General features: G+C 45.7%; 1 protein-coding gene and 1 pseudogene across 2 annotated transcripts; both read left to right on the plus strand.

Moving 5' to 3' along the window:
- The first annotated feature begins 22,594 nt into the window (after positions 1 to 22,594).
- On the plus strand, positions 22,595 to 26,602 carry LOC123119258 (uncharacterized; annotated as a pseudogene).
- A 1,290-nt stretch (positions 26,603 to 27,892) lies between these two features.
- Positions 27,893 to 31,857, plus strand: LOC123119259 (uncharacterized). 2 transcript variants are annotated; one of them, XM_044538983.1, is made up of 2 exons: positions 27,893 to 28,761; positions 28,964 to 31,857. In XM_044538983.1, exon 2 carries the CDS (start codon positions 28,984 to 28,986, stop codon positions 31,609 to 31,611), a length of 2,628 nt encoding a protein of 875 aa, XP_044394918.1. In that variant the 5' UTR covers positions 27,893 to 28,761; positions 28,964 to 28,983; the 3' UTR covers positions 31,612 to 31,857. The 2 variants fall into 2 exon arrangements, with proteins under 2 accessions (XP_044394918.1, XP_044394919.1); XM_044538984.1 differs by having other exon boundaries at positions 27,893 to 28,122.
- The last annotated feature ends 40,232 nt before the right edge of the window (positions 31,858 to 72,089 follow it).

Below are 72,089 nucleotides of genomic sequence, written 5' to 3' on the forward strand. Positions count from 1 at the left end.
GATCCCTTTGAGTCTGGGTGGCGATCCATAGGATGATCACACGGGTACTCCGGGATATCCAAAAATACATGCAACATTGGTTTCTCCAGGTGCCTCAATCCACCCAGATGTAAATTAAAGTAGCCACCTTAAGTTGATCCATTAATTAATAATCTCACATCTGTCATGAAGTACACTCAAACCCAATCCATGTCTACGAGCATAGCATAGCAATATAAGCAAACATAGAAGTAACTCCCAAAGGTTTGATAGTAAACAGGACAATAGGTACTACCTCATCTACTTCCCAAAACCCACATGTTAATCAGATCCTAATCATGCAACTGTTTGAGGATTGATCTAATGCAATAAAACTGGGTGATGCAAAGTATGATCAAAGTGTTACTTGCCTTGCTGATGATCCGTGAAACCTAGAGACTCGTAGTAGCACGCTTCGCACTCCGGGTACTCTATCGCAAACAAACAATACATACATAAGCAATCAAGCAAGGGTGCATGAAATAAAACTCAAAATAAGAGATCTAACCAGAAAGTTCAACTTAAGAACTCCGGTTTGCAAAAAGAATCAATTCAAACGAAGCAACGAAGGTCAAACGGCGAAAGAAACAAGCTTTGTTTACTAATCTGGATCTAAGTCAAATTTTACAGTAGCAAAAACTTGTTTGAGTTGGTTAAATGGAAATAGAACTTCGAGATGAAACTCTAGGCACTTGAATCGCCTGATTCCGATAAACGAGCGAAAAGTTATGCTAAACAAAAAACAGATCGGAAATCGCGATCAGGAATAATCGCGGAAAATCCGAGAAAAAGAAAAACTGACGAACAGGCTAACGATCGAACGTTCGCTGTCTGTAAAAAAACGAAAACCGTTCGTTAAAATGAACGAAAGAACGGGCGTTCACTATTTAACTAAACCGGGAAAAAACGATCTAATATAAAAAAAGCATCTCGGTTTCGACATAAAACCGAACGGTTTTCGAGAAAAACCGGTGGCTACCTCGGTTCGCGTGACGGCGGCGGTGGCGAGCGACTCTGGCGGGTGGCGGCGTCGGGCGAGAGGCGGCGGGGCGGCGGCGGGGCTCCGGCGGGTGGCGGGTCGGGCGGCGGGGCGACGCGGGCGGCGGCGCGGGCGGCGGCGGCTAGGGTTTCGGGGCGGCGGCGACTTGGGCTGAGGCGGGGCTCGGGCCGCGGCTTTAAAGGTCGGCCGGGCTGAGGTGTCCGGGTCGGACACGGCCCGTAAGGCGGTTGACTTTTTTTAAAAATAATAATAATTCGGACGTGCATAAAAAGTAAGAAAAGAAATACTAAACAGACTCCAAAAATCCCAAACTAAATTATCCCCGTCCTCTAAAAATAAGCCGGACAAGATGAACATTTATTTGGGCCTAAAATGCAATTTTGAAAAAACACGTATTTTTCCTAATTCAAATAAAATCAAATAAAATACAAATAAAATCAAATATTTGTTTTTAATATTTTTCCTCCAATATTTCATTATTTGTGGAGAAGTCATTTTATCCCCTCTCATATATTTTGATATGAAATATTTTCGGAGAGAAATATAATTAAAACAAATGATCCTATTTTCGAAATTTGAGAAAACCCAAATATGAAAATAACGAAATCCCCAACTCTCTCCGTGGGTCCTTGAGTTGCGTGAAATTTCTAGGATCGCAAATCAAAATGCAATAAAATATGATATGCATGATGATCTAATGTATAACAATCCAAATAGAAAATTTGGGATGTTACAAACCTACCCCCTTAACATGAATCTCGCCCTCGAGATTCGGGTTGGCTAGAAAATAGGTGAGAGTGGTCCTTCCGTAGATCTTCCTCTCGCTCTGGTGGCTTCATCCTCGGTATGGTGACTCCACTTAACTTTGCAAAACTTGATAACCTTGCTGCGGGTGACTCGGCTGGCATACTCAAGAATCTTAACTGGTTTCTCCTCATAGGTCAAGTCACTATCCAGCTGAATCGCTTCCAATGGCACTGTATCTCTCAGTGGTACCTCAGCCATCTCTACGTGGCACTTCTTCAGCTGAGAAACATGGAACACATCGTGAACTCCCGACAATCCTTCGGGCAATTCCAACTTGTAAGCAACTTCCCCCATACGCTCCAAAACTTTGTATGGTCCTACAAAACGTGGTGCTAACCTTCCCTTAACTCCAAAGCGCTTTACTCCTCGAAGTGGTGATACTAGAAGATAAACTCTGTCTCTGACTTCGTAAACTGTCTCCTTGCGTTTAGAATCCGCATAACTCTTCTGCCTGGACTGGGCTACCTTGAGCCTATCGAGAATCAACTTCACTTTCTGTTCAGAGTCTTTAATCAAATCTGGTCCAAACAACTGGCGGTCACTCCATCCCACAACAACGGTGTCCTGCACCTCCTTCCGTACAGAGCTTCGAAAGGGGCCATCTTCAAACTGGATTGATAATTGTTGTTGTAAGAGAACTCTACATATGGCAAATTGTCGTCCCAACTAAATCCATAATCTAGCGCACAAGCTCTCAGCATGTCCTCCAAAATCTGATTGACTCTCTCGGTCTGTCCGTCTGTCTGTGGATGAAAGGCTGTACTGAACTCTAGCCTGGTACCCAAAGTCTCGTGCAACTGATTCCAAAACTTTAAAGTAAACTGGGTTCCTCTATCTGATACAATGGTCCTCGAAACTCCATGCAGACATACGATCCTGGTCATGTATATCTTTGCCAACTTAGCACTTGTATAAGTGGTCTTTACTGGGATGAAATGAGCTACCTTCGTCAAACGACCGACTACAACCCATATCGAGTCATAGCCTGAATGAGTCCTGGGCAATCCTGTGATAAAATCCATGCCTAGCTTATCCCACTTCCATTCGGGTATCGGCAATGGTTGTAGCAATCCTGCTGGCTTCTGATGCTCTGCCTTTACTCTCTGACATACATCACAAACTGCTACATACTCTGCAATATCCTTCTTCATTCCGGTCCACCAGAAAGTATCCTTCAAATCCAAATACATCTTGGTATTTCCTAGGTGAATCGAATATGGTGAATCATGGGCCTCTTGCAGAATCAATTTCCTGATCTCCGGATCATTGGGCACATAAACGCGGTCCTCAAACCATAAGGTATCTTGTTCATCCTCACGAAATCCCTTGGCTTTTCCTTTACTCATCCTTTCCTTTATCTCAGCAATTTCCTTGTCTGTTTTCTGAGCTTCTCTGATCTTATCCATCAAAGTAGACTGAATCGCCAATGCTGCTACAAAACCTCTTGGAACTATTTCCAAACATAGTTCACGAAGATCCTCTGCTAACTTCTTGGGTAACTCTCCGGTCATGAGCGTGTTGACATGGCTCTTGCGGCTCAACGCATCGGCTACTACGTTAGCCTTCCCTGGGTGATAATGCAATCTCATATCATAATCCTTAATGAGCTTCAACCATCTCCTTTGCCTGAGATTCAACTCCTTCTGCGTGAAAATGTACTTCAAACTCTTGTGATCCGTGTACACCTCACAATGGTTTCCGATGAGAAAATGTCTCCATGTCTTCAATGCATGCACTAGGCTGCTAACTCCAAATCATGTGTAGCATAATTCAACTCATGGGGTTTAAGCTGTCGTGAGGCATATGAAACAACTCTTCCCTCCTGCATTAGCACTGCTCCAAGTCCTCGACGAGAAGCGTCGCAATATACTTCATAATCCTTGCGTTGATCTGGCAGAATCAACACTGGCGCTGTAACCAAACGTTTCTTCAATTCCTGGAAACTAGCCTCACATTCCTCAGTCCAAATGAATTTGGTGTCCTTCTTCAACAACTCCGTCATAGGCTTTGCAATCTTCGAGAAATTCTCGATGAATCTCCGGTAATATCCTGCGAGTCCAAGAAAACTCCGAATTTCTCCAACTGTCGTGGGTGCTTCCCAATTTGTCACAGTGTTAACCTTGGTGGGATCTACTGCTATTCCTTCTCCGGATATAACATGTCCAAGGAATCCAACTTCCTTTAACCAAAACTCGCACTTGCTGAACTTGGCATATAACTGATGTTCTCTGAGCTTTCCAAGTACCAAACGCAAATGCTCCTTATGCTCTTCTTCATTCTTCGAATAGACCAGAATATCATCAATGAACACTACGACGAACTTATCCAAAAACTCCATAAACATTTTGTTCATCATGTTCATGAAATAGGCAGGTGCGTTAGTCAGGCCAAATGACATAACGGTGTACTCATATAGCCCATACCTTGTGGTAAAAGCTGCCTTGGGTATATCCTGCTCCCGAATCTTCAACTGGTGGTATCCTGATCGCAAATCAATCTTGGAAAATACTTTAGCTCCTTGTAGCCGGTCAAACAGATCATTGATCATCGGCAGTGGGTACTTGTTCTTGATTGTCACTTCATTCAATCCACGATAATCAACAACCATCCTCAATGATCCATCTTTCTTCTCCACTAGAAGTACGGGTGATCCCCAAGGTGGCGAACTTGGGCGAATATATCCTTTATCTAGTAACTCCTTAATCTGCTTCTTAATTTCTTCCAAATCCTTAGCGGGCATCCTGTACGGTCTCTTAGATATTGGCTCAGTGCCTGGCAAAAGCTCAATCAAAAACTCGATGTCTCTATCCGGTGGCATGCCTGGCAACTCCTCTGGAAATACGTCAGGGAATTCCTTCACCACTGGTACTTCCTCCTGTACAACTCCTGATAAGGAATTCACTTGAGTCCTCTTCGGCACATGTCGGGATACATACTTAATCCTTCTTCCTTCTGGGGTAGTAAGCAAAATCGTCTTACTGGCGCAATCGATGTTTCCTCCATACATCGATAGCCAATCCATTCCCAAAATCACATCCAAACCTTGTGACTCCAAAACTATTAGGTCTGAGGGGAAAACATGCCTACCTATGGCCAATGGCAACTGAAAACATCCTTGGCTTGCCATATACTCTCCTCCTGGCGAGGTTACTAACATAGGTGTTCTAAGAACTTTGGTGGGCAACTTAAACTTATCCACAAATCCCCTTGATATGTATGAATGTGATGCACCAGTATCAAAAAGAACGATTGCAGTAAATGACTTAACCAAGAACTTACCTATTACTGCATCAGGCTGTGCTTCAACCTCTTCCACATTAACGTGGTTCACCTGTCCCCTGTTGAAAGGGTTCGGCTTCTTCCCCGAGCTTCCATTGCCATTTCCATTCTTTGCTTCTGGACAATCAGTGGCATAATGTCCAGTCTTCTGGCACTTGAAACAGGTAACGTGGCTTAGGTCCCTCTTGGCTGGGGTTGATGGGTTGGTACGGTTCTGTCCGTTGCTTCCTCCGTTCCCATTGCCATTCTTGGGGCCACTATGATTGTGCGAACATCCTCCATTGTGATTGTGACCTCCATGGTTATGCTGAAGGTGTCCTCCCGAGTTCGGGGTAAAACGAGGCTTCTGGTGAGCTCATGTACTGTACTTTCCTTGTCCATACTTCCTCTTACGACTCTCAGTCTGCTGCTGCTTCCCTTCAATCATGAGAACTCTATCTACCAACTCCTGGTAGTTGTTAAAATTTGCCACCATCAGCTGCATGCTCAGCTCATCATTCAGTCCTTCCAGAAACTTCTCCTGCTTAGTTGCATCCGTAGCAACGTCATCTGGGGCATAACGTGCTAACTTACTAAAATCCTCCACGTACTGGCCAACGGTACGTCCTCCTTGGCGTAAGTTGCGAAACTCACGCTTCTTCATGGCCATAGCTCCTGCTGAAACATGGGCAGTACGGAAAGCTTGCTGAAACTGGTCCCATGTGACAGTGTCAATGGGGTGAGTGGCTGTGTAATTCTCCCACCATGATGCTGCGGGTCCATCAAGCTGATGTGCGGCAAAACGCACTCTCTCCGCATATGTGCATCCTGCAGTGGTCAGCTCCCTTCCAACCTTGCGGAGCCAATCATCTGCCACAATCGGCTCGGTGCTACTGGAAAACACCGGCGGATTCAGCCTAAGAAAACGGGCTAAGTGATCAACAGGTGGTGGTGGTGGTGGGTTGTTGTTGTTGCCTTGGTTTTGAACTAGCACTTGCATCAGGGCATTCTGCTGCTGAATCAACTGAGTGATCTCCGGTGGGAAAACAAATCCGGTGTCGCATCTCGGAGGCATCTGATGGTTTAGAAAAGATGAGAAAATAGAATATAATGAGGTCTAGAGGGAAAACACTACCCATATGCACATGATACAAACACAATCATATCACTCCAATCAATTCAAACAAGGCATACAATCGATCTAACTATCGTTACAAAGTGCTTGGACTATAATATATACATGGTGGAATACTACTACTAATTTGGTGGTCTACTAAAAAAATTGCTCAGTCGAAGACTCCATGATATCTGCTCCGGCTTCATCCTCCAAATCATCCTCACTGGGGTCCGAGTCGGTGTCGTCAATGATGATGTAATTCTCCGGGCAAGTAGAATCGTCATCATCTCCTCCTGGTGCTGGGTCTCCCATGAAAACTGCTAGCTTCTTTTTTAGGCCGTCATTCTTCTCCACTAGTGCGGTGATTTCCTCCATATAATCCTTGCGTGTAGCCTTGAGTTCTTCCTCCAGTTCCATGATCCTAGTCTTTGCCTTCTTCAGTTCTATCATGTCTGCGCACATTTGGTTCTCCTGGCGACGAATGTGCTGGTTTAACTCCTGGATGAAAGCTGCAATAGATCTATCCTTCCTGGTACTGATCATCTCCCATTGCTCGTCTTGGCGCCCACAAATCTGATAGATAGTATCCTTGAGATCATTGTGGTACACTTCTCCAATGCGTCCCATGGTGATGTGGGCTGCCATGCTCTTTCCTAGACTCTAGGTTGGTGCATCAAAGGAAAACTCTATGGGCTCAGTGATTGGCGTGAACGTCCTTCCTGGAACTTGAACTTGATTCATCCAGCGCTCCTCTTCTGGTAGTGTGGCATTGTAGGTTCCGGTGAAGCTTGGTATTCCGATGTTCAGGTACTTAGTAACTTCCTTCAAGTGTCGTCCAAAAGGTGTATCCTCATCTGGTTGCACGAACTTGTTCCTTGCATCCGCCATCCTAAAAGAGTGGAAGAAATGAGAGGAGTCAGAAATGAGAAGAGAGTAGTGATCTAGGGCTTTAGCTTAGTGGTCGTGTCCTACAGTCAGCGTGTGCTCTGATACCATCTCTGTAGCGACCAAACCTCAAACAGTCTAGTCTCTGTGCATCAGTGTCATCCCTGGATCGGTAATGCTGACACGCACAGTACTTTAAAGGATTTATAACAGAGTAGCAATCACACACTTATTACATCGAATAGTTCAAGAGAACTCAATACAATAAATATGGCTTAAGGCCATCTAAAATACGATAACAGCGGAAGGCTTGGAAGATAAAGTGAGTCCATCAACTCCAACGGCATCACTGAGTATAAGACCATGACCTAAGGCTCCTTACTCGTCGTCTGAAAAGTCTGCAACATGATACGTTGCAGCCCAAAAACGGGTCAGCACATGGAATATGCTGGCAAAGTAACACATAGAGAGTAATGAACAGAATAATGCTATCACTACATGCATATTTGGCTGGTGGAAAGCTCTATGGTTACAGTTTTTGCGAAAAGCCAATTTTTCCCTACCACAAAGGAATCAATTTTATTTAACTATCATGGTGGTTGTTAAACATTGAGAAGGTACCTCCAACTCAATCCCAATTAAGAACGTGATTAACCCAATCAAATTAAATTAAGTAACATGATGATGAGATTCACATGATAATCCAAGAACTAGATACTCAAGATGTCCATAACCGGGGACACGGCTAATCATGATTAGTTTGTACACTCTGCAGAGGTTTGTGCACTTTTCCCCACAAGACTCAATCGCCTCCGCTTAATTTCTCGCACCACATGGTGTTTGAGAAACGGATGACCGAGACACAATCTTTCAGAAACACTACTCTTTACTCCGGGTGGACAGTTACACCTACTTTCCCCTACATCTGCTAGCCCACCTCTTCAAGAGGTCATGTAACCTACTCAACTATGCTAGAGCCCATAATAGCTTGTGGCTGCACACGGAAGTTTCTAGCATGAATAATCTCATGATCCCTTTGAGTCTGGGTGGCGGTCCATAGGATGATCACACGGGTACTCCGAGATATCCAAAAATACAGGCAACACTGGTTTCTCCAGGTGCCTCAATCCACCCAGATGTAAATTAAAGTAGCCACCTTAAGTTGATCCATTAATAAATAATCTCACATCTGTCATGAAGTACACTCAAACCCAATCCACGTCTACGAGCATAGCATAGCAATATAAGCAAACGTAGAAGTAACTCCCAAAGGTTGGATAGTAAACAGGACAATAGGTACTACCTCATCTACTTCCCAAAACCCACATGTTAATCAGATCCTAATCATGCAACTGTTTGAGGATTGATCTAATGCAATAAAACTGGGTGATGAAAAGTATGATCAAAGTGTTACTTGCCTTGCTGATGATCCGTGAAACCTAGAGACTCGTAGTAGCACGTTTCGCACTCCGGGTACTCTATCGCAAACAAACAATACATACATAAGCAATCAAGCAAGGTGCACGAAATAAAACTCAAAATAAGAGATCTAACCAGAAAGTTCAACTTAAGAACTCCGGTTTGCAAAAAGAATCAATTCAAACGAAGCAACGAAGGTCAAACGGCGAAAGAAACAAGCTTCATTTATTAATCTGGATCTAAGTCAAATTTTACAGTAGCAAAAACTTGTTTGAGTTGGTTAAATGGAAAGAGAATTTCGAGACGAAACTCTAGGCGCTTGAATCGCCTGATTCTGATAAACGAGCGAAAAGTTATACTAAAACAAAAAACAGATCGGAAATCCCGATCAGGAATAATCGCGGAAAATCCGAGAAAAAGAAAAACTGACGAACAGGCTAACGATCGAACGTTCGCTGTCTGTAAAAAAACAAAAACCGTTCGTTAAAACGAACAAACGAACGGGCGTTCGCTATTTAACTAAACCGGGAAAAAAAATAAACTGATCTAATATAAAAAAAATGCATCTTGGTTTTGAAATAAAACCGAACGGTTTTTCGAAAAACCGGCGGCTACCTCGGTTCGCGTGACGGCGGCGGCGGCGAGCGGCTCCGGCGGGTGGTGGCATCGGGCGAGAGGCGGCGGGGCTCCGGCGGGCGGCGGCGGACGGCCGGGGGGCTCCGGCGGGTCGGGCGGTGGGGCGACGCGGGCGGCGGGCAGCGCGGGCGGCGGCGGCGGCGTGGGGCGGCAGCGGCGCGGGCGGCGGCGTCTAGGGTTTCAGGGCGGCGGCGACTAGGGCTGAGGCGGGGCTCAGGCCGCGGCTTTAAAGGCCGGCCGGGCTGAGGTGTCCGGGTCGGACACGGGCCCGTAAGGCGGTTGACTTTTTTTTAAAATAATTTGGACGTGCAGAAAAAGTAAGAAAAAAATAATAAACAGACTCCAAAAATACCGAAATAAATTTTCCCCGTCCTCTAAAAATAAGCCGGACAAGACGAACATTTATTTGGGCCTAAAATGCAATTTTGAAAAACGCGTATTTTTCCTAATTCGAATAAAATCAAATAAAATCCAAATAAAATCAAATATTTGTTTTTAATATTTTTCTTCCAATATTTCATTATTTGTGGAGAAGTCATTTTATCCCCTCTCATATATTTTGATATGAAATATTTTCGGAGAGAAAAATAATTAAAACAAATGATCCTATTTTCAAAATTTGAGAAAACCCAAATATGAAAATAACGAAATCCCCAACTCTCTCCGTGGGTCCTTGAGTTGCGTGAAATTTCTAGGATCGCAAATCAAAATGCAATAAAATATGATATGCATGATGATCTAATGTATAACATTCCAAATTGAAAATTTGGGATGTTACATGTATCAACTAGGGCTGTCCGTATCTTTCATGCTAGGCGGGTTATTCTCAAGAGGAGTGGACTCCGCTCCTCACTCACGAGAAAATGGCTGGTCACCGGGATGCCCAGTCCCATGCTTTATGCAAATCAAATCAAAATAATTGCAAACAAAACTCCCCCTGGGACTGTTGTTAGTTGGAGGCACTCGTTGTTTCGAGCAAGCCATGGATTGATGCTTGTTGGTGGAAGGGGAGTATAAACTTTACCATTCTGTTTGTGAACCGCCTATAATGTGTGTAGCATGGAAGATATCGCCATCTCTTGGTTGTTATGTTGACAATGAAAGTATGCCGCTCAAAATATTATTTATCTCTGCTTTAAAACCGAGCTCTGGCACCTCTAAAAATCCCTGCTTCCCTCTGCGAAGGGCCTATCTATTTACTTTTATGTTGAGTCATCACCCTCTTATTAAAAAGCACTAGCTGGAGAGCGCTGCTGTCATTTGCATCCATTACTATTAATTTATGTTGGGTATGACTGGATCTCTTTTACCATGAATTACAATGTTTAGTCAGTCCTTGATCTTTAAAGGTGCTCTGCATTTATGTTTTGCGGTCCCAGAAAGGGCTAGCAAGATACCATCTTGTTATATCATATCATGATTGTTTTGAGAAAGTGTTGTCACCCGAGATTTATTATTATTGCTTGCTAGTTGATTATGCCATTGACATGAGTAAACATGAGACCTAAGAGTTATTGTGAATGTGTTTAGTCATAATCTTTGCTGAAAACTTGAATGTTGGCTTTACATATTTACAACAACAAGAGCAAACAGAGTTTGTAAAAGTTTTTCTTTATCACTTTCAGTTTATCAACTGAATTGCTTGAGGACAAGCAAAGGTTTAAGCTTGGGGGAGTTGATACGTCTCCGTCATATCTACTTTTCCAAACACTTTTGCCCTTGTTTTGGACTCTAACTTGCATGATTTGAATGGAACTAACCTGGACTGACGCTGTTTCAGCAGAATTGCCATGGTGTTATTTATGTGCAGAAACAAAAGTTCTCGGAATGACCTGAAACTCCACGGAACTTATTTTTGGAAAATATTAAAAGTACTGGAAGAAGAATCCACGTCAGGGGGGCCTCCACTTGTCCACGAGGGTGGGGGGCGCGCCTGCCCCCCTGGGTGCACCCCCTGCCTCGTGGGCCCCTTGACGCTCCACCGACCTCAACTCCAACTCCATATATTCGTGTTCGGGGAGAAAAAAAACTAGGAAGAAAGATTCGTCACGTTTTACGATACGGAGCCGCCGCCAAGCCCTAAACTCTCTCGGGAGGGCTGATCTGGAGTCCGTTCGGGGCTCCGGAGAGGGGAATCCGTCGCCGTCGTCATCATCAACCATCCTCCATCACCAATTTCATGATGCTCACCGCCATGCGTGAGTAATTCCATCATAGGCTTGCTGAACGGTGATGGGTTGGATGAGATTTATCATGTAATCGAGTTAGTTTTGTTAGGGTTTGATCCCTAGTATCCACTATGTTCTGAGATTGATGTTGCTATGACTTTGCTATGCTTAATGCTTGTCACTAGGGCCCGAGTGCCATGATTTCAGATCTGAACCTATTATGTTTTCATGAATACATGTGAGTTTTTGATCCTATCTTGCAAGTCTATAGTCACCTACTATGTGTTATGATCCGGCAACCCCGAAGTGACAATAATCGGGACCACTCCCGGTGATGACCGTAGTTTGAGGAGTTCATGTATTCACTATGTGTTAATGCTTTGTTCCGGTACTCTATTAAAAGGAGGCCTTAATATCCCTTAGTTTCCATTAGGACCCCGTCGCCACGGGAGGGTAGGACAAAAGATGTCATGCAAGTTCTTTTCCATAAGCACGTATGACTATATTCGGAATACATGCCTACATTACATTGATGAATTGGAGCTAGTTCTGTGTCACCCTATGTTATGACTGTTACATGATGAACCGCATCCGGCATAATTCTCCATCACCGATCCAATGCCTACGAGCTTTTCACATGTTGTTCTCCGCTTATTTACTTTTCCGTTCCTACTGTTACAATCACTACAAAACCCAAAAATATTACTTTTGTTACCGTTACCACTACTATCATACTACTTTGCTACTAAATACTTTGCTGCAGATATTAAGTTATCCAGGTGTGGCTAAATTGACAACTCAGTTGCTAATACTTGAGAATATTCTTTGGCTTCCCTTGTGTCGAATCAATAAATTTGGGTTGAATACTCTACCCTCGAAAACTGTTGCGATCCCCTATACTTGTGGGTTATCATGGACTAATAGTAGTAGATGCAGAATCGTTTCGGTCTACTTGTCACGGACGTGATGCCTATATACATGATCATGCCTAGATATTCTCATAATTATGCACTTTTCTATCAATTGCTCGACAGTAATTTGTTCACCCACCGTAATGCTTATGCTATCTTGAGAGAAGCCACTAGTGAAACCTATGGCCCCCGGGTCTATTTTCCATCATATAAGTTTCCAACATATTTTATTTTGCAATCTTTACTTTCAATCTATATCATAAAAAATATCAAAAATATTTATCTTATTATCTCTATCAGATCTCACTTTTGCAAGTGGTCGTGAAGGGATTGACAACCCCTTTATCGCGTTGGTTGCAAGGTTCTTATTTGTTTGTGTAGGTACGAGGCGACTTGCGTGTAGTCTCCTACTGGATTGATACCTTGGTTCTCAAAAACTGAGGGAAATACTTACGCTACTTTGCTGCATCACCCTTTCCTATTCAAGGGAAAACCAATGCAGTGCTCAAGAGGTAGCATGCAGCAAGGTGGCCCAATCCTTTTTGTAGGAAAGGACAATCCTGGACAAACTCTTATATAAAGCAAAGCGCTCCCAAGGACACATGGGAATTATTGTCAAGCTAGTTTTCATCATGCTCATATGATTCACGTTCGTTACTTTGATAATTTGATATGTGGGTGGACTGGTGCTTGGGTGTTGCCCTTCCTTGGAAAAGCCTCCCACTTATGATTAACCCCTCTCGCAAGCATCCGCAACTACGAAAGAAGAATTAAGATAAATCTAACCATAGCATGAAACATATGGATCCAAATCAGCCCCTTACGAAGCAACGCATAAACTAGGGTTTAAGCTTCTGTCACTCTAGCAACCCATCATCTACTTATTACTTCCAATGCCTTCCCCTACGCCCAAATCATGGTGAAGTGTCATGTAGTCGACGTGCACATAACACTACTAGAGGAGAGACAACATACATCTCATCAAAATATCGAACGAATACCAAATTCACATGATTACTTATAACAAGACTTCTCCCATGTCCTCGGGAACAAACGTAACTACTCACAAAGCATATTCATGTTCATAATCAGAGGAGTATTAATTATCATTAAGGATCTTAAAATATGATCTTCCACCGAATAAACCAACTAGCATCAACTACAAGGAGTAATCAACACTACTAGCAACCCCCAGGTACCAATTTGAGGTTTTGAGACAAAGATCGGATGCAAGAGATGAACTAGGGTTTGAGAGGAGATGGTGCTGGTGAAGATATTGATGGAGATTGACCCCCTCTCGATGAGAGGATAGTTGGTGATGACGGTGGCGATGATTTCCCCCTCCGGGAGGGAAGTTTCCCCGACAGAACAGCTCCACCGGAGCCCTAGATTGGTTCTGCTCTTGAGACGGTGGGGCTTCATCCCGAAAGCTTCCTCTTGATTTTTTCCAGGTCAAAACACACCATGTAACAGAAGATGGGCATCGGGGGCCTGCCAGGTGGCCCACAAGGCAGGGGGCGCTCCCAGGGGGTAGGGCGCGCCCCCACCCTTGTGGATGGCTGGTGGCCCCCGTCTGGTGCTTTCTTCGCCCAATATTTTTTATATATTCTAAAATAATTCTCCGTGAAGTTTCAGGACTTTTGGAGTTGTGCAGAATAGGTCTGTAATATTTGCTCCTTTTCCAGTCCAGAATTCCAGCTGCCAGCATTCTCCCTCTTCATGTAAACCTTATAAAATAAGAGAGAAAAGGCATAAGTATTGTGATATAATGTGTAATAACAGCACATAATGCAATAAATATCAATATAAAAGCATGATGCAAAATGGACGTATCACCCCCTTCCTTCTTGAGCGTGCGGGGGGGAGGCAGGAGGGGGTGGCGCCCCCCTTTCCTTCCTCTTAGGTGGAGGGAAGGCAGGAGGGGCTAGCCCTCCCCTTTTACCATTCATAGGGCTGGCGCCCTAGAGGTGGGGCACGCTAGCCCCTTGTGGGCTGGTGTGCTCCCCTCTCTTGGCCCATATGGCCCATTAACCTCCTGGGCCTCTCGGAACCCCTTCTGATGATCCGATGACTACCCGATACATTCTGAAACCTTTCCGATGACCAAATAGCATCGTCCTATATATCAATCTTTACCTCCGGACCATTCCGGAGCTCATCATCATGTCTGTGATCTCATCCGGGACTCCGAACAACATTCGTTCATCAACTCACATAACTCATATAATACTATATCGTCAACGAACGTTAAGCGTGCGGACCCTACGGGTTCGAGAATGATGTAGACATGACTGAGATACCTCTCCGGTCAATAACCAATAGCGGGACTTGGATGCCCATATTGGTTCCTACATATTCTACGAAGATCTTTATCGGTCGAACCTTATGACAATATATGTAATTCCCTTTGTCTGTCGGTATGTTACTTGCCCGAGATTTGATCGTCGGTATCTTCATACCTAGTTCAATCTCGTTATCGGCAAGTCTCCTTACTCGTTCCGTAATACATCATCTCGTAACTAAGTCCTTAGTCACTTTTCTTGCAAGCTTCTTGTGATGATGTATTACTGAGAGGGCCCAGAAATACCTCTCCGATACAAGGAGTGACAAATCTCAATCTCCATTCACACCAACTCAACAGACACCTTCGGAGATACCTGTAGAGCATCTTTATGATCACCCAGTTGTTGTGACATTTGATAGCACATAAGGTATTCCTCCGGTATCCGGGAGTTGCATGATCTCATGGTCGAAGGAACATGTATTTAACATTAAGAAAGAAGTAGCAATAAACTAAATGATCATATGCTAAGCTAACCGATGGGTCTTGTCCATCACATCATTCTCCTAATGACGTGATCTCGTTATCAAGTGACAACACATGTCTATGGCTAGGAAACCTTAACCATCTTTGATCAACGGGCTAGTCTAGTAGAGGCTTACTAGGGACACGGTATTTGTTTATGTATCCACACATGTATTTAAGTTTCCGATCAATACAATTCTAGCATGAATAATAAACCTTTATCATGAACAAGGAAATATAATAAAAACTTTATTATTGCCTCTAGGGCATATTTCCATCAACTAGATCTGTGTATGCATCACGTGCATAAGAAGGAATATACTAGTATTTGACATTATCTCACACCGACACTATTCTGGCCATTGTCGTCATCATTCTCAATGGAGAGCTCTTTGCAAGGAATGTGAACCCCATTCCCAGAAAGTTGCACGTAGCGATGATGAACAGTGATTTCCTCACCCCGATGCTATCATTGTACCCATGGTCCATCAGCCTCGTGTCCTAGGTTTGTCCCAAATATGGGAACCCAAAGCACTCGATGATGGCCCTAATCTTATCAGTGGGACCAGAGATGTCGTGGTAGGTGGGGCCAAACGTGGTCTGGTGGTGAGAAGAGACGGCAAGGACGAGCATGAATGGCCATTGAGAACAAGCCGTCCAGTTGGATCTAGAACCACCAGGGGCGAATCTACTGGGGGTGGGGGGGGGTTAAGGCCCAACCTAGCTACTTGCAGGCCCAGTCCAACACATATTTGCATGGCCCAGGCAGCCCTGCCCCCTCCCCCTCCATTTTTTCTAGATTTGCCGCTGAGAAGCACCAGACACATTCGATCAACACCACCATGAACAGTTGGATCTAAAATATAAAAGGAGACCCACATCCGGCCTGTATCCCCTAGAGGCGATCTAGGGTTCCACCTATCCTCCGGCGGCGACAGCGGAGTCCACGTAAAAACTCACGGCGGCCGAGTCTATCGGGTGTCGGGAGGATCAACATCACGAGCAAGAGTTCGAGGCCCGCTTGCATGGCGAATCCACTGCCAGCGGTGGCGATGGGGGAGGTAGAGAAGATGGGGACGGCTGTGAGCGGAGGGGGTGATCCAGCGGACGGGAGGCAGAGCGGAGAACTCAGGAAGGCAATTGAAGGGGCGACTAGCAGGGGCCCATCGGTGGGGGGAGAAGGAGGTAGCGGGAGTAGGGGTGGAGAAGAGGTTGAGGAGGAAGATGAAGAGTGGGATTATTACGGCCCGGAACCGGATCTGGAGGATAAATTTGCAGGTATGAAGCTGCATGGAGAGGAGGAGGATGATCTTGACCTGTCAGGGGAGGTAGAGGAATTGATCAAGGGGGTGAGGTGGCTAGGATTGTTTCGTGTCCATACCACTAAGCCTTTCAGCCACGCGGCGCTTTTGAGACAGATGCGGAACGCCTGGGCGGCTGCGCAGGGCGTGACTTTTAATGTTAAAGGACCAAATCTCTTCTTGTTCCAGTGCCATTGTCTCGGCGATTGGAAGCGGATTATGGACGGGGGGCCATGGATCTTCCGTTATGCTCCGGTAATAGTACAGGAATATGATGGTTTTACTGATGTGGCAGAATACAAACTTAATAAAGTTCCTGTATGGACTCGAATCAAGGGTTTGCCGGATGGATTGATAGCTAAGAAAGAACTAGCAGAAAAGGTAGCAGCCAAGGTTGGGGAACCACCATTCACAGTGACAGTCAATGAGGGCAAGATAAACCCTTCAAGCACATTGAGAGCACGAGTTTTTGTGGATGTTGACACACCACTTGTGCGTTTTGTTCCGATCACACTTCAAAAGAGGAAGAAATACCCTGTTTTTTATGAGAGGTTGCCGGACTTCTGCTACTTTTGTGGTTTGATGGGTCATACAGTGGAGGAATGCGGGGATGGAATTCATGACCTGCGCACTTGTGAATGGGGAGATTGGCTTCTGTGGAGTGCGGACCAGCCGGCTTACACTTCAGGAGGTAGGGGTAGTATGGAAGGAAGGGGAAGAGGAGGTAGGTCTGGAGGTTTAGGTGGAAGAGGAGGTAGAGGCGGCAGACAGGGTAGAGGAGATAGGGAGGGAGATAGGAGGGATGTTGAAGGGGAGGATGGAGGATCACAGACCATGGATTACAGGCATCAGTTTAGCTCAGACGAGAACTCGAATGCCCGCAAAAGGCTCGTGCGAGCAGATGGGTCGATCAACGTGAGAGGACAAGGCCTCCCTAACCTCTCGGGCAAGGTGGCCGAAACTGTCTTGTTTCTGGAGAATGGAGGAGAAGATACACACCAGGCGACATCTTCAACACCTGGGAAAAACCCGATTTTGAAAAGGAGGAAGCAGGATGGAAGGGTTCAGGAGGAAGGTGCGGAGTACGATGAGAAGGCGGCCTCCCTTGAGGAGGACCGCCGAGCCCAATGAAGCTATTGTGTTGGAACTGTCGCGGGATTGGCGACCCCGCGATGGTTAGGGAGCTCCGCGATCTCGTGGAGGCGTGTGCGCCGGTGGTGCTTTGTATTGTGGAGACGCAGTTAGCAAAGTATCGTGTGGAAGGATTGGCGGGTACTTTAGGTTTTTCAGGTCGTTTTGGCGTGGATAGTAGTGGTAGGAGTGGAGGTTTATGCTTGTTTTGGAAAAATAATGTTGATGTTGAAATAAAGACTTATTCTCGTTATCATATTGATTCAGTGGTGAAAATGCCGGGGAAGGACCCATGGCGTTTATCTTGTTTCTATGGTGCAGCAGACAGAAGCATGAGGTACAAGACATGGGATACGATGAAAATATTACGTGGGGAGAATGCACTCCCATGGGTCTGCATGGGAGATTTCAATGAAATTTTGAGACCAGAAGAGCAAATGGGGCCAAATGAGCGAGATAGTGCTCAGATAGAAGGCTTCAGAGAAGCAGTGGATGTATGTGAGCTAGCGGACCTTGGCTATAAAGGTTTGGACTGGACTTTTGAGAAGAAAAGGGTAAGGCTTGACCGAGTGTTGGCTACGGCTAGTTGGTCAGCTCTATTCCCGTACGCTACGGTTGAGCATCTCACTGCAGCAAAATTAGACCATAGCCCAATTTTATTGATCAATGAGATGGAGGCAAGCAACCAAAGAATTGCTCTGAAGAGGCCGTTTCGTTATGAATGCATGTGGGAGAGCGATGACAAGTTCAGTGACACACTTCAGCAGGCCTGGGATAGGGATCAACCGGCGGTAACTCTGGCGCAGCTTGCGGCCAAGCTGTCCTCGGTAGGGACTACATTGAAACAATGGGGCAAGGTGTCTTTTGGATCGGTCAGACAGGAGCTTCGAAGGCTGCGGCAGCAGCTGACTGTGCTTAGAGCGGATCCGACTCGTGTTGGGCCGGGAGCAGAAGAGAAAAGGGTTTTGGACCAGATTGTTGAACTGTCTTTCCGAGAGGAGATTATGATGAGACAGAGATCACGCATGGACTGGCTATCCGCGGGCGATAGCAATACTCAATATTTTCAGAGGAAAGCGAGTGCTAGAAGGGCCAAGAACACCATAACACAGCTTCAGAAGGTGGATGGGACGATCACTTCTGACTCGGAGGAGATGGCTGAGATGACGAATGAGTTTTATGGAAACTTATACAAATCGGAAGGATGTATTGGCATAGAGGAAGTTTTGTCACACATTCCTGTTAGAGTTGATGGTAATATGAATGCAAGGCTCAACGCACAATACACAAAAGAAGAAGTAAAAGAGGCACTTTTTCAGATGTTCCCAACAAAAGCACCGGGACCTGATGGTTTCCCGGCGCATTTCTTCCAGAGACACTGGGAACTTTGTGGTGACGAGGTAACCGGCGTGATTATAAGATTGCTCAATGGAGAGGACTCACCGGAGGATATTAACCGCACGTTCATTGTTCTTATTCCCAAGATAGCTAGTCCAAAATTGTTAGCACAATTTCGGCCTATAAGTCTTTACAACGTGATCTATAAGATTGCATCAAAGGTCTTAGCCAATAGGCTGAAGATTATTCTCCCCGAGATAATTTCTGAGGAGCAGTCCGCTTTTGTGCCTGGACGTCTTATCACGAACAACTTCATTACGGCTTATGAGTGCCTACATTATATGAAGACTAGGAGAGTGAAAGCAAATCGTTTTGTGGCTCTGAAGTTGGATATGATGAAAGCATATGATAGACTTGAGTGGCCTTACTTGAAAGCAGTAATGCTGAAGATGGGCATTAGTCCACGGTTTACAGAGATGGTTATGAGGTGCGTGTCATCAGTCACTTTTTCAGTTCTTAATGGTGGTAGTCTACATGATTTCAGGCCAACAAGGGGAATGAGACAAGGCGACCCCATATCCCCATACCTATTCTTGTTAGCAGCGAAAGGTTTTTCGTGTCTGTTAAAGTCCCAAGGTGTGGGGGTTCGGGGGCTGTCTGTGGCAAATTCTGCTCCAGCAATCAATCATTTACTTTTTGCAGACGACAGTCTCTTATTCTTTGAAGCTAACAGCGAGAACGCTGCACAAGTACGTGAGGTGTTGAGAATGTATTGTGAAGCTTCGGGACAGCGTATCAACACCGACAAATCCTCGATTTTTTTCAGTAAGGGTGTTCCAGAGGCAACACGAGAAGAGATAAAAGATGTTCTAGATGTCCACAATGAATCTCTATCAGAGAAATATCTCGGACTGCCGACGGATGTAGGTAAAAATAAGGAGGGAAGTTTTAAATACTTGAAGGACAGAATTTGGAAGCACATCCAAGGTTGGATGGAGAAATGTTTATCAGCTGGGGGAAAAGAAGTGCTTATCAAATCTGTAGCGCAAGCTATCCCGACCTACTCAATGTCATGTTTTAAGTTGCCCCGAGGCCTAATTGAACACTTAAACAGTCTTCTCCGGAAGTTTTGGTGGGGCAGTAAAAGGGGTCAGAGGAAGCCAGCGTTGGTTTCTTGGAAGACCATGTGCAAACCAAAAAATATGGGTGGAATAGGATTCCGGGACATCGAGCTTTTTCACCTGGCTTTATTAGCCCGGCAAGTATGGCGACTACTGCAAGACCCTGAATCATTAAGTGCTCGAGTTCTACGAGCACGCTATTATCCGGACGGCAACATACTTGATGCTGAACTAGGCGCACATCCATCCCAAGTTTGGCGTTCGTTGATGGAAGGGAAAGAATTGCTCGTTCTGGGATTGATCAAGAGGATCGGGTCTGGCTCGGATACCCGCATATGGGAGGACAACTGGTTGTCGCGTGATTATAAGATGAAGCCCATATGCACAATATCACCTGATCCGCCGCAGCTCGTTTCAGAGTTAACTGATGCTACAACGCGTACATGGAACAAACAGGTTCTGAGTGATCATTTCTTCAGTATGGATGTGGATACCATAATGAGTATACCTCTAAGTCTCCGAGTGCAACATGATTTCTGGGCATGGCACTATGATAGAAGAGGGGTGTTTACCGTGCGTTCGGCGTACAAGATGATTAGTGGTATAAAACACCAGAGAGAGGATTGGTTAGAACACAGGACGAGCCACTCAAATGTGGAAGCTGAAAGCAAAGCCTGGTCTCAACTATGGAAGGTTAAAGTCCCTTCTAAGATAAGGGTATTTGTATGGAGACTAGCACAGATGTCGCTACCGACTGGCGTAGTCTGCAATGAGCGAAACATGGCCACTTCCCCAGCTTGCGGACTCTACGGTGAGGAGGTGGATTCCTCGCGTCATTCCTTGTTTGAATGCCGGATGGCGCGATGTGTATGGGCGCTAGGAGATGAGGAGACTCTGGAGCATGTGATATCAAACAGGAGTGAAGATGCAAGGCTTTGGTTGTTCTGGCTTTTTGACACTTTGAATCAACAGGACCTTGCAAGGGTGCTCATCACCATGTGGGCGATCTGGTGGGCTAGAAGGAAAGCGATTCACGACGACGAGTTCCAAAGCCCACTTTCGACGATGTGTTTTGTGAACAGGTACTTGGAGGATTTGGAGATTGCTACCAAACGTGCACCTATGAGACCAACACAGCCGGCAATACCAAGGCCACGCAGGTGGATCCCGCCGGGAGAAGATGCGATGAAGATCAATGTAGACGGGGCTATTTCTCGCCACGGAGGAACTGGTGCGTCTGCTGCTGTATGTCGGGACAGAGAGGGCAACTATATGGGATCTTCAGCGGTGGTTTTTGACGGCCTAGTCGACGCCCCAAGCTTGGAGGCTCAAGCGTGCAATGAGGCGCTTGCCTTGGCTCAAGATCTTCTGTTGACACATGTGATAATAGCCTCTGATTGCATGCAGGTTGTTTCGGATATCAAGGGGACTGCGTTTTCTACCTCCTATACTTTTGTAATTCAGGAGATTAAAGCTAGAACTACAGATTTTGTAGATGTTAAGTTTCATTTTGAAAGTAGAGAGGCAAACTTTGAGGCTCATGCCTTGGCAAAGGCAGCCTCGTCTCTCCCTACTGGACGCCATTTGTGGCTAGGGAGCCCGCCAGACATTACTTGTATTCCATCGGCTTTGGTTGATCAATAAAATCCCTTGTTACATGTCAAAAAAAAAAGTTGGATCTAAAATATTAAGAATCTGTATCGGTTTATGTACTAGAATTTGCACCAAATTTGCATTGATTTTTTAACCTGTTAAGTTTTGGGGTTTGGCTAGAAACGACTTTTCTTTAGAGGAGCAAATATCCCCCTCTAATGTTATTCGGCTTTTTACCCCTCTAAAATTTAGCACTCCCCACGTTTCTAAATATAAGTCCTTTTAGAATATTAATATATAGACTATATACGGAGAGAGGCGTTTTGGAGGCCGAGCTCCATGGAGGCCTTTATTTTTGAAAAAAATCAAATTCAAACTTTTATGGTTCAAAATTTCTAAAAAAAAAATATGCGTGTATGTAAGGATGTAACCCACATGTGTGTCAAAATTCATGATGAAATACCTTGAGTTGCGACCTGTACAAAAAGACAAATTGATGGCATGGGAGGATGAATAGTATCATGTGTTAAACAGTTCCAGATTTGTCTTTTTTGCACAACCCTCATTTCAATGTATTTTGAGCTAAAAATTTACACACATGTGTGTTATGCCTTCATTTATATCTATATTTTTTTCCAGAATTTTTCGAAATGTAAAAATATGAATTTTAATAAGATTTCATATTTGAATTTGGAGGCCTCACTAGAGGCCGAGCTCCAAAAGGGATTTCTGCTATATACGGATGTATATAGACGTAATTTAGAGTGTAGATTCACTCATTTTATTCCGTATGTAATTTATATTGAAATTTCTAAAAAAATATATTTAGAAAGTAGGGAGTACGTTGGCTAGAGATGCCTAATGAATGATTGCTCTTGATGCGCTTTTGTTAAAATCTCTAGAAAAACTTATATTTAGAAAAGGGGGAGTATCACAAAATTTCACACAGATAATAATAACAATTCAGTTTATTTTCTTTATGGAAGAAAAAATAGCACGATTTAGAAAGCCCTACAAAGCCCAATTACCAAACCTTTTATATATCTACTACTCCCGTCCATCGAGAGTATATACTTCCTAAATAAACGAAGTTCCTCTCTCGAGAAAATGGGATCTTTGCCGTCGCCGCCTCCTCCCGTCCGTCGCCGCCTCCTCTTGCACCCGTGCCCGCCGTGCAGTTTTGACCCGCCGGCGCACTTGCCTTCCAGCCCGCCTCCCTCCATCGAGATCCGCCCCTCATCGCCGTTGACGTTCAGAGTCGCTTCCCAAGTGCAGAGGTACGTCCCTCCCCCGTCCGGTTCCCTTCTCCGCCTCCCTCCCCTGCCCAACACCTCCGGTGCCGAGCCTAGCTTGGACGGACATCAACCGAAGCTGCAGAAGGGATCCTGATTGGATTGGTTTAAGGGGAAAAACAAGACAGGTACACATCTACAAATTTTCAGAGGCCAAATCCCCAGCAGAGGTTCACGGTACCAGTAATGTAGATGTATGGGTGTTTTGGAGGGCTACTGTCGAGAATCGTGATGGCTTGGATCGTGGAGTTTAACTAATTAGATTGTAATGTTCGCGATCTAAAAAGACCAAGTCATTATAGTGTTTGGCACCCCTCTTGAGAAAAATTGCAATAGTTTTGCTCGTTGAAAGGATTAGAGTTCATCAGCCATGAATACTGTGATAACAAGCTTCAGTTTCAAATTTCAATGGTCTCCGTGCAAAAGGAATTGATATTTAAGGGATGTATCTATGTAGTGTGCTGCACAGCTTCAGATTTGTACAGCGACTAACTTCAGATTTGCAGCTCTGAATTTGATTGCTGTGTCAACTAATTTACATTGTGCTGCAGAGCTACAGCGCCTATCTTTTGCGCGCTCTTGCTTGTTTGTTGCTATGTACATTGTTGTTTCAGAGCTACCTCAAATATTATTGTTTCATGATTCTAGTATGCTAACCTTCACACAGTATTTTTCATGGCTGTGTTCTGTTTTCCTTGCTGAATATAGTGTGTAGTTTATCTGTATTGCATCATCGTTTTTCGGACTGAAGGAACTCTGAGACCACTGGACGTGATTCGATCCCTCCTATTGTTAAGTAATTTTTCCATCTTCCCTTTCATTTCATCTTTTTTTGTTGACGAGCAACCAGATCTCGTTCTCTTGTCTTTTCTTATTATTACTAATAGAAGTCAGTTTCTGATGGAGTACTCTTTACTAATAGCAGTCGGTTTCCTTTTGTTATTTTTTCCATGTGTTGATTGCATCTCAGACCTCGACTGGGTGTTGAAGATGCATAGCAACAGGGCGAATGATATCACGCCTTGGGAGGTCAAGAAGAGGAGTAGGATTCACATGGCCAATGCACAAGATGGTTGCGGGGCGTCGATTCCGTATGAGATGATCATAGAGGTACTGCAGTGGCTCCCTGTCAAATCTGTCTTCCTCTTCCGGGCAGTTTGTCGCTCCTGGGCAGTCTGCTCTCCTCCGATGAATTCCGCTGCCTCCATATGACAGCAGTTAAGGATGCAAGGCGGCAGGCACCACCACCCCAGCTGCTATACATCTCACCTACCACCACATTCGACTCCACCGCGGTCTACTCGTGCTCCTTCTCGCCATAATCATCATCTAACCGCCCCAGAGATCGCGGGGACCTACTGTTCACCATCGAAGGTGCCCGTGGCAACTGTGTGGAAGTAGTGACGCCTGTGCCGTGCCGCGGCCTCACCCTCCTCTACGATGCTATCGGCGCAGCTTTCTACATCTGCAACACGGCAACACGAGCTGCTACGCGTCTGCCAGCTTCCACTGAGGAACGAGCAGCTAGGTCCGCTGCTGGGCTGGGGTTTGATGCCCAGACAGACGAGTACAAAGTGGTGAGGTTGATCAATAGGTTGTCTCATCAGGAGGACATGGTGAGGTGTGAGATTTACACACCTGGAGGCCGCTCTGGGGATCGCTGGAGGCCGCCTGCCGGAGGAGTACCCTTGAGCTTGCATCAGTTTGTATATGCCGCTGTTACAAATGCGGAATTGAACAAATTACCTCCTGTGTTTGCCAACGGTTGCCTGCACTGGTTGATGAGACCTGCCTCTTTCACCACGACTCCGAGTGTTGCTGTCGTGTCCTTCTCGGTCACGGAGGAGACCTTCACATGTCTCCGGTCACCGCCCTTCTGGGTACCAGGAGCGCCGCCGATCAGGTATGGGTTGTCCAAAGAGCAACTAGTGGAGATGGATGACCAACTATGTTTGGTCCAAGATACTCGCAACACAATCCTTTATGCTAATGTTTTGGAGATCTGGAAACTGCCGGACTTAGCTCTGGTGACTGGTTACTGAGTCACCGGATCAATTTGTCGAGCCACCTGGCAAGAGATTTACGCGAATCACAAATTCTGAGAGTTATTGGATGTTTTGGGATCAATTCCAGCTCGCCAAGGAAGAAGATAGTCATCACTACTAGCAAGCACAAGATTTTCGACAAGTATCAGAAAATGGTTCACACCTATGACCCTAGGTCCGAAGCTCTAGAAACCATTCTTTCAATCACGGAGACACACTCAACTCCATATTATGGCCCCCCTAGTTCAAGGTTTAGTTTCATTCAAGATACCCTTGCTCCTGTGCATAAAACAGATGAAGAGATAGCCTTGTCATCTGACCTGGCTAAGGTGACTGGAGAGATCCTACTCCGTCTCCCAGCTAAAGCAGTGATACACTCCAAATTTGTGTGCAAGCAGTGGTTCAGATTGATTGAGAGTGACAACTTCATTCAGTCATACTTTCAGCATAAGAACATGGACAAAAGACCTAAGGTCATGCTTGTGGTCAAGGGCACTGGACAATTGGGCTTCGGTTTTGCTCCCTTGAATAAATGCCTCCAAGAAGCTCCTAGTAACAGTAGATTACTTGATACAAAGGTGGTTTGCTCCAAGCCTTGCCATGGGCTGAACTTGGTAAATACCGAGACGAATGACTATCTCTGCAACCCATGTACAGGTTACCACAGGGGCTACTCGCTGGGGCCAAGTTTGCTGCAGAGAATGCCTAAAGCAGAAGAGCATGCTTTCACAGTCGGCAATAAGAATATTGGCTTGACTTTCGACCCTTTGACTCAGCAACATGTTATGGTGGCAATTTTCTATCGCCGGAAGGACTTCAAATCTCGTCAATATGACCTGACATGCAGGTTACGCTGGTGTGACTCTCGGGATCGGCCCCAACTGAGCTCGGTACCGCCTCTGCCTGTGAATGACATGCCACCGGCTTATGTGGAAGGAATGCTGTACTGGATGAGTGAACCAAGGTTGGGACAGAGCTGTGAATGGAACATTGTTTCTTTCAACCTTGCTACAAGAATTTTTGATGTCGTCCCATGCCCTTCTTGGTTTGCAAGATGGAATAGCAGAAACCGTTGTCGTGCATTTGTTGTTGAGCTCGAGGGAGTATTATGTGCTGTTCTAGCAGATCCAATGGCAGAAAAATTAGATGTATGGAAGCTAGAGCATGGCCAATGGGGCAGAGCAGTCACGATTCACCTGGAAGCATATCCTGACTATTCCCTTAAGACAAGTGTTGTGGTGCCATTAGCTGTTGATCGCGATCATGGGAGCATCCTGCTCAACACTGGGAGGAAAATAGGACTGTATGATCCAGTAGAGCAAGCAATTGAAAATTTGTATTCACTTGATCAGGTGCCGGTGGTCAGAATTGACATGTCTTCAACTTCATCAGCGGCGGAGATGAATAGAATGGACTCTAAGATGATTCTTTGTGTTCCAATGTTATATGAGGAGAGCTTGGCATGTTACACCCGTGTGCCTAAAAAACAATTGCTGTGGTGATACATTTTCAAGGCACCTACCTTTATATAAACTACTCCCTCTGTAAAGAAATATACGAGCTTTTAGATCACTAAAATAGTATTCTAAATGCTCTTATATTTCTTTACGGAGGGAGTAGTATCTATGTGTGATATCTTGCCTGCATGTTGGCGAACTGAAACACCAAGCTTTGATAATATAATAGTATGAAACAATTTTTATTGCGAGTATATCATTTCGCTTTCGAATTATAATGACCTGTTCCTAGTGTTTTATGTTATCTGCACAAACAAGAGGGTAATCATATCTGTTATCTTTGTATTATGAATATTTCTGTTTGCTGCTTGCCTGATCTGCTATTTTGCTCTACATGGGAGGCGCCATGTTTCAGTTTTTCATTGCTCCAACAAACACTACTAGGCCGTGCTTGGATCGTTGTTTTGGAGGGATGTACGCCTGTGAAATATGCAACCGTAAATAATTGTCTTGTGCATGAACCGAGCCATACGGCGCATAATCGTCTGCAGTGTACTCGCTCCGTCCGGAAGTATCTCCGGACGGAGTGAGTACGATACAAGGGCTGGCGTGAATCTTGGAGAGATCGAACGGTCCACATATAAGGGTCATCTGACCCTAGAGCCGAAATGAATATTCGATGCCTATATTTCCATTCTAATACAACCTGTGACTTTGTGAGCAACAAATCACGGTGTAGAATGAGAGCTCCTGACCAGCGCTTCAGGCGGCACCAAACGTGCAGGCTGCAGCCCAAATATTGTTCGGCTTGGTTCGCTTGGTGTCTGGCTGGTTCGAATGCCTTGCTTACATCAACGATCATTCAGTTGCACAAGTCCGTAAAAAGACCAGCAAGCTATTGGTTCGGAAAAAGGCCAACTTCCGGTTTTCCATCGATTAAAAAATCGTACATTCAAAAAATGTTCGCAAGTTTGTTAAAAGATCAGGAATTATATATATATATATATATATATATATATATATATATATATATATATATATATATATATATATTCATGAACACAAAATAAATGGAGATTTGAAAAACAATCGTGGATACAAAAAACTTGCGAATTGGAAAAAATGTTTGTTGATCCTGAATTTTAAAAATGTTCGCCAGTTTGCAAAATTCAGGAATTTGAAAATTGTTCACAAATTGGAAAACAGTATGTGGATTTGAAAAAGTTGATGAATTTGGAAAATGTTCATGAACTCAAGAAAAATCACGAATTTAAAAACATTCAGGGATTTGAAAAAGCTCGTGAATTTGGAAAATGTTCGTGAACTCGGGGAAAGGTCATAAATTCGAAAAAAGTTCAGGAATCTAAAATAATCATGAATAAAAGAAAGTTCACGGACTCTTTGTCAGTTCTAATGGGTCGGCCGGGCTTGTATAGCCCAAAGCGTGTATTTCCACCGCTAGGCTCAACCGGGCCAGGTTGAAGAGAAACGCGGAATCTGGAACGTGAACCAAACACGGCCCCTCTGCGTTTGCTCCTCGAGAAAAACGAGTCCCATCCAAAAAAAAAAAAACAAATCCGGCTCCGCCACCTCTTGGCCCTCCGTGGAGTTTTGCTCCGCTTCCAGCCCGACCCCCTCCCCATTGAGCGCCGCCCCCTCTTGGCCCTCCTCCGTCGACGTCCAGAGCCGCCTCTCTCGCCGTGCAGAGGTGCATCCCTCTCCGTCCAGTGACCTCCTCCTTCTCCGCCTCCTTCCCCTGTCCAGCCTGGATGAACATCAACCGAAGCTGCAGCAGGGATCTCGATTGAACCAAGACAAGGTACACATGTACACAATTTTCAGAGCTACTCTACATAGTAGCAGTAAAGGATACATCATACATGGGGGGTATGGCGAGCTAATGTCCAGGATTGTGGTGCTTAGGATCGCGCAGCTTCACTAATTAGATTATATTCGTTGGTGATCTAAAAAAAAACTAGGTCATTGTTTACTGTTTGGCACTCCTCTCCTCTGGGAAAACAGAAGGGTTCAAAATTATAGTGTCTGTCATATGATTCCAGTGCAAAGGAATTGAAATTTTGGGGATTTATACTCTATAGATTTATACTAGTTGCCACCCATCTTATGTATTTATAGTGTGCTGCACAACTTTCTGTGGAAAGCACTAAATCTGGTTGCTGTGTCAAATGATTTACATGTGCAGCAGAGCTACACCGACTCCTTTTTCTGCTTTCTTACTTGCTTGTTGCTACGTACTGTACTACATTGATGTCTCCAAGCTACCTCAGATATTGTTTCATGATTATGCTAATCTTCACATAATTATTTTCGTGGCTCTGTTGTCTTTTCCTTGCTGAAGATAGTGTATAGTTTATCTGTATTGCTGTCATTTGCATCATTGTTTCTTCCGACTGAAGGAACTCTGAGAACGCAGAACGTGATTCGATCCGTCCTATTGGTAAGGAAATTTCTTCACCTTTGCTTTACTTTTCTTTTCATCTTTTTTTACTCGACGAGCAACCAGATCTCGTTCTCTCTACTCTTTTCTTCTAAGATCCGAGCTTTTGATTCCATCATTTGAATCGAGCTAGCTAATAGCCTAATACTAATAGCAGTCGTTTTCTTTTTGTTATTTTCCCCATGTGTTGATTACATCTCAGACCTCAATTGGACGTTGAAGATGCGTTGCAGTAGCAGGGGGAAGGATAACATGCCTAGGGAGGTCAACAAAAGGAGCAAGAGGATACACATACCCAATGCACAAGATGGTTGCGGCGCGTCGCTTCCGTACGAGATGATCATACAGGTTTTGCAGTGGCTCCCAGTCAAATCCGTCTTCCGCTTCAGGGCAGTTTGCCGTTCCTGGGCTGCGCTGCTCACCTCCAGTGAATTCCGCTGCCTCCACATGGCAGTAGCCAAGGCACCAAGGTGGCAGGCACCACCACCCAAGCTGCTATACATCTCACCTACTGCCACATTCGACTCCACCGCGGTCTACTCGTGCTCCTTCTCGCCATCATTATCATCGGGCCGCCCCAGAGATCGTGGGGACCTACTATTCACCATCGACGGTGCCCGTGGCAACTATGTGGAGGTAGTGACGCCCGCGCCGTGCCATGGCCTCACCCTTCTCTACGATGCTCTCGACACAGCCTACTACATCTGCAACGCGGCCACACGGGCAGCCACACGTTTGCCGCCTTCTACTGACGTAGCGTGCGACTCCAGTGCTGGGCTGGGATTTGATACCCGCATGGATGAGCACAAGGTGGTGAGGTTGATCAATGGGATGTTAAGTCAGAAGGACTTGGACCCGGTGAGGTGCGAGGTGTACACGCCTAGAGGCCCCTATGTGGATTGCCGCTGGAGGCCGGCTGCCAGAGGAGTACCCTCCAGCTTGCATAAATTTGTACATGCCGCTGTTATTAATGCGTCATGCAACAAATTATCTCCCGTGTTTGCCAATGGTTGCCTCCACTGGTTGATGACACCTGCCTCTTTCATCATGACTCCAAGTGTTGCCATCGTGTCCTTTTCGGTCGCAGAGGAGACCTTCACATGTCTCCGGTCACCGCCCTTCTGGGTACCAGGAGCGCCTCCAACCTCCAGGAATTGGTCATCAGGAGAGGTTGAACTATTGGAGCTGGATGACCAACTATGTTTGGTTCGCAACAGAATGCCTCATGGTAGTAACACTTTGGAGATATGGAAACTGCTGGACTATAGCTCTGGTGACTGGTTGCTGAATCATCGAATTAGTTTGTCAGGGCATCTGGCAAGGGATTTGCGTCAGTCACAAATTCTGAGAGTTATTGGATCCTTTGGCAGTTACAGGTCGTCAAGGAAGAAGATAATCATTACTACTAGCATGCACAAGATTTTCAACAAATATCAGAAAATGGTTCACACCTATGATCCTAGGTCTGAGGCTCTGGAAACCATTCTTTCAATCACGGAGACACACTCAACTCCACATTATGGGTGCCCTAGTTCAAGATTCAGTTTCATTCAAGAGACCCTTGCTCCCGTGCATACAACAGATGAAGAGATAGCCTTGTCATCTGACCTGGCTAAGGCGACTAGAGAGATCCTACTCCGCCTCCCAGCTAAATCAGCCATACAGTCCAAATTTGTCTGCAAGCAGTGGTTCAGATTGATTGAGAGTAAAAACTTCATTCAGTCATATTTTCAGCATAAGAACATAGGCAAAAGGCCTAAAGTCATGCTTGTGGTCAAGAGCACTGGACGATTGGGCTTCAGTTTTGCTCCATTGAATAAACGCCTCCAAGAAGCTCCTAGTCACAGTACATTGCTTGATACAAAGGTGGTTTGCTCCAAGCCTTGCCATGGGCTGAACTTGGTAAGCACCGATACGAACGACTACCTCTGCAATCCATGTACAGGTTTCCACAGGGCCTACTCTAACCTGGGGCCAAATTTGCACCTACGCTCGAGAATGCCTAAAACAGAAGAGCATGCTTTTACAGTCGGCAATAAAAATGTTGGCTTGACTTTCTACCCTTTGACTCGTGAACATGTTATCGTGGAAATCTTCTATCACCGGAAGGACTTTGAATCTCGTCAGTATGACATGTCATGCGCGTTACACTGGTGTAACACTCCGAATGCTGCCCAACAGCACTCGGTACCACCTCTGCCTGTGAATGATATGCCACCGGCCTATGTTGAAGGAATGTTGTATTGGATGAATGAACCAAGGTTGGGACAGAGCTGCGAATGGACCATTGTCTCTTTCAACCTTGCTACAAGTACTTTCGATGTCGTCCGGTGCCCTTTGTGGTTTGCAAGATGGAGTAGCAGAAACCGCTGTCGTGCATTTGTTGTTGAGCTTGAGGGAGTGTTATGTGCTGTTCTAGCAGATCCAGTTGCAGACAAATTAGATGTATGGAAGCTAGAGCATGGCCAATGGGGCAGAGCATACACAATTCACCTGGAAGCATGCCCTGGCTATTCCCTCAAGACAAGCGTTGTGGTGCCATTAGCTGTTGATCCCGATCATGGGAGGATCCTGCTCAATACTGGTAGGAAAATAGGTCTATATGATCCAGTAGAGCAAACAATTCAAAATCTGTATTCACTTGATCAGGTGCCGGTTGCCAGTAGTGCACACCTTAAGTTTCTTGATATGCCTTCAACTTCATCAGGGGATAGTTTGACATGCTCCGAAGAAGAGTCAGTGGCGGAGACAAATAGAATGGACTCTAACTTGATTCCTTCTGTTCCTATGTTATATGAGGAGAGCCTGGCATGTTACTCCTTTGTGCGCAAAGCAAACTGCTTGTGGTGAGACATTTTCAAGGCACCTACTCTGCCTTTTTGTATGAAATATTTATGGGTAATATCTTGCCTGCATGTTGGCGAACTGAAACACCAAACTTGGACAATGTATATAGTATGAAACCTTTTTAGCGTGTTAACTGGTTACTGTCTGTCTGATATTCCTATTACTGTGAAGTATATCATTTCTCTTTCGAAATATAATGATGCTTTCCTGACGCTTATATTATCAGCGCAAACAAGAGGATGATGATATCTGTTGTCCTTTCAAATATTTCTGATAATGTATTGTTATGTTTGTTGTTTGCCTGATCTGCTATTTTGCTTTACGGGAGAGGAGTCGTGTTCATTTGTCATTACACTAATAAATATCACTGTTTATTTGTTTAACTGCGTTGATTATTGATCTTGTGTTGGTCCTGAAAAACATGTCGAGTACAGATCATTAATTATGATGTACGAGCTCTGTTATTTGAAGAGATTCAGAGATAGCTTCATAAAGTGGTTTGGCAGATAACTCCGATGGCCTGGATCTACCTCATACACTATTAACCATTTGCAATTTACTGTTTTAGCTCTAATGGCCAACCACTCCAGTGGTTAACTGATGCCTATATAGCAGCACCCCCCCCCCCCCCCCCCCCCCCCCCCCCCCCCCCCCTTGTAGGCGCTAATGATTGAGACACATATAGAGCGCCTTTGGTTCTCTCTAGTAACGGTAATGCTGTAACACAAAAAAGACAAGCTATCAAGAGACACGAGAAATAGCACCACAATTATGGGTGCCGCCGCATGATTCTCCTGCTCCGTGAAGAGATCACTGATTCACCGGCCGTGGACACCAAGGTCGAAGTGTTTGTTTAAGCGTAGGGGGTGGGTGGGAGCTAAGGGGAGGTCACACGGTCGAATGAGAGATTAGCGGCGGCAGAGATATATGTTGTAGCGCCCATATCTGGCAACGGTCGGCACCCCTGAAGCTGCTCGACAAACGAGTGTCGTGTCCATGTCGGCATCGCTATGGTAGGGATGGCGAGTGGGAAATGAAATCAGAGCTAGAAGAAGAGGTCGAGATTGCTTTATGGTCAAGGGTGGGGTAATAGGTATTGTATTGCACTGTAATTGGATTAAAGGGTATCTGTTTCCAACCTAACTCAACCAAACACGACTAGCGGGTACAAATGGCGTTGCATCAGATATCAGCCGCCCAACTGTGAAACAAACACACCCATAGAACATATACCTATATCTATATAGGTTTGGCCTTAAACCGTCTTTTCTTAGAGATGCGTGTTTGAATTTGAGTTTGTCTTCTGTAACTGAGCTCAGATCAGACGTGAGCACTAAGTTGAAAACATACAATAACCATAGTTCTATATTATACTTACAAATAGTTAGCATGTTTACGCCATAAGTTAATGCACTAATATTATCCGTTTATATATCTGAAAATACAATGGTGAAGACAATTAACAAAAATAAATACTATATTAACAATGGCAATCACTTGCTAGTTTTCTAACTTACCAATTACTGGAACACCATTATTCAATCTCAAGTTGCAGATTTATACTCTCGATTTCCATGTGAATGGTGGTTGATTATTTATTAGTTTTGAGAAGCATGACAGACAATTGATAAGTACGTAGTCGTAAAAACTGAACTTGCAATGTAGTACAGACCGCGTCTTCTCCTCCCCCTTGGTGGTGCCTAGGCCGAAGACCTCATACCCTCCAGGCTCCACCGGCCAGCCCATGGATTTGCTTCCCCTCTGTCATCGGAAGTACTGCCAAGAAATGGAGGGATTTCAAGTTTGAGTTGAAGATTTTATATTTTGATGAAACAATCACCGGTGAGGAGCTCTACTTGTCCCAGATAACAGAGTTAGCCCAACTGATTCAAAATAACTTGTTGCTTTTTGGAGAACGGATGAAGGAAGGAACATTACAAGCAAAAATATGTGTACTTTGCTGCACTTTTGCTCTGATTTATAGTTTATTGGATCAACATTTGTAGAAATGTAGCCAGCAAGGACAACAAAATAGAGAATAGACGGAGTTATTGGATGAAACAGGCGTCAAAAGTCATGCTCGTGTTCTTTTGAAAAGGTACATGTAAGTCTTACTAACATAGCATTATTTTGCACCATTTATTGATTATTATATTAATTATGAGAAAATGAATGCAACTCAAGCAGAATGGGTATCCTCTGGAAGGTAGATTTAGCGAATAACAAGTGTGATACTGACGACGTGCTCCTAAGGCGACTGCTCGTAGAGATGAAGTGTTCATTGAAACACACACGTGCAAGACGTTGGCTGAAGAAAAAAAATTGTAAGTATTTTGAATTGAAACACACCTTTATGTTTCGAAAGTTGTCAATTATCAAAAGGGGATTTACCAAAGTTGCAAGGCATCACCATGAAACCAAGATGTATGTACGGGGACATCAGAAGTTAGAAAACCTGAAAGATAACACAGAGGTATAGCTTCACAACTCAAACTATGGTCATATTTGTTATTCCTGACTTGGTGACATCAGAACAAAAATAAATCATTGCTTATCATATTTTTTATTTTGTACGAAAAGATAGAATAATATTCGAATAAGCGTCTAGAACTATTAATAGACCATCCACGAAGGTGACCTCTTGTCGCATGTATTAGTAAAGGAGAAGAATGGGTATGTCAGGTGTATAGGTCTAGGGTGTTAAGAAAAGGTGTATAGGTCTAGGACCAAGTCCTGCAGCTTTGGGCATGTACTTAGAGCATCACCACTCGCGCCCCCAACAGCCCCCCAGGGCAAGTTTTTTCATGCCGGCGCCGAAAAACCCTCCAGTCGCGCCCCCAGGATGCCGAAATTCACCGGCTCGGCCCATTTTTTGACCCAGCGATCTCAGGCCAAAACCAGCGCACTGGGGGCGCTTGGGGGCTCCGGCGGAAGGAAAAACCGCGCATGGGCCACCACTGTCAGGTGGAAAAGCATCTTGCACTTTCAGATTCACCCCCCTCGCACGCACGCCCTTCCGCCGTCGTGCTGATCCCGGCACCGCCTACCCACCCACCGCTGCTAGAAAGGCCATTCCCCCGCCGGAAAAGAGAGGGTTCGCCGTGGCAGCCTCCCCCTCGCTCCTGGGCGAGCTTTCCGGCGCTCCGACCACGCAGGGCGGGAATACCGGCGGCTGCGCGCCTACCACGCCCGCCAGGTGTCCCGTGATTTGTCTACTCAGCGATGGACTCGGACGACAAGGAGGCGCTCGCGGCGCTACTGGAGGAGGAAGCCGATGCCGACGCCCAAGACGATGAGCATCTCATGGTCCTCGCCGCTCTGGCCAGCCTGTTCGCGAGTAATGCAAAGCCGCGGCATCTCATGGCTTGTAGGAAGGATGTCGAGCTGGCATTTGGTGTGCTCCAATCTTGATTTTCTCCACTCAGACCTGGTCGACAGATCAAATGTGGGAGGTCATGACTTGCTATGACATCTTGCATAACATGATCATTGAGAGCGAGCAAGAAGAGCCAGTGTTTGACACTGAACCATATTACAGGCAGGGTCCTCTTGCCCAAGTTGATCACCAGCTACCGGCAACCTGGACTGCCTTCCTCAATATGCGTCAGGAGATCCGAGATCCACAGGTGCATCAACAACTGCAGCAAGATCTGGTGGAGCACCTATGAAGGCTCAAGGGCAACGCCTAGCTCGACGTGTGATGAAATATGAGTTTTTGTTTGTTGAACTATTTGTTGAATTATATGATTTGTATTGATTTGTATTTGATTTTCTGTGATGAACTATGTGATAAAAAATAGATTCTGTTGAATTTGTGCCAAAGCACGCCGAATATGGGCCGAAATTGGTCCAATTTGCGCCGATAGTGGGCCAATTTGCGCCCAAAGTGGGTCGAAATCGACGCCTGGGGACGACCTTGGGGTGTGTGTGGGGGGGGGGGGGGCTAGGAACCCGAGCCTCCCACGCTGATTTTTCCATCGACGCGCCCCCAGGCGGCGCTATTTCAAGCCCCTGGGGGGCCGAACGGCTGGAGATACTCTTAACCAACCATTCTTCAATACAAGTTACTTGAGCAAAAAAAGAAATGCTAGGTTGAACGTGTTGGGGAACGTAGTATTTCAAAAATTTCCTACGATCACACAAGATCTATCTAGGAGATGCATAACAATAAGAGGGGAGAGTGTGTCCACGTACCCTCCTAGATCGAAAGCGGAAGCGTTTAGTAACGTGGTTGATGTAGTCGAACGTCTTCACGATCTAACCGATCCAAGTACCGAATGTACGGCACCTCCGTGTTCAGCACACGTTCAGCACGATGACGTCCCTCGAGCTCTTGATCCAGTTGAGGATGAGGGAGAGTTTCGTCAGCATGACGGCGTGGTGACGGTGATGATGAAGTTACCGGCGCAGGGCTTCGCCTAAGCACTGCGACGATATGACCGAGGTGTGTAACTGTGGAGGGGGACATCGCACACGGCTAAGACAAATCTTGGAGTGCCTTTGGGGTGCCCCCTGCCCACGTATATAAAGGAGGGAGGGAGAGAGGCCGGCCTCCTAGGGGCGCGCCAAGAGTATGGAGTCCTACTAGGACTTCCAAGTCCTAGTAGGAATCCCTTTCCTTTTCGGAGTAGGAGAGAAGGAAAGAGAGAAAGAGAGAGGGAGTAGGAAAGGGCAAGGGGGGCGCCGCCCCCTTCCCCTAGTCCAATTCGGACCCATGGGGGAGGGGGGCGCCACCTCCCCTTGGCCTGCCTCCTCTTTTCCCGTATGGCCCAATAAGGCCCATTACTTCTCCCGGTGAATTCCCGTAACTTCCCGGTACTCCGAAAAATACCCGAAGCACTCGGAACCTTTCCGATGTCCGAATATAGCCTTCCAGTATATGAATCTTTACCTGTCGACCATTTCGAGACTCCTCGTCATGTCCGTGATCTCATCCGGGACTCCGAACAAACTTCGGTCATCAAATCACATAACTCATAATACAAATCATCATCGAACGTTAAGCGTGCGGACCCTACGGGTTCGAGAACTATGTAGACATGACCGAGACACATCTCCAGCCAATAACCAATAGCGGAACCTGGATGCTCATATTGGCTCCTAAATATTCTACGAAGATCTTTATCGGTCAAACCGCATAACAACATATGTTGTTCCCTTTGTCATCAGTATGTTACTTGCCCGAGATTCAATCGTCGGTATCATCATACCTAGTTCAATCTCGTTACCGGCAACTCTCTTTACTCATTCCGTAATGCATCATCCCGCAACTAACTCACTAGTCACAATGCTTGCAAGGCTTATAGTGATGTGCATTACCGAGAGGGCCCAGAAATACCTCTCCAATACACGGAGTGACAAATCCTAATATCGATCTATGCCAACTCAACAAACACCTTCGGAGACACCTGTAGAGCATCTTTATAGTCACCCAGTTACGTTGTGACGTTTGATAGCACAAAAGGTGTTCCTCCGGTATTCGGGAGTTGCATAATCTCATAGTCAGAGAAACCTGTATAAGTCATGAAGAAAGCAATAGCAATAAAAACTGAACGATCAACATGCTAAGCTAACGGATGGGTCTTGTCCATCACATCATTCTCCTAATGATATGATCCTGTTCATCAAATGACAACACATGTCTATGGTCAGGAAACTTAACCATCTTTGATTAACGAGCTAGTCAAGTAGAGGCATACTAGGGACACTTTGTTTTGTCTATGTATTCACACATGTATCAAGTTTCCGGTTAATACAATTCTAGCATGAATAATAAACATTTATCATGATATAAGGAAATATAAATAACATCTTTATTATTGCCTCTAGGGCATATTTTCTTTAGTCTCCCACGTGCACTAGAGTCAATAATCTAATTCACATCGCCATGTGATTTAACAACAATAGTTCACATCGTCATGTGATTTAACACTCTATAGTTCACATCGCCATGTGACCAATACCCAAAGGGTTTACTAGAGTCAATAATCTAGTTCACATTGCCATGTGATTAACACCCAAAGAGTACTAAGGTGTGATCATGTTTTGCTTGTGAGAGAGGTTTAGTCAATGGGTGTGCCACATTCAGATCCGTATGTATTTTGCAAATTTCTATGTCTACAATGCTCTGCACGGAGCTACTCTAGCTAAATGCTCCCAGTTTCAATATGTATCCAGATCGAGACTTAGAGTCATCCAGATCGGTGTCAAAGCTGGCATCGACGTAACTCTTTACGACGAACTCTTTATCACCTCCATAACCGAGAAATATTTCCTTAGTCCTCTAAGGATAATTTTGACCAATGTCCAGTGATCTACTCCTAGATCACTATTGTACTCCATTGCCAAACTCAGGGCAGGGTATACAATAGGTCTGGTACACAGCTTGGCATACTTTATAGAACCTATGGCTGAGGCATAGGGAATGACTTCCGTTCGCTCTCTATCTTCTGCCGTGGTCGGGCTTTGAGTCTTACTCAACTTCACACCTTGCAACACAGGCAAGAACTCCTTCTTTGACTATTCCATTTTGAACTACTTCAAAAACATGTCAAGGTATGTACTCATTGAAAAAACTTATCAAGCGTCTTGATCTATCTCTATAGATCTTGATGCTCAATATGTAAGCAGCTTCACCGAGGTCTTTCTTTGAAAAACTCCTTTAAAACACTCATTTATGCTTTCCAGAAAATTCTACATCATTTCCGGTCAATAATATGTCATTCACATATACTTATCAGAAAGGCTGTAGTGCTCCTACTCACTTTCTTGTAAATACAGGCTTCACCGCAAGTCTGTATAAAACTATAAGCTTTTATCAACTCATCAAAGCGTATATTCCAACTCCGAGATGCTTGCACCAGTCAAAGATGGACCGCTGGAGCTTTGCACACTTTGTTAGCACCTTTAGGATCGAAAAAACCTTCTGGTTGCATCATATACAACTCTTCTTTAAGAAATCCATTAAGGAATGCAGGTTCGACATCCATTTGCCAAATTTCATAAAATGCGGCAATTGTTAACATGATTTGGACAGACTTTTAAACATCGATACAAGTGAGAAAATCTCATCGTAGTCAACACCTTGAACTTGTCGTAAACATTTTTGTGACAATTCGAGCTTTGTAGATAGTAATACTACCATCATCGTCCGTCTTCCTCTTGAAGATCCATTTATTCTCAATGGCTCGCCGATCATCGGGCAAGTCAATCAAAGTCCATACTTTGTTCTCATACATGGATCCTATCTCAGATTTCATGGCCTTAAGCCATTTTGCGGAATCTGGGCTCATCATCGCTTCCTCATATGTGACGCCCCGATTTGACCGTACACTAATCATGCACGCAAATGTGTACGATCAAGATCAGGGACTCACAGGAAGATATCACAACACAACTCTATAACATAAATAAGTCATACAAGCATCATAATACAAGCCAGGGGCCTCGAGGGCTCGAATACAAGAGCTCGATCATAGACGAGTCAGCGGAAGCAACAATATCTGAGTACAGACATAAGTTAAACAAGTTTGCCTTAAGAAGGCTAGCACAAAAGTAGCACCGATCGAAAAGGCAAGACCTCCTTCCTGGGACCTCCTAACTACTCCTCGAAGCCGAACTCCACGTAGAATCATCCTCGGGATCTCTAGCTCCTGGACTCCAGCATCTGGTTGCGACAATCAGGTATAGAAAGGGGAAAAGAGGGAGAAAAGCAACCGTGAGTACTCATCCAAAGTACTCGCAAGCAAGGAGCTACACTACATATGCATGGGTATATGTGTAAAGGGCCATATCGGTGGACTGAACTGCAGAATGCCAGAATGAGAGGGGGATAGCTAATCCTGTCGAAGACTACGCTTCTGGCAGCCTCCATCTTGCAGCATGTAGAAGAGAGTAGATTGAAGTCCTCCAAGTAGCATCGCATAGCATAATCCTACCCGGCGATCCCCTCCTCGTCGCCCTGTTAGAGAGCGATCACCGGGTTGTATCTGGCACTTGGAAGGGTGTGTTTTATTAAGTATCCAGTTCTAGTTGTCATAAGGTCAAGGTACAACTCCGGGTCGTCCTTTTACCGAGGGACACGGCTATTCGAATAGATAAACTTCCCTGCAGGGGTGCACCACATAACCCAACACGCTCGATCCCATTTGGCCGGACACACTTTTCTGGGTCATGCCCGGCCTCGGAAGATCAAGACGTCGCAGCCCCACCTAGGCTCAACCGAGAGGTCAACACGCCGGTCTAAATCCTATGCGCGCAGGGGTCTGGGCCCATCGCCCATTGCACACCTGCACGTTGCGTACGCGGCCGGAAGCAGACCTAGCCTAGCAGGCGTTCCAGTCCAATCCGGCGCGCGCCGCTCCGTCGCTGACGTCAAGAAGAGCTTCGGCTGATACCACGACGTCGAGTGCCCATAACTGTTCCCGCGTAGTTGGTTAGTGCGTATAGACCAAATGGCCAGACTCAGATCAAATACCAAGATCACGTTAAGCGTGTTAAGTATCCGCGAACGCCGACCAGGGCCAGGCCCACCTCTCTCCTAGGTGGTCTCAACCTGCCCTGTCGCTCCGCCACAAAGTAACAGTCGGGGGCCGTCAGGAACCCAGGCCCACCTCTACCGGGATGGAGCCACCTGTCCTTTCAGCCCCCTCATCAGAATCACTTGCGGGTACTCAACGAGCCGACCCGACTTTAGTCACCACATGTGTCATGTATATAAAGTATATAGTATATACCCGTGATCACCTCCCGAAGTGATCACGGCCCAGTAGTATAGCATGGCAGACGGACAAGAGTGTAGGGCCACTAATGGAACACTAGCATCCTATACTAAGCAGTAGGATAGCAGGTAAGGGTATCAACTGTAGCAACAATGACAGGCTATGCAGCAGAATAGGATTAACGGAAAGCAGTAACATGCTACACTACTCTAATGCAAGCAGTATAGAGAAGAATAGGCGATATCTGGTGATCAAGGGGGGGGGGGGCTTGCCTGGTTGCTCTGGCAAGTAGGAGGGGTCGTCAACTCCGTAGTCGAACTGGGGGTCGCCGGTAGTCTCGGGGTCTACCGGAAAGAAGTAACGGAGGGGGAACACAATAAATAACAGAGCAATCAAAGCAACACAAAGCGTGACATGACAATACGTGGTGCTAGGTGTGCCCTAACGCGGTAGTAGGTGATACCGACGAAGGGGGGGAACAACCGGGAAAGTATTCCCGATGTTTCGCATTTTCGGACAGATGAAACGGAGGGGGAAAGTTGCGAGTTCGATATGTTAGGGATGTGTGTCGGACGAACGGGCTGCGTATCCGGATTCGTCTCGTCGTTCTGAGCAACTTTCATGTATAAATTATTTTAATCCGAGTTACGGTTTATTTTATATGATTTTCTAAAGTTTTAGCAATATTCTGAAATTATTATTAATTCGAAATTAATTGGAAAAATGCTATGCGCACCCAGCACAGGGTACACAGAAGTGTACCCAGGGGATGACAGATGGGCCAAGGGGGACCCAGTTGACCAGTCAAGGTTTGACTGGTCAACAGGTGGTGGGGCCCCCTGTCATTGAGTCATCTAACTAATTACAGATTAGTTAGGCTAACTAAGTAATTAGTTTAGTTAACTATTTTAATTAAGTTAATTAATTAACTAATTAAATAATTAATTTTTATAATATTATTCATTTATTTTATTTTTTAGAAAAAGGGGCGTGGGGCCCCTGGGTTAGTGGCCCATGGGGCCAAAACAGGGGGCAGTGTAGCGGGCGTGTGCGGGGCGAAGCCCGCCCGGGCACAGGGGATGGCCGCGGGGCAAGGGCGGTCCCCGGCGGGGCGCAGGACGGCGGCGAGCCAGGTGGCTGCGGGCATGGCCAGGTGCGGGGCGCGGCACCGCGGGGCAGAGGCCGAGCCCCGGGGGAGCCGGTCGCGGAGCGGCGGAGGCGAAGCAGAGGCGGCCGCGGCGGCTCGGTGATGGAGGCGGGGCGGTTGGGGGCGACGGCGGCGGAGAACGCCGGCAGGCGAGCAGCGGTAGGCGGCGGGGGAGGCGCGGTGGCGCAGGGGGGGGCACGAAACGGCGCGGGCGCGCGCTCTAGCAGCAGGGGGCGGCGGCACGAGGAGCAGGGGGTTCGGCGACGCGCGGTCAGAGGCGCAGGCGGGCGTGCGGTCAAGAACAGCTCGTGCGGCAGCAGCAGCCTAGGGCAACGGCAACGGCCACTAGCAGGAGCCGTAGAGTAGCAGTAGTGGGTAGCAGCTAGCGGCAACAAGAAACAGCAGTAGCAACGGCTAGAGGTAGCAGTAGCAGTGCAAGGTAGAGCAGCAGCGCATAGCACGCCCGCACATACGTACGTGTACGCCCGAGATCGGGCACTACGGTGAAGGCGGCCTACGGCGTCCAAATCGAACGGGAAAAAAAGGGATCCGAGGGAGGAGCTCACGCCGGTTCTTGTGGACGAGGTTAGGAGGTCGGGGGAGTCTCGGAGCAGCGGCAACGACGACGAGGTGGTGGCGGCCGTGCGGAGAAGATGAAGATGAAGACGGCTACGCAGCGCCTCGGCTCGAATCGATGCCCGGAACGGACGAAGGCGACCTTGGCGGACCTCCTGGACGTGCTCCTGAGGGACGGCGAGGACGGTAGCCGCGGTAACAAGGGTGAGACAATGGTGACCGCAGAGCTTTCGAGCTCGAAAACGAGCAGATGAGGAGCGGGGCGAAGGGGGATCCAGGAGGGGCTGGACGAGGTGGGGGCTAGGGTTTCGGTCGACGTAGTTATAAGCCCAGGGAGGCGACGTGGAGGGCATCCACGGCCATGGCCGTCGTGGATGTGCGCCACGCACATCCTCTGTTCCTGTAGCGGGAGCTAGGGGAAGGTTTTGGTGGGCTGGGCGGTCTGGCCACTTATGGCCCAGTGGCACCTTAGTTTAGGCCCGTTTCGCTTTCTTTTCTTTTCTTTGCATTTTCAGATCCTATTTTGTATTAGGTTGGGCCATCAAATGATTTTTGTTATATATGAAACTTGCCATACAATTACTACGTAATATTTGTGAAAGCCACAAAAAGTTTGGAGCTTAACTAAACTCATTTGAATTTTGCTTAAATACAAATGGATTAAAAAGGCTGTTTTGGGCACTGCTTTAAATAGGTTAGGGGCAACTTAATATTCCAGATAATATTGGATTATTTATGAAAATTAGTTAGTGAATTATTGCAACCCAGCGAACGTTTTTGTTTTACCGTTTGCAGAAATAATAATTTGACTTTCTTTTAAATTTGAATTTGAATTCGGTTTGGATCAAAGTGAGGTTGAGAAATTTAATTGCGATGACATGCCACCATTAGTGTGTGGTTACTGTAGCTTAACTACCGGGGCGTTACAAATCTCCTCCACTACAAGAAATCTCGTCCCGAGATTGAAGGGGTGGTGTAAGGGGGGAGGCTAGGTTACGCAATCTCTAACGATTCTTCACGGTCTTGGTTGATCTTCTCGAAGAGGTCGATCCATTACGTTGATGTCTTCATTTCTCTGCTTCAGGTCATCATGATGAAGTTGTCGTCCTTTCTTCAACATCTTCACCGTACTTACGAAAGGGTAAGAAGGGAAAACTTTATAAGGACGGATTCTAACAAGATCGAGCATCAGACGGTTAACTCAGGGGAAGAAGCATAAGTATCTCTCGAATTGAAACTTAAGATGATATCGAGAGCAAAGTAAGGAGATATCATGGGAAGTTTCGAGCAGGCAGGCAATCGTTCGATGCCTGAAACAGGGCGTGAAAGGGGCTCAAAGCAATCGGGAATAAGTATTGCGTCTTATACCAGAATAGATCAATAGGCAGGTGGCCCGTGAGTTACATACAAAGTCAAGCACGAGGAATAACTTTGTCAACAGGGTGTACAGGAGAGTCAGGTTTCGATCCTGTGGAACTGTGGGTTATGGGCCCACCATGTGGGTTAAAAGTAGGAAGGGCGGAGACGTCTTGCGTGATCATGTAAGCAAGGCATGTCAGAGGATAGCCTGTCTTTTATGTCGGCAACAACATCGGTACCAAGGGCGAGGGACGAAGAGAACCATTTTCCTGCTCGTCGAAACGAGGCGGACCAATAGGCAAAGTTCTCGTCCATCGGTGGTTACCGGAATATCATCGACAATAGTAACAGGGTCTTACTGACAGAATTGTACACCGAGGTGTTTACATAAGCAGGAGAATATTACTGCTTAGATCATATAGATCACCAGAAAGGTTAAACCAAACAATGGAAAGGAAAATATGATTATCAGATTAAACAGAACAATGGAAAGGAAAATGTGTTTAAACACATATTTCAAGGGTATATCCTTCCCAAGGACAAGCAGAGCATGATATCCATGACAGGATATAATGTAGAAAACTCTTTAGGTACGGGAGAGAATTTTCATGACATTACCCATACAACGGTGTTTGGATAATTGAGCAGGAAACATTTAGCATTGGGCTTCAAATGTTCCTGTTGAAAATCGGAGTACCATAGACATGCTTCGAGATAGCATTGACATGGTCAACAGGTGAAGATCAGACTTTGGAAACAAAAAGGATCCATCAGGAACAACTTATAGAATAAGTCTTACAATTTCCTCACGGAAGAATGACTAACCTTGCCAAAAAGGAAACTATAACAATAGGTCCTCCAGCCAGGTGTGCTAGGCATGACATCACCTTACCGGGCCATATAAAGACCAATGTTATAACTCTTGGAAATATGTTCCAACCATCATATCTGACCGAGATTCAGATCTGATTGGTGTCAGGATAACTCAGACTCAGGATGCCTGAGAAGAAAGGTGCAACACAAATTGTCGGAACGACATCGAAGATTCTCGGGAGATGAACTATGGAAGCGAGTTCCGAACAAGGGTTCATCATTAAATCAAGGAGAGGTGAGGAGGTGACTGATTGACTCAGCGACAATCCATTGAGATTTCCAAAAGATGGATTTCCACAACTATGTGAACAAGGAGATAACACATCGAATGACTTAATGATGTATGCTCGAGGAAAACATACACAGTTAAACATTGGTTGAAATGTGCACCCGAAACATGGGCTAGGTAGCACGATCAATGTTCGAATGATGATTCATTAAGCCATAGACGTAGAATGAAACTATAGACCAATAACTTCAAAGCAATAGGGTTGCTAGAAGTTTAGAATTTACACATCACAGACCATTTGTCAGTATTTCGTTTAGAAACAACACGGGGACCAAGAAAGAATGGTGATGGTGAGAAGTATCACTGTACCAAGAATTCTTAAGAGGTGGAGTAATGCTCACGACATTCTTGACATCAAAGATGGTAATACTCCATGGTAGAACATAACATAGGTTGGATAGCAGGGAAATCAAGATACAACACAAAATATGAACAAGTTTGTGTTGAGGGGAGGCAAGAATGTTGTCGATGATAACACAATTCATCGAGGGGCAAGGATGGTATTTCTCATCCTGAATTTCGACACACAACTTGGAAGAAGTCAAATTGTTGACAATGATCATGACAAATTTGTCGAGAGGTTTCCAAGAAGATGTAATTGATCAACGATGACATCAAGTCTAAGGAATGATGAAAGCGAAAGGTTATTGGAACCACGGGTAGGACACAATCTCGAAATCAAGTTTTCTATTCAAGGGGAAGTGATATGACGAGGAAGATCGACGCAAGGTTAGCTCACTGTCGAAATTTGTGCGCTGGGAAGGTCCAGGTAGCACAGTTAAAATCGGCATGATAATGACATAGCCGAGCAGGCTAGGAATGACTTGAAGGATTATTAAACTTGTAAGCAACAAAAATTACTTAGAGTTATTGAATCGGAGTGTGGAATTGATTCACTTATCGGTGTCCTTGAGGGGTTCTAACAACTCAGAACCCGTTGGAAAAATGGAATCAACGAGAATATTAGTTGATGAAGAACTCATAAGAAGTTAAGTAGTTCCTTGGCATTCTTGAGATACCAGGGGGGGTAATACTCGACGACAGACCAAAGTAGAGGTTGGACGGGGGTATTGCTCTGCAGAGGACAAGTGCTTAAACTTGCACGAGAAATGGTATTTAAAAGGAGAACATGGTCAGAACCACGATTGAAAAGGCCAGATCCCAGATATAAGATGAACTTATACCCAGGGAATAATTAATTTAAGAGAAGCTTTTAATGATAAGATCTACATCGTGCCCATGGGCATGAACGCAAAGTTCAAGGTCGACTCCCACTTCTTCAATGCATAACCTTTCATTCACTTCTCGCGTTTGATGAAGTTGCAGTGTTGAAAAAATTTTATCTAGCAAAATACCAGAAGAGTATGACTCATGAAAACTTTCGAGTTCACACATATTATGAAAGGCATAGGTTCAACCCATCGAGGCATCGTGGAAACATATACCACAAGCTTCAGGGGTAAATAACTCAAGCTCGATAGTAGAGCATGGGTGTCAAAACGAGAGGATACAATTTACTAAAGGCATTATGTATCAGGGAAATAACTCACAAGGTGATTAAATATGAGGGCACTGTCGGATAATAATCTAACAAAGGATTTGGTGGTCCACAAGGGATCAGATGTGAGCATCGGTACTCAACTAGAGGAAGAAAGAATGCAAGGGGATCAGATTATAGAAACAACTGGCTAACTCAAAGCTCAAATGCAAAGTAATTATGATTTCCAAATCAAGGGATCAGAAGCAAACGCTCTGATTAAGGATGGATAAGTTGAATAGCCTTAGGGGTACGATCGATGGCAATTCAATTGGTCGATACCAGCTCATGTTTAAAATGACGTCTGAGCTGAAAGGATGAATTCTAGGATCTGATTGAGGATTGCGAGCATTCACAATATATTGAATCAAGGGACTTAGAATGATAGTGACAAAGAATGTCAATGGAGATTACCAGAAATACGGAATTAACCATAATGCTGGAAGGCAAGAATTTCAAGAGCAATAGGCTCCTGAGGATTTTCGGAAGATCGAATAGTATTTTGAAGACTATTGTGAAATACATGAATCAACTGGGGATGAGTCGATACTCGGTAGGTGCGAGTAATTATCCGTATGGGTATTTCTGCGGCAAGGAACTACAAGGCAGTGGTACAAGGGATTCTTAAAAAGCCGGAGAGCAATTCGATGTATCTGGTAATAACAAGAGAAACTCAGAGTAATTGTATGAACAACAAGTGTATGTTGTTATCCATATGGATATATCGGTAGTAGGGAATTGAAAAGGCAGAGGGCACAAGGGTCTCGGGAATGATCGAAGAGTATCTTCAACATCTTCTGGTGCAGTCGGCGGCCATCTGTGACAAAGGGCTCTCCGGGAGAAAGTATTTACGAGAACCTACAGTTAGTCCTTTTAGCAAAATCATTTAACCCGAATAGGAGAGAGTTCAGAGTCCCAGAGTATAGACAAGGAGTAAAGGATCCTAATACCACCCAATGGCGATGTGGGCTCGTAAGCCACACAGCCATGTTAGTAAAACAGTTTTCACTGACTAGACTCAACTTCGGCCAAGGAGTTGGAAAGGGGGATTCCTACAGGCAGTTGGCTCTGATACCAACTTGTGACGCCCCCGATTTGACCGCAAACAAATCATGCACGCAAATGTGTACGATCAAGATCAGGGACTCACGGGAAGATATCACAACACAACTCTATAACATAAATAAGTCATACAAGCATCATAATACAAGCCAGGGGCCTCGAGGGCTCGAATACAAGTGCTCGATCATAGACGAGTCAGCGGAAGCAACAATATCTGAGTACAGACATAAGTTAAACAAGTTTGCCTTAAGAAGGCTCAAAAGTAGCAACGATCGAAAAGGCAAGGCCTCCTGCCTGGGACCTCCTAACTACTCCTCGAAGCCGAACTCCACGTAGAATCATCCTCGGGATCTCTAGCTCCTGGACTCCAGCATCTGGTTGCGACAATCAGGTATAGAAAGGGGAAAAGAGGGAGAAAAGCAACCGTGAGTACTCATCCAAAGTACTCGCAAGCAAGGAGCTACACTACATATGCATGGGTATATGTGTAAAGGGCCATATCGGTGGACTGAACTGCAGAATGCCAGAATGAGAGGGGGATAGCTAATCCTGTCGAAGACTACGCTTCTGGCAGCCTCCATCTTGCAGCATGTAGAAGAGAGTAGATTGAAGTCCTCCAAGTAGCATCGCATAGCATAATCCTACCCGGCGATCCCCTCCTCGTCGCCCTGTTAGAGAGCGACCACCGGGTTGTATCTGGCACTTGGAAGGGTGTGTTTTATTAAGTATCCAGTTCTAGTTGTCATAAGGTCAAGGTACAACTCCGGGTCGTCCTTTTACCGAGGGACACGGCTATTCGAATAGATAAACTTCCCTGCAGGGGTGCACCACATAACCCAACACGCTCGATCCCATTTGGCCGGACACACTTTTCTGGGTCATGCCCGGCCTCGGAAGATCAACACATCGCAGCCCCACCTAGGCTCAACCGAGAGGTCAACACGCCGGTCTAAATCCTATGCGCGCAGGGGTCTGGGCCCATCGCCCATTGCACACCTGCACGTTGCGAGGGCGGCCGGAAGCAGACCTAGCCTAGCAGGCGTTCCAGTCCAATCCGGCGCGCGCCGCTCCGTCGCTGACGTCAAGAAGAGCTTCGGCTGATACCACGACGTCGAGTGCCCATAACTGTTCCCGCGTAGCTGGTTAGTGCGTATAGACCAAATGGCCAGACTCAGATCAAATACCAAGATCTCGTTAAGCGTGTTAAGTATCTGCGAACGCCGACCAGGGCCAGGCCCACCTCTCTCCTAGGTGGTCTCAACCTGCCCTGTCGTTCCGCCACAAAGTAACAGTCGGGGGCCGTCAGGAACCCAGGCCCACCTCTACCGGGGTGGAGCCACCTGTCCTTTCAGCCCCCTCATCAGAATCACTTGCGGGTACTCCTCGAGCCGACCCGACTTTAGTCACCACATGTGTCATGTATATAATGTATATAGTATATACCCGTGATCACCTCCCGAAGTGATCACGGCCCAATAGTATAGCATGGCAGACGGACAAGAGTGTAGGGCCACTGATGGAACACTAGCATCCTATACTAAGCAGTAGGATAGCAGGTAAGGGTAACAACTGTAGCAACAATGACAGGCTATGCATCAGGATAGGATTAACGGAAAGCAGTAACATGCTACACTACTCTAATGCAAGCAGTATAGAGAAGAATAGGCGATATCTGGTGATCAAGGGGGGGCTTGCCTGGTTGCTCTGGCAAGTAGGAGGGGTCGTCCACTCCGTAGTCGAACTGGGGGTCGCCGGTAGTCTCGGGGTCTACCGGAAAGAAGTAACGAAGGGGGAACACAATAAATAACAGAGCAATCAAAGCAACACAAAGCGTGACATGACAATACGCGGTGCTAGGTGTGCCCTAACGCGGTAGTAGGTGATACCGACGAAGGGGGGAACAACCGGGAAAGTATTCCCGATGTTTCGCATTTTCGGACAGATGAAACGGAGGGGGAAAGTTGCGAGTTCAATATGTTAGGGATGTGTGTCGGACGAACGGGCTGCGTATCCGGATTCGTCTCGTCGTTCTCAGCAACTCTCATGTATAAATTATTTTAATCCGAGTTACGGTTTATTCTATATGATTTTCTAAAGTTTTAGCAATATTCTGAAATTATTATTAATTCGAAATTAATTTGGAAAAATGCTATGCGTACCCAGCACAGGGTACACAGAAGTGTACCCAGGGGATGACAGATGGGCCAAGGGGGACCCAGTTGACCAGTCAAGGTTTGACTGGTCAACAGGTGGTGGGGCCCCCTGTCATTGAGTCATCTAACTAATTACAGATTAGTTAGGCTAACTAAGTAATTAGTTTAGTTAACTATTTTAATTAAGTTAATTAATTAAATAATTAATTAATTTTTATAATATTATTCATTTATTTTATTTTTTAGAAAAAGGGGCGTGGGGCCCCTGGGTCAGTGGCCCAGGGGGCCAAAACAGGGGGCAGTGTAGCGGGCGTGTGCGGGGCGAAGCCCGCCCGGGCACAGGGGATGGCCGCGGGGCAAGGGCGGTCCCCGGCGGGGCGCAGGACGGCGGCGAGCCAGGTGGCTGCGGGCATGGCCAGGTGCGGGGCGCGGCACCGCGGGGCAGAGGCCGAGCCCCGGGGGAGCCGGTCGCGGAGCGGCGGAGGCGAAGCAGAGGCGGCCGGCGGCTCGGTGATGGAGGCGGGGCGGTTGGGGGCGACGGCGGCGGAGAACGCCGGCAGGCGAGCAGCGGTAGGCGGCGGGGGAGGCGCGGTGGCGCGGGGGGGGCACGAAACGGCGCGGGCGCGCGCTCTAGCAGCAGGGGGGCGGCGGCACGAGGAGCAGGGGGTTCGGCGACGCGCGGTCAGAGGCGTAGGCGGGCGTGCGGTCAAGAACAGCTCGTGCGGCAGCAGCAGCCTAGGGCAACGGCAACGGCCACTAGCAGGAGCCGTAGAGTAGCAGTAGTGGGTAGCAGCTAGCGGCAACAAGAAACAGCAGTAGCAACGGCTAGAGGTAGCAGTAGCAGTGCAAGGTAGAGCAGCAGCGCATAGCACGCACGCACATACCTACGTGTACGCCCGAGATCGGGCACTACGGTGAAGGCGGCCTACGGCGTCCAAATCGAACGGAAAAAAAAGGGATCCGAGGGAGGAGCTCACGCCGGGTCTTGTGGACGAGGTTAGGAGGTCGGGGGAGTCTCGGAGCAGCGGCAACGACGGCGAGGTGGTGGCGGCCGTGCAGAGAAGATGAAGATGAAGACGGCTACGCAGCGCCTCGGCTCGAATCGATGCCCGGAACGGACGAAGGCGACCTTGGCGGACCTCCTGGACGTGCTCCTGAGGGACGGCGAGGACGGTAGCCGCGGTAACAAGGGTGAGACAATGGTGACCGCAGAGCTTTCGAGCTCGAAAACGAGCAGATGAGGAGCGGGGCGAAGGGGGATCCAGGAGGGGCTGGACGAGGTGGGGGCTAGGGTTTCGGTCGACGTAGTTATAAGCCCAGGGAGGCGACGTGGAGGGCATCCACGGCCATGGCCGTCGTGGATGTGCGCCACGCACATCCTCTGTTCCTGTAGCGGGAGCTAGGGGAAGGTTTTGGTGGGCTGGGCGGTCTGGCCACTTATGGCCCAGTGGCACCTTAGTTTAGGCCCGTTTCGCTTTCTTTTCTTTTCTTTGCATTTTCAGATCCTATTTTGTATTAGGTTGGGCCATCAAATGATTTTTGTTATATATGAAACTTGCCATACAATTACTACGTAATATTTGTGAAAGCCACAAAAAGTTTGGAGCTTAACTAAACTCATTTGATTTTTTCTTAAATACAAATGGATTAAAAAGGCTGTTTTGGGCACTGCTTTAAATAGGTTAGGGGCAACTTAATATTCCAGATAATATTGGATTATTTATGAAAATTAGTTAGTGAATTATTGCAACCCAGCGAACGTTTTTGTTTTACCGTTTGCAGGAATAATAATTTGACTTTCTTTTAAATTTGAATTTGAATTCGGTTTGGATCAAAGTGAGGTTGAGAAATTTAATTGCAATGACATGCCACCATTAGTGTGTGGTTACGGTAGCTTAACTACCGGGGCGTTACATCATAGTTCGTAGGTTCGTCATGGTCTAGTAACATGATTTCCAGAACAGGATTACCGTACCACTCTGGTGCGGAACATACTCCAGTTGACCTACGAGGTTTAGTAGTAACTTGATCTGAAGTTTTATGATCATCATCATTAACTTCCTCACTAATCAGTGTAGGCATCACTGGAACTGATTTATGTGATGAACTACTTTCCAATTCGGGAGAAGGTGCAATTACCTTATCAAGTTCTACTTTCCTCCTACTCACTTCTTTCGAGAGAAACTCCTTCTCTAGAAAGGATCCATTCTTAGCAACAAATATCTTGCCTTCGGATCTGTGATAGAAGGTGTACCCAACAGTTACTTTTGGGTATCCTATGAAGACGCACTTCTCCGATTTGGGTTTGAGCTTATCAGGCTGAAACTTTTTCACATAGGCATCGCAACCCCAAACTTTAAGAAACGACAGCTTAGGTTTCTTGCTAAACCACAGTTCATCCTGTGTCGTCTCAACGGATTTAGACGGTGCCCTATTTAATGTGAATGCAACTGTCTCTGATGCATAACCCCAAAACAATAGTGGTAAATCAGTAAGAGACATCATAGATCGCACCATATCTAATAAAATACAGTTACGACATTCGGACACACCATTATGCTGTGGTGTTCCAGGTGGCATGAGTTTGTGAAACTATTCCACATTGTTTTAATTGAAGGCCAAAATCGTAACTCAAATATTCGCCTCTGCCATCAGATCGTAGAAACTTTATTCTCTTGTTACGATGATTCTCCACTTTACTCTGAAATTCTTTGAACTTTTCAAATGTTTCAGACTTGTTTTTCATCAAGTAGATATACCCATATCTGCTCAAATCATCTGTGAAGGTCAGAAAATAACGATACCCGCCGTGAGCCTCGGTATGTATTACTTCCAATAAGTCAGTGGCTTGCTCCATTGTTTCAGAGAACGGAGTCATAGTCATCTTGCCCATGAGGCATGGTTCGCAAGCATCAAATGATTCATAATCAAGTGATTCCAAAAGTCCATCTGCATGGAGTTTCTTCATGCGCTTTACACCAATATGACCTAAACGGCAGTGCCACAAGTATGTTACACTATCATTATCAACTTTGCATCATTTGGCATTAATATTATGAATATGTGTATCACTACGATCGAGATTCAATAAACCATTTATATTAAGTGTATGACCATAGAAGGTTTTATTCATGTAAACAGAACAACAATTATTGTTTGACTTAAATGAATAACCGTATTGCAATAAACATGATCCAATCATATTCATGCTCAACGCAAACACCAAATAGCATTTATTTTATGTTCAGCACTAATCCCGAAGGTAAAAGGAGTGTGCGATGGTGATCTTATCAACCTTGGTATCATTTCTAACACACATCGTCACCTCGTCCTTAACTAGTCTCTATTTATTTTGCAACTCCTGTTTCGAGTTACTACTCTTAGCAACTGAACTAGTATCAAATACCGAGGGGTTGCTATAAACACTAGTAAAGTACACATCAATAACATGTATATCAAATATACCTTTGTTCACATTGCCATCCTTCTTATCCGCCAAGTATCTAGGGCAGTTGCACTTCTAGTGACTATTTCCTTTGCAGTAGAAGCACTTAGTTTCAGGCTTAGGTTTAGCTTTGAGCTTCTTCACGGGAGTGGCAACTTGCTTCCCATTCTTCTTGAAGTTCCCATTCTTTTCCTTGCCCTTTTACTTGAAACTAGTGGTCTTGTCAACCATCAACACTTGATGCTTTTTCTTGATTTCTACCTTCGCTAATTTTAGCATCGCGAAGAGCTTGGGAATCGTTTCTGTTATCCCTTGCATATTATAGTTCATCACGAAGTTCTAGTAACTTGGTTATAGTGACTAGAGAACTCTATCAATCACTATTTTATCTGGAACATTAACTCCCATGTGATTCGAGTGATTGTAGTACTCAGACATTCTGAGCACATGCTCACTAGCTGAGCTATTCTCCTCCATCTTGTAGGCAAAGTACTTGTCAGAGGTCTCATACCTCTTAACATGGGCATGAGTCTGAAATACCAATTTCAGATCTTGGAACGTCTCATATGCTCCGTGGCGTTCAAAACGTTTTTGAAGTCCCGGTTCTAAGCCGTAAAGCATGGTGCACTAAACTATCAAGTAGTCATCATACCGATCATTGTCAAACGTTCATAACGTCTGCATCTGCTCCTGCAATAGGTCTGTCACCTAGTGGTGCATCAAGGACATAATTCTTCTGTGCAGCAATGAGGATAATCCTCAGATCATGGACCAAGTCCGCATCATTGCTACTATCATCTTTCAACTTACTTTTCTCTAGGAACATATCAAAAAATAAATGGGGAGCTACATCGCGAGCTATTGATCTACAACATAGTTTGCAATAACTATCAAGACTAAGTTCATGATAAATTAAAGTTCAATTAATCATATTACTTAAGAACTCCCACTTAGATAGACATCTCTCGAGTCATCTAAATGATCACGTGATCCAAATCAACTAAACCATGTCCGATCATCACGTGAGATGGAGTAGTTTTCAATGGTGAATATCTCTATGTTGATCATATCTTCTATATGATTCAAGCTCGACCTTCGGTCTCCAGTGTTCCAAGGCCATATCTGCATATGCTAGGCTCGTCAAGTTTAACCCGAGTATTCTGCGTGTGCAAAACTGGCTTGCACCCATTGTATGTGAACGTAGAGCTTATCACACCCGATCATCACGTGGTGTCTCGGCACGACGAACTGTAGCAACGGTGCATACTCAGGGAGAACACTTATACCTTGAAATTTAGTGAGGGATCATCTTATAATGCTGCCGCCGTACTAAGCAAAATAAGATGCATAAAGGATAAACATCACATGCAATCAAAATATGTGACATGATATGGCCATCATCATCTTGTGCTTTTGATCTCCATCTCCAAGGCACCGTCATGATCTCCATCGTCACCGGCTTGACACCTTGATCTCCATCGTAGCATCGTTGTCGTCTCGCCAACTATTGCTTCTACGACTATCACTACCGCTTAGTGATAAAGTAAAGCAATTACATGGCGTTTGCATTTCATACAATAAAGAAACAACCATAAGGCTCCTGCCAGTTGCCAATAACTTTTACAAAACATGATCATCTCATACAACAATTTATATCTTATCACGTCTTGACCATATCAAATCACGAATGCCCTGCAAAAACAAGTTAGACGTCCTCTACTTTGTTGTTGCAAGTTTTATGTTGCTGCTATGGGCTTCTAGCAAGAACCGTTCTTACCTACGCATCAAAACCACAACGATTTTTTGTCAAGTGTGCTGTTTTAATCTTCAACAAGGACCGGCCGTAGTCAAACTCGATTCAACTAAAGTTGGAGAAACCGACACCCGCTAGCCACCTGTGTGTGAAGCACGTCGGTAGAACCAGTCTCATGAACGCGGTCATGTAATGTCGGTCCGGGCCGCTTCATCCAACAATACCGCCGAATCAAAGTAAGACGTTGGTGGTAAGCAGTATGACTATTATCGCCCACAACTCTTTGTGTTCTACTTGTGCATATAACATCTACGCATAGACCTGGCTCGGATGCCACTATTGGGAAACGCAGTATTTCAAAAATTTCCTACGATCACGCAAGATCTATCTAGGAGATGCATAGCAACGAGAGGAGAGAGTGTGTCCACGTACCCTCATAGACCGAAAGCGGAAGCGTTTAGTAAGGCGGTTGATGTAGTCAAACGTCTTCACGATCCAACCGATCCAAGTACCGAACGTACGACACCTTCGTGTTCAGCACACGTTCAGCACGATGACGTCCCTCGAGCTCTTGATCCAGTTGAGGACGAGGGAGAGTTTCGTCAGCACGACGGCGTGGTGACGGTGATGATGATGTTACTGGCGCAGGGCTTCGCCTAAGCACTACGACGATATGACCGAGGTGTGTAACTGTGGAGGGGGGCACCGCACACGGCTAAGACAAGTCTTGGAGTGCCTTTGGGGTGCCCCCTGCCCACGTATATAAAGGAGGGAGGGAGAGAGGCCGGCCCCCTAGGGGCGCGCCAAGAGTATGGAGTCCTACTAGGACTTCCAAGTCCTAGTAGGAATCCCTTTCCTTTTCGGAGTAGGAGAGAAGAAAAGAGAGAAAGAGAGAGGGAGTAGGAAAGGGCAAGGGGGCGCGACCCCCTTCCCCTAGTCCAATTCGGACCCATGGGGGGCGCCAGCTCCCCTTGGCCTGCCTCCTCTTCTCCCGTATGGCCCAGTAAGGCCCATTACTTCTTGATACGTCTCCGTCGTATCTACTATTCCAAACACTTTTGCCCTTGTTTTGGACTCTAACTTGCATGATTTGAATGGAATTAACCCGGACTGACGCTGTTTTCAGCAGAATTGCCATGGTGTTATATTTGTGCAGAAACAAAAGTTCTCGGAATGACCTGAAACTTCACGGAGATTATTTTTGGGAATAATAAAAAATACTAGCGAAAGAATCAAGGCCAGGGGGCCCACACCCTTTCCACGAGGGTGGGGGCGCGCCTGCCCCCCCCCCCCCCCGGTGCGCCCCCCGCCTCGTGGGCCCCCTGGAGCTCCACCGACCTCAACTCCAACTCCATATATTCGTGTTCGGGGAGAAAAAATTAGAGAGAAAGATTCATCACGTTTTACGATACGGAGCCGCCGCCAAGCCCTAAACTCTCTCGGGAGGGCTGATCTGGAGTCCGTTCGGGGCTCCGAAGAGGGGAATCCGTCGTCGTCGTCATCATCAACCATCCTCCATCACCAATTTCATGATGCTCACCGCCATGCGTGAGTAATTCCATCGTAGGCTTGCTGGACGGTGATGGGTTGGATGAGATTTATCATGTAATCGAGTTCGTTTTGTTAGGGTTTGATCCCTAGTATCCACTATGTTCTGAGATAGATGTTGCTATGACTTTGCTATGCTTAATGCTTGTCACTAGGGCCCGAGTGCCATGATTTCAGATCTGAACCTATTATGTTTTCATGAATATATGTGAGTTCTTGACCCTATCTTGCAAGTCTATAGTCACCTACTATGTGTTATGATCCGGCAACCCCGAAGTGACAATAATCGGGACCACTCCTGGTGATGACTGTAGTTTGAGGAGTTCATGTATTCACTATGTGTTAATGCTTTGTTCCGGTACTCTATTAAAAGGAGGCCTTAATATCCCTTTGTTTCCGTTAGGACCCCGCTGCCACGGGAGGGTAGGACAAAAGATGTCATGCAAGTTCTTTTTGTTGGGGATCGTTGCAGAAATTAAAAAAATTCTACACATCACCAAGAACAATCTATGGAGTCTTCTAGCAACGAGAGGGAAAAGAGTGCATCTACATACCCTTGTAGATCGCGAGCGGAAGCGTTCAAGTGAACGGGGTTGATGGAGTCGTACTCGTCGTGATCCAAATCACCGATGACCGAGCGCGGAACGGACGGCACCTCCGCGTTCAACACACGTACGGTTGGGGAAGACGTCTCCTCCTTCTTGATCCAGCAAGGGGAGGGAGAGGTTGATGGAGATCCAGCAGCACGACGGCGTGGTGGTGGAAGCAGCGGGGATCTCGGCAGGGCTTCGCCAAGCTCAGCGCGAGGGAGAGGTGTCACGGGAGGGAGAGGGAGGCGCCAGGGGCTTGGGTGCGGCTGCCCTCCCTCCCCCCTCTTTATATAGGGCCCCTGGGGGGGCCGGTCCTAGGAGATCCAATCTCCAAGGGGGGGCGGCGGCCAAGGGGGTGGCTTGCCCCCCAAGCCAAGTGGGGCGCCCCCCGCACCTAGGGTTTCCAACCCTAGGTGCAGGGGGAGGCCCAAGGGGGGCGCACCAGCCCACCAGGGGCTGGTTCCCTCCCACTTCAGCCCATGGGGCCCTCCGGGATAGGTGGCCCCACCCGGTGGACCCCCCGGGACCCTTCCGGTGGTCCCGGTACAATACCGGTGACCCCCGAAACTTTCCCGGTGGCCGAAACTGGACTTCCTATATACAATTCTTCACCTCCGGACTATTCCGGAACTCCTCGTAACGTCCGGGATCTCATCCGGGACTCCGAACAACTTTCGGATTTCCGCATACTAATATCTCTACAAACCTAGCGTCACCGAACCTTAAGTGTGTAGACCCTACGGGTTCGGGAGACATGCAGACATGACCGAGACGACTCTCCGGTCAATAACCAACAGCGGGATCTGGATACCCATGTTGGCTCCCACATGTTCCATGATGATCTCATCGGATGAACCACGATGTCAAGGATTCAATCAATCCCGTATACAATTCCCTTTGTCAATCGGTACGTTACTTGCCCGAGATTCGATCGTCGGTATCCCAATACCTTGTTCAATCTCGTTACCGGCAAGTCACTTTACTCGTATCGTAATGCATGATCCCGTGACCAAACACTTGGTCACATTGAGCTCATTATGATGATGCATTACCGAGTGGGCCCAGAGATACCTCTCCGTCATACGGAGTGACAAATCCCAGTCTCGATTCGTGCCAACCCAACAGACACTTTCGGAGATACCCGTAGTGCACCTTTATAGCCACCCAGTTACGTTGTGACGTTTGGCACACCCAAAGCACTCCTATGGTATCCGGGAGTTGCACAATCTCATGGTCTAAGGAAATGATACTTGACATTTGGAAAAGCTCTAGCAAACGAACTACACGATCTTGTGTTATGCTTAGGATTGGGTCTTGTCCATCACATCATTCTCCTAATGATGTGATCCCGTTATCAATGACATCCAATGTCCATAGTCAGGAAACCATGACTATCTGTTGGTCAACGAGCTAGTCAACTAGAGGCTCACTAGGGACATGTTGTGGTCTATGTATTCACACATGTATTACGATTTCCGGATAACACAATTATAGCATGAACAATAGACAATTATCATGAACAAGGAAATATAATAATAACCATTTTATTATTGCCTCTAGGGCATATTTCTAACACTTTTCCATAAGCACGTATGACTATATTCAGAATACATGCCTACATTACATTGATGAATTAGAGCTAGTTCTGTGTCACCCTATGTTATGACTGTTACATGATGAACCGCATCCGACATAACTCTCCATCACCGATCCAATGCCTACGAGCTTTTCACATATTGTTCTTCGCTTATTTACTTTTCCGTTGCTACTGTTACAATCACTACAAAACCCAAAAATATTATTTTTGCTACCGTTACCGTTACTATCATATTACTTTGCTACTAAATACTTTGCTGCAGATACTAAGTTATCCAGGTGCGGTTGAATTGACAACTCAACTGCTAATACTTGAGAATATTCTTTGGCTCCCCTTGTGTCGAATCACTAAATTTGGGTTGAATACTCTACCCTCGAAAACTGTTGCGATCCCTATACTTGTGGGTTATCACTTCTCCCGATGAATTCCCGTAACTCCCCGGTACTCCGCAAAATACCCGAATCACTCAGAACCTTTCCGATGTCCGAATATAGCCTTCTAATATATGAATCTTTACCTCTCGACCATTTCGAGACTCCTCGTCATGTCTGTGATCTCATCCAGGAATCCGAACAAACTTCGGTCATCAAATCACATAACTCATAATACAAATCGTGATCAAACGTTAAGCGTGCGGACCCTACGGGTTCGAGAACTATGTATACATGACCGAGACACATCTCCGGTCAATAACCAATAGCGGAACCTGGCTACTAATATTGGCTCCTACATATTCTACGAAGATCTTTATCGGTCAAACCGCATAACAACATACGTTGTTCCCTTTGTCATCGGTATGTTACTTGCCCGAGATTCGATCGTCGGTATCATCATACCTAGTTCAATCTCGTTACCGGCAAGTCTCTTTACTCGTTCCGTAATGCATCATCCCGCAACTAACTCATTAGTCACAATGCTTGCAAGGCTTATAGTGATGTGCATTACCGAGAGGGCCCAGAGATACTTCTCCGATACACGGAGTGACAAATCCTAATCTCGATCTATGCCAACTCAACAAACACCTTCGGAGACACCTGTAGAGCCTCTTTATAGTCACCCAGTTACGTTGTGACATTTGATAGCACACAAGGTGTTCCTCCGGTATTCGGGAGTTGCATAATCTCATAGTCAGAGGAACATGTGTAAGTCATGAAGAAAGCAATAGCAATAAAAACCGAACGATCAACATGCTAAGCTAACGGATGGGTCTTGTCCATCACATCATTCTCCTAATGATGTGATCCTGTTCATCAAATGACAACACATGTCTATGGTCAGGAAACTTAACCATCTTTGATTAACGAGCTAGTCAAGTAGAGGCATACTAGGGACACTTTGTTTTGTCTATGTATTCATACATGTATCAAGTTTCCGGTTAATACAATTCTAGCATGAATAATAAACATTTATCATGATATAAGGAAATATAAATAACATCTTTATTATTGCCTCTAGGGCATATTTCCTTCAGAAGGAGGTCATTGATCAAGGTATTGCAGAAGTGTCTCTGAAAGCAAGAAATTAAAAGAGGTTTAGCACAAGCAAGAACAACATCATCATAATGAAGGTGTTGGTTTTGTACGCCAATACATGCACATGAAGCCCCATGGAACCTGAGTAGTACTCAATATCTCACTTTGTTGTTCAAAAGGAAAACTATATGATCCACTCACCTTTAAAGGAACAAGTATCAAGAGCGATCAAACCCCTCGTAACTTCAACCCGGTGACCAAGACTCATAAAGGACAACCAATTAGCACTTAACACAATGAAGCTGGTGCATTTGAGTCCTAACTTAGCAAATAAGGTGAGCGCATAGAGCATGACGAAGCCAATGTGGTTCCCCGGCATGGTTCAGTGGCGGCACGGGATGACAAGGCCGAGCATGAACACGACCAAGAAGAAGAAGCCTCCTAGCAAGAGCCAAAACTTTTGACACGGCCAATCAGCACCACCATGAACTAGCACCCCAACACTTTATCGTAGAGGGCGATGAGGGTCTGCGTGTGGGTGATGCGGTGGACTTTTTCCAGGGCGCTCATGGTCCTGTCCATGGGATTGTAGTGGGTCGCTACGAATATATCCTTGTATAATAGGTTTTGTGGGTAGAAGGCGATGCCGAGGAGGGTCCAACAGGTGTCCATGTCAAGTAGGTAGAGCCCATGGTGAAGCAGAACCCTCCAGAGAAGAGGCGGAATGAGTTTGATTGTGATGGGGAATGAAGCATGAAAATCAAAAAAATTCCTACGAACACCCAATATCTATCTAGGAGAAGCATAGCAACGAGAGGGGAGAGTGTGTCTACGTACCCTCGTAGACCAAAAGCGGAAGCATATATAACGCAGTTGATGTAGTCGTACTCTTCGCGATCCGATCATGATCCAACCCATCTAATGCCGAACGGACGACACCTCTGAGTTTAGCACACGTGCGGCTCGATGACGTCTCCTCCTCCTTGATCCAGCATGATGAGAAGGTGGAGAAGTAGATGAGATCACAATCAGTACGACGACATGGTGGTGATGGTGGTGGTGGAGCAACCGCAGCGCTTTGCTAAGCAAAAAATCATGGACGAGAACTATGCCGGGAGGGAGAGACGAGGCAGCAGCCAAGGCCAATGGATTGGGGTGCCTTGCTGCGCCCCTCCTCTATATTTATATGTGTGGGAGGGCTAGTAGTCCATCCCTACTCCTAATAAGTGTTGGAGCCAAGGAGGAAAGGACTTGGACTCCAATTCCAATCCTATTCCTTCTAGGACTCCCCTTTTCCCCTTCCCTAGCCGCATGGGCTTTTGAGGACTTGGTACGTGTAACATCCCAAATTTTCAATTTGGAATGTTATACATTAGATCATCATGCATAACATATTTTATTGCATTTTGTTTTGCGATCCTAGAAATTCTACGCAACTCAAGGACCCACGGAGAGAGTTGGGGATTTCGTTATTTTCATATTTGGGTTTCTCAAATTTTGAAAATAGGATCATTTGTTTTAATTATTTTCTCTCCGAAAATATTTCATATCAAATATATGAGAGGGGATAATATGACTTCTCCAAAAATAATGAAATATTGGAGGAAAATATTAAAAACAAATATTTGATTTAATTTGGATTTTATTTGATTTTATTTGAATTAGGAAAAATACACGTTTTTCAAAATTGCATTTTAGGCCCAAATAAATGTTCATCTTGTCCGGCTTATTTTTAGAGGACGGGGAAAATTTATTTCGGGATTTTTGGAGTCCGTTTAATATTTCTTTTCTTTCTTTTTCTGCACGTCCGATTTAAAAAAAAAGAACCGACCTACCGGGCTGTGTCCGGCTAGGACTCTGGCCCGGCCGGCCTATATAAGCCGCGAGGCCGCCCCACCAGCCCAAGCCGCCCGCCCCCGCGAAACCCTAGCGCCGCCGCCGCCGAACCGCCCCGCCACCGCCGGTTCCGCGCCGCTCCGCCGCCCCGCCGCCGACCCCGCCCGATGCCGGAGCCGCCCCCGCCGCCGCCGTCCCGCCACCCGAGGTTGACCGCCGCCGTCGCCGGTTTTCTCCGAAAAACCGTGCGTGTTTTTTTAGAAAACCGCGGTTTGTTTTTTTATAGATCGGTTTAGTTTTTTTCCGGTTTATTTATTTAGCGGACGTTCGTCCGTACGTTCGTTTTAACGAACGGTTTTCGTCGTTTAACCGCAGACAGCGAACGTTCGTTCGTTAGCCTGTTCAGTTTTTCTTTTTCTCGGATTTCTTCGCGATTATTTTCGATCGCGATTTCCGATCTGTTTTTCGTTTTAGTATAACTTTTCGCTCGTTTATCGGAATCAGGCGATTCAAGCGCCTAGAGTTTCGTCTCGAAACCCTCTTTCTGATTAACCAACTCAAACAAGTTTTTGCTACTGTAAAATTTGACTTAGGTCCAGATTAGTAAACGAAGCTTGTTTCTTTCGCCGTTTGAGTTTCGTTGCTTCGTTCGATTTGATTCTTTTTGCAAACCGGAGTTCTTAAGTTGAACTTTCTGGTTAGATCTCTTATTTTGAGTTTTATCCATGTACCCTTGCTTGATTGCTTATGTATGTATTGTTTGTTTGCGATAGAGTACCCGGAGTGCGAAGCGTGCTACTACGAGTCTCTAGGTTTCACGGATCATCAGCAAGGCAAGTAACACTTTGATCATACCTCTTTACCACCCAGTTTTATTGCATTAGATCAATCCTCAAACTATTGCATGATTAGGATCTGATTAAAATGTGGGTTTTGGGAAGTAGATGAGGTAGTACCTATTGCCCTGTTTATATCAAACCATTGGGAGTTACTTCTACGTTTGCTTATATTGCTATGCTATGCTCGTAGACGTGGATTGGGTTTGAGTGATTTTCCATGACAGATGTGAGATTGTTAATTAATGGTTCAACTTAAGGTGGCTACTTTAATTTACATCTGGGTGGATTGAGGCACCTGGAGAACCCAGTGTTGCCTGTATTTTTGGATATCCCGGAGTACCCGTGTGATCATCCTATGGACCGCCACCCAGACTCAAAGGGATCATGAGATTTTTCATGCTAGAAACTTCCGTGTGCAGCCACAAGCTATTATGGGCTCTAGCATAGTTGAGTAGGTTACATGACCTCTTGAAGAGGTGGGCTAGCAGATGTAGGGGAAAGTAGGTGTAACTGTCCACCCGGAGTAAAGAGTATTGTTTCTGAAAGACTGTGTCTCGGTCATCCGTTTCTCAAACACCATGTAGTGCGAGAAATCAAGCGGAGGCGATCGAGTCTTGTGGGGAAAAGTGCGCAAACCTCTGCAGAGTGTACAATCTAATCATGGTTAGCCGTGTCCCCGGTTATGGACATCTTGAGTATCTAGTTCTTGGATTATCATGTGAATCTCATCATCATGTTACTTAATTTAATTTGATTGGGTTAATCACGTTCTTAATTGGGATTGAGTTGGAGGTACCTTCTCAATGTTTAACAACCACCATGATAGTTAAATAAAATTTATTCCTTTGTGGTAGGGAAAAATTGGCTTTTCGCAAAACTGTAACCATAGAGCTTTCCACCAGCCAAATATGCATGTAGTGATAGCATTATTCTGTTCATTACTCTCTATGTGTTACATTGCCAGCATATTCCATGTGCTGACCCGTTTTCGGGCTGCAACGTATCATGTTGCAGACTTTTCAGACGACGAGTAAGGTGCCATAGGTCGTGGTCTTATACTCAGTGATGCCGTTGGAGTTGATGGACTCACTTTATCTTCCAAGCCTTCCGCTGTTATCGTTTTAGATGGCCTTAAGCCGTATTTATTGTATTAAGTTCTCTTTTGAGACATTCGATGTAATAAGTGTGTGATTGCTACTCTGTTATAAATCCTTCAAGTACTGTGCGTGTCAGCATTACCGATCCAGGGATGACACTGATGCACAGAGACTAGACTGTTTGAGGTCTGGTCGCTACAAAGATGGTATCAGAGCACACGCTGACTGTAGGACACGACCACTAAGCTAAAGCCCTAGATCACTACTCTCTTCTCATTTCTAACTCCTCTCCTTTCTTCCACTCTTTTAGGATGGCGGATGCAAGGAACAAGTTCGCCCAACCGGATGAGGATACACCTTTTGGACGACACTTGAAGGAAGTTACTAAGTACCTGAACATCGGAATACCAAGCTTCACCGGAACCTACAACGCCACACTACCAGAAGAGGAGCGCTGGATGATTCAAGTTCAAGTTCCAGGAAGGACGTTCATGCCAGTCACTGAGCCCATAGAGTTTTCCTTTGATGCACCAACCTGGAGTCTAGGAAAGAGCATGGCAGCCCACATCACCATGGGACGCATTGGAGAAGTGTACCACAATGATCTCAAGGATACTATCTATCAGATTTGTGGGCGCCGAGACGAGCAATGGGAGATGATCAGCACCAGGAAGGATAGATCTATTGCAGCTTTCATTCAGGAGTTAAACCAGCACATTCGTCGCCAGGAGAACCAGATGTGCGCAGACATGATAGAACTGAAGAAGGCAAAGACAAGGATCATGGAACTGGAGGAAGAACTCAAGGCTACACGCGAGGATTATATGGAGGAAATCGTCGCACTAGTGGAGAAGAATGGCGACCTGACAAAGAAGCTAGGAGTTTTCATGGGAGACCCAGCACCAGGAGGAGATGATGACGATTCTACTTGCCCGGAGAACTACATCATCATCGACGACACTGACTCGGACCCCAGTGATGATGATTGGGAGGATGAAGCCGGAGCAGATATCATGGAGTCTTCGACTGAGCAATTTTTCTAGTAGACCACCAAATTAGTAGTAGTATTCCACCATGTATATAGTATAGTCCAAGCACTTTGTAACGATAGTTAGATCGATTGTATGCCTTGTTTGAATTGATTGGAGTGATATGATTGTGTTTGTCTCATGTGCATATGGGTAGTGTTTTCCCTCTAGATCTCATTCTATCCTATTTTCTCATCTTTTCTAAAACCCATCAGATGCCTCCGAGACGCGACACCGGATTTGTTTTCCCACCGGAGATCACTCAATTGATTCAGCAGCAGAATGCCTTGATGCAAGTGCTAGTTCAGAACCAAGGCAACAACAACAACAACCCACCACCACCACCACCTGTTGATCACTTAGCCCGTTTTCTTAGGCTGAATCCGCCGGTGTTCTCCAGTAGCACCGAGCCGATTGTGGCAGATGATTGGCTCCGCAAGGTTGGAAGGGAGCTGACCACTGCAGGATGCACAGATGCGGAGAGAGTGCGTTTTGCCGCACATCAGCTTGATGGACCCGCAGCATCATGGTGGGAGAATTACACAGCCACTCACCCCATTGACACTGTCACATGGGACCAGTTTCAGCAAGCTTTCCGTACTGCCCACGTTTCAGCAGGAGCTATGGCCATGAAGAAGCGTGAGTTTCGCAACTTACGCCAAGGAGGACGTACCGTTGGCCAATACGTGGAGGATTTCAGTAAGTTAGCACGTTATGCCCCAGATGACATTGCTACGGATGCAGCTAAGCAGGAGAAGTTTCTGGAAGGACTGAATGATGAGCTGAGCATGCAGTTGATGGTGGCAACTTTTAACAACTACCAGGAGTTGGTAGATAGAGCTCTCATGATTGAAGGGAAGCAGCAGCAGATTGAGAGTCGTAAGAGGAAGTATGGACAAGGAAAGTACAGTACAGGAGCTCACCAGAAGCCTCGTTTTACCCCGAACTCGGGAGGACACCTTCAGCATAACCATGGAGGTCACAATCACAATGGAGGGAGCTCGCACAATCATAGTGGCCCCAAGAATGGCAATGGGAACGGAGGAAGCAACGGACAGAACCGTACCAACCCATCAACCCCAGCCAAGAGGGATCTAAGCCACGTTACTTGTTTCAAGTGCCAGAAGACTGGACATTATGCAACTGAATGTCCGGAAGCTAAGAATGGAAATGGCAATGGAAGCTCGGGGAAGAAGCCGAACCCTTTCAACAGGGGACAGGTGAACCACGTTAATGTGGAGGAGGTTGAAGCACAGCCTGATGCAGTAATAGGTAAGTTTTTGGTTAAGTCATTTACTGCAATCGTTCTTTTTGATACTGGTGCATCGCATTCATACATATCAAGGGGATTTGTGGATAAGTTTAAGTTGCCCACCAAAGTTCTTAGAACACCTATGTTAGTAACCTCGCCAGGAGCAGAGTATATGGCAAGCCAAGGATGTTTTCAGATGCCATTGGCCATAGGTAGGCATGTTTTCCCCTCAGACCTAATAGTTTTGGAGTCGCAAGGTTTGGATGTGATTTTGGGAATGGATTGGCTATCGATGTATGGAGGAAACATCGATTGCGCCAGTAAGACGATTTTGCTTACTACCCCAGAAGGAAGAAGGATTAAGTATGTATCCCGGCATGTGCCGAAGAGGACTCAAGTGAATTCCTTATCAGGAGTTGTACAGGAGGAAGTGCCAGTGGTGAAGGATTTCCCTGACGTATTTCCAGAGGAGTTGCCAGGCATGCCACCGGATAGAGACATCGAGTTTTTGATTGAGCTTTTGCCAGGCACTGGGCCAATATCTAAGAGACCGTACAGGATGCCCGCTAAGGATTTGGAAGAAATTAAGAAGCAGATTAAGGAGTTACTGGATAAAGGATATATTCGCCCAAGTTCGTCACCTTGGGGATCACCCGTACTTCTAGTGGAGAAGAAAGATGGATCGTTGAGGATGGTTGTTGATTATCGTGGATTGAATGAAGTAACAATCAAGAACAAGTACCCACTGCCGATGATCAATGATCTGTTTGACCGACTACAAGGAGCTAAAGTATTTTCCAAGATTGATTTGCGATCAGGATACCACCAGTTGAAGATTCGAGAGCAGGATATACCCAAGACAGCTTTTACCACAAGGTATGGGCTATATGAGTACACCGTTATGTCATTTGGCCTGACTAACGCACCCGCCTATTTCATGAACATGATGAACAAAGTGTTTATGGAGTTTTTGGATAAGTTCGTCGTAGTGTTCATTGATGATATTCTGGTCTATTCGAAGAATGAAGAAGAGCATAAGGAGCATTTGCGTTTGGTACTTGGAAAGCTCAGAGAACATCAGTTATATGCCAAGTTCAGCAAGTGCGAGTTTTGGTTAAAGGAAGTTGGATTCCTTGGACATGTTATATCCGGAGAAGGAATAGCAGTAGATCCCACCAAGGTTAACACTGTGACAAATTGGGAGTCACCCACGACAGTTGGAGAAATCCGGAGTTTTCTTGGACTCGCAGGATATTACCGGAGATTCATCGAGAATTTCTCGAAGATTGCAAAGCCTATGACGGAGTTGTTGAAGAAGGACACCAAATTCAATTGGACTGAGGAATGTGAGGCTAGTTTCCAGGAGTTGAAGAAACGTTTGGTTACAGCGCCAGTGTTGATTCTGCCAGATCAACGCAAGGATTATGAAGTATATTGCGACGCTTCTCGTCGAGGACTTGGAGCAGTGCTAATGCAGGAGGGAAGAGTTGTTTCATATGCCTCACGACAGCTTAAACCCCATGAGTTGAATTATGCTACACATGATTTGGAGTTAGCAGCCGTAGTGCATGCGTTGAAGACGTGGAGACATTTTCTCATCGGAAACCATTGTGAGGTGTACACGGATCACAAGAGTTTGAAGTACATTTTCACGCAGAAGGAGTTGAATCTCAGGCAAAGGAGATGGTTGGAGCTCATTAAGGATTATGATATGAGATTGCATTATCACCCAGGGAAGGCTAACGTAGTAGCCGATGCGTTGAGCCGCAAGAGCCATGTCAACACACTCATGACCGGAGAGTTACCCAAGGAGTTAGCAGAGGATCTTCGCGAACTATGTTTGGAAATAGTTCCGAGAGGCTATGTAGCAGCATTGGAGATTCAGTCTACTTTGATGGATAAGATCAGAGAAGCTCAGAAGACAGACAAGGAAATTGCTGAGATAAAGGAAAGGATGAGTAAAGGAAAAGCCAAGGGATTTCGTGAGGATGAGCACGATACCTTATGGTTTGAGGACCGCGTTTATGTGCCCAATGATCCGGAGATCAGGAAGTTGATCTTGCAAGAGGCCCATGATTCACCATATTCGATTCACCCAGGAAATACCAAGATGTACCTGGATTTAAAGGACAGTTTCTGGTGGACCGGAATGAAGAAGGATATTGCGGAGTATGTAGCAGTTTGTGATGTATGTCAGAGAGTAAAGGCAGAGCATCAGAAGCCAGCAGGATTGCTACAACCATTGCCGATACCCGAATGGAAGTGGGATAAGCTAGGCATGGATTTTATCACAGGATTGCCCAGGACTCGTTCAGGCTATGACTCGATATGGGTTGTAGTCGATCGTTTGACGAAGGTAGCTCATTTCATCCCAGTAAAGACCACTTATACAAGTGCTAAGTTGGCAAAGATATACATGACCAGGATCGTATGTCTGCATGGAGTTCCGAGGACCATTGTATCAGATAGAGGAACCCAGTTTACTTCAAAGTTTTGGAATCAATTGCACGAAACTTTGGGTACCAGGCTAGAGTTCAGTACAGCCTTTCATCCACAGACAGACGGACAGACCGAGAGAGTCAATCAGATTTTGGAGGACATGCTGAGAGCTTGTGCGCTAGATTATGGATCTAGTTGGGACGACAATTTGCCGTATGCAGAGTTCTCTTACAACAACAGTTATCAATCCAGTTTGAAGATGGCCCCTTTCGAAGCTCTGTACGGAAGGAGGTGCAGGACACCGTTGTTGTGGGACGAAGTTGGAGACCGCCAGTTGTTTGGACCAGATTTGATTAAAGAGTCTGAACAGAAAGTGAAGTTGATTCGCGATAGGCTCAAGGTAGCCCAGTCCAGGCAGAAGAGTTATGCGGATTCTAAACGCAAGGAGACAGTTTACGAAGTCGGAGACAGAGTTTATCTTCGAGTATCACCACTTCGAGGAGTGAAGCGCTTTGGAGTTAAGGGAAAGTTAGCGCCACGTTTTGTAGGACCATACAAAGTTTTGGAGCGTATGGGAGAAGTTGCTTACAAGTTGGAATTGCCCGGAGGATTGTCGGGAGTTCACGATGTGTTCCATGTTTCTCAGCTGAAGAAGTGCCACGCAGAGATGGCTGAGATACCACTGAGAGATACAGTGCCATTGGAAGCGATTCAGCTGGATAGTGATTTGACCTATGAGGAGAAACCAGTCAAGATTCTCGAATATGCCAGCCGAGTCACCCGCAGCAAGGTTATCAAGTTTTGCAAAGTTCAGTGGAGTCACCATACCGAGGATGAAGCCACCTGGGAGCGAGAGGAAGATCTACGGAAGGACCACTCTCACCTATTTTCTAGCCAACCCGAATCTCGAGGGCGAGATTCATCTTAAGGGGGGTAGGTTTGTAACATCCCAAATTTTCAATTTGGAATGTTATACATTAGATCATCATGCATAACATATTTTATTGCATTTTGTTTTGCGATCCTAGAAATTCTACACAACTCAAGGACCCACGGAGAGAGTTGGGGATTTCGTTATTTTCATATTTGGGTTTTCTCAAATTTTGAAAATAGGATCATTTGTTTTAATTATTTTCTCTCCGAAAATATTTCATATCAAATATATGAGAGGGGATAATATGACTTCTCCAAAAATAATGAAATATTGGAGGAAAAATATTAAAAACAAATATTTGATTTTATTTGGATTTTATTTGATTTTATTTGAATTAGGAAAAATACGCGTTTTTCCAAATTGCATTTTAGGCCCAAATAAATCTTCATCTTGTCCGGCTTATTTTTAGAGGACGGGGAAAATTTATTTCGAGATTTTTAGAGTCCGTTTAGTATTTCTTTTCTTTTTTTTCTGCATGTCCGATTTAAAAAAACGAACCGACCTACCGGGCCGTGTCCGGCTAGGACTCTGGCCCGTCCGGCCTTTATAAGCCGCGAGGCCGCCCCGCTAGCCCAAGCCGCCCGCCCCCACGAAACCCTAGCGCCGCCGCAGACGAACCGCCCCGCCGCCGCCGACCCCGCCCGACGTCGGAGCCGCCCCCGCCGCCGCCGTCCCGCCACCCGAGGTTGACCACCGCCGCCGCCGGTTTTCTCCGGAAAACCGTGCGTGTTTTTTTAGAAAACCGCGGTTTTTTTAATAGATCGGTTTAGTTTTTTTCTGGTTTATTTATTTTGCGGACGTTCGTCCGTACGTTCGTTTTAACGAACGGTTTTCGTCGTTTAACCGCAGACAGCGAACGTTCGTTCGTTAGCCTGTTCGTCAGTTTTTCTTTTTCTCGGATTTCTTCGCGATTATTTTCGATCGTGATTTCCGATCTGTTTTTCGTTTTAGTATAACTTTTCGCTCGTTTATCGGAATCAGGCGATTCAAGCGCCTAGAGTTTCGTCACGAAACCCTATTTCTGATTAACCAACTCAAACAAGTTTTTGCTACTGTAAAATTTGACTTAGGTCCAGATTAGTAAACGAAGCTTGTTTCTTTCGCCGTTTGAGTTTCGTTGCTTCGTTCGATTTGATTCTTTTTGCAAACCGGAGTTCTTAAGTTGAACTTTCTGGTTAGATCCCTTATTTTGAGTTTTATCCGTGCACCCTTGCTTGATTGCTTATGTATGTATTGTTTGTTTGCGATAGAGTACCCGGAGTGTGAAGCGTGCTACTACGAGTCTCTAGGTTTCACGGATCATCAGCAAGGCAAGTAACACTTTGATCATACCTCTTTACCACCCAGTTTTATTGCATTAGATCAATCCTCAAACTATTGCATGATTAGGATCTGATTAAAATGTGGGTTTTGGGAAGTAGATGAGGTAGTACCTATTGCCCTGTTTATATCAAACCATTGGGAGTTACTTCTACGTTTGCTTATATTGCTCGTAGACGTGGATTGGGTTTGAGAGTTTTCCATGACAGATGTGAGATTGTTAATTAATGGTTCAACTTAAGGTGGTTACTTTAATTTACATCTGGGTGGATTGAGGCACCTGGAGAACCCAGTGTTGCCTGTATTTTTGGATATCCCGGAGTACCCGTGTGATCATCCTATGGACCGCCACCCAGACTCAAAGGGATCATGAGATTTTCATGCTAGAAACTTCCGTGTGCAGCCACAAGCTATTATGGGCTCTAGCATAGTTGAGTAGGTTACATGACCTCTTGAAGAGGTGGGCTAGCAGATGTAGGGGAAAGTAGGTGTAACTGTCCACCCGGAGTAAAGAGTATTGTTTCTGAAAGACTGTGTCTCGGTCATCCGTTTCTCAAACACCATGTAGTGCGAGAAATCAAGCGGAGGCGATCGAGTCTTGTGGGGAAAAGTGCGCAAACCTCTGCAGAGTGTACAATCTAATCATGGTTAGTCGTGTCCCCGGTTATGGACATCTTGAGTATCTAGTTCTTGGATTATCATGTGAATCTCATCATCATGTTACTTAATTTAATTTGATTGGGTTAATCACGTTCTTAATTGGGATTGAGTTGGAGGTACCTTCTCAATGTTTAACAACCACCATGATAGTTAAATAAAATTTATTCCTTTGTGGTAGGGAAAAATTGGCTTTTCGCAAAACTGTAACCATAGAGCTTTCCAACAGCCAAATATGCATGTAGTGATAGCATTATTCTGTTCATTACTCTCTATGTGTTACATTGCCAGCCTATTCCATGTGCTGACCCGTTTTCGGGATGCAACGTATCATGTTGTAGACTTTTCAGACGACGAGTAAGGTGCCATAGGTCGTGGTCTTATACTCAGTGATGCCGTTGGAGTTGATGGACTCACTTTATCTTCCAAGCCTTCCGCTGTTATCGTTTTCAGATGGCCTTAAGCCGTATTTATTGTATTAAGTTCTCTTTTGAGACATTCGATGTAATAAGTGTGTGATTGCTACTCTGTTATAAATCCTTCAAGTACTGTGCGTGTCAGCATTACCGATCCAGGGATGACACTGATGCATAGAGACTAGACTGTTTGAGGTCTGGTCGCTACAGTACGCCAGCCCTTGGGATGTGGTTGACCTACTTGTGGACTTCTGGACCCCTCCGGAATCCTCCGAAAACTTTTGGAAGCTTCTCGGCACAATACCAAAAAAACCGCACCTTTTTTTCGGAACCCAAAATATGACTTCACATATATAAATCTTTACCTCTCAACCGTTCCGAGACTACTCGTGACGTCCGGGATCTCATCCGGGACTCGAACAATATTCGTTACCAATCATCAAATATCCCAATACTACTCTAGCGTCAACGAACGTTAAGTGTGCGACCCTGCGGGTTCGGGAATCATGTAGTCATGACTGAGACACCTCTACGGTCAATAA

This window comes from Triticum aestivum, chromosome 5D, assembly GCF_018294505.1.
Source record: "Triticum aestivum cultivar Chinese Spring chromosome 5D, IWGSC CS RefSeq v2.1, whole genome shotgun sequence".
In the NCBI taxonomy this organism is placed as follows: domain Eukaryota; kingdom Viridiplantae; phylum Streptophyta; class Magnoliopsida; order Poales; family Poaceae; genus Triticum; species Triticum aestivum.

Bases quoted from the DNA above. Each gene is read 5' to 3' on its own strand.
- LOC123119259 (XM_044538983.1), top strand. From the start codon at position 28,984: ATGCGTTGCAGTAGCAGGGGGAAGGATAACATGCCTAGGGAGGTCAAC.